The 72089-nt window shown below is 36.1% G+C and overlaps 1 long non-coding RNA gene across 1 annotated transcript; it reads left to right on the plus strand.

The window, feature by feature from the left end:
- Positions 1-19423: 19423 nt before the first annotated feature.
- Positions 19424-48543, plus strand: LOC148219949 (uncharacterized). The gene is made up of 3 exons (XR_015799477.1): positions 19424-19671; positions 41480-41623; positions 46607-48543. It is a non-coding gene; the product is annotated as an uncharacterized LOC148219949 (long non-coding RNA).
- Positions 48544-72089: the final 23546 nt, after the last annotated feature.

A 72089-nucleotide genomic window follows, 5' to 3' on the forward strand; every position in this document is an offset into this window, starting at 1 on the left:
AGTTTCAGTGGGTGAAACATTCTTCCTGAAGTGCCACTGAAACTTTGTGAAGTGTCAGAGAAAAGGAGGCTCAGAGGGGACCTTCCCCTTGATCTGTTCAGCCTGGAGGAGACTGAGGGGAGACCTCACTGGGGTCCTCAGCATCCTCGCCAGGGCAAGAGGAGTGCAGAACTGACCTCTTCACTCAGTTTTCAGTCACAGACCCAAGAAACAGCAGGGAGCTGGGTCAGGAAAGAGACTGGATTGTTATTGATGCAACAATATGAATGTAATACTATATCACAACAAATTATTATTATTATTATTATTATTATTGCTATTATACTATTATTATTACTGCTATTATTATTACTATTACAATTATTATTATTACTATTACTATTATTATTATTACTATTATTATTACTATTACTATTATTATTATTATATGCATACATAATAAATATTACGTTGCATGACTAAATTTTGTGCAGTATACAGTATTGCTTAAACTTTTGTAATTATGCCACGTAAAAATAGAAAATATTTATGGAAGGGAGAAGCAGAGCATGAAAGTTGGGGTAGAAGATATTTTGTTCACCAAGAAAACAAATATTTATGCAATAAATTAAAAAAAAAACCTGTCAGATTATAGATTCTGCAGGGTAAATTTGAAGGTATTTAGTTCGTATTATTAATCTGTATATTTATTTATTTACTATAGTAAAAACTAAAAAAAAAAAACAAACTGAAAATGGCTCCTGAGACATCCTTCCTCAAATATTTTGATTTTCAGTTCTGGATTTTTACATCCAAAAAGCCACTTAAAAACACAGTTTCCTTTTCCTGAATTTGGGGCAAATTAAAAAGTTGAAGATTAAAAAAAAATGCCAAGAAAATGTGAATTTAATATTTATGTGTTTATTTATATGTGTGTTTGATATAACTGACTTTTTCCTTCTTTTTCTTTTTTTTCCTTTTAATAGCCTTTTTTGGCATTTTAAGTCTAATCTAGTTAAGTAAGTAAGCAATTGGTTCCAAAAAAAAAAAAAAATGAAGTAAAGGGAACATGTTGTCTATGTTGCAATCATAAAATTTCAACTTTGATTCATTTATACTCATGAGCAAGCAAAGAAAATAGGTGGTTAAAAACCTTAAATAAAAATAAAGCAGAGACTGTGTTTTGCAACCATGGCTCAAGCCAGGGAAAGATTTTTATTTCCTGAAAAAGAAACCACAGTGAGACAGGCTGAGTCTCTACTGTGATTTTAAAGGAGCAAACATGATCCCAATACTTTGTTTTATAACTTTTCTTCATGAAAGTATTGTGTGTGGAAAAATAACAGATGACTACATGGAAGAAGAAAACTATTAGGAATACTGGAAAAACTGAGAAATAATGTTTTTAGAAACAGTTGTTAGAGAGGTTGGCTAGGAAAATAAAAAGGGGTTTTTAAATTGTTTGCATTTCATTCAAAAATAGCCAGTGATGCATGAAAAAGTTAACAGACAAAAATTTCTGTCAAAAAAAAAAAAAAATAGCATCCTTTCTGTCTAAGAAATTTCCTCATGAAAGACAACATCTGTAGGCCAAAATCTTCATCAGTTTCAGATACTGAGTTCCAGGGACACTCTGTAAAATAGCAGCAAATGAAACCTTACTAAGTCAAATACATCACTGTAATGCAAAAAAACCCCTATACACAACAATCAAAACAAAAGAAAGGTGCTAGTTTCTTACAGTCTCAAGCCACGTGGTTTGGTCTCAATTTATGAGAGCTACTATACAGAAATTCTTCAGTATGACAGAAAATTTTGCAGAAAGAGTGAAGAAGTGTCCAGAATCAAGGCTCAGAAGTATAACCAAGTCAGCTGCTCTATCACATCTTGTGTCGTAATCTCCCAATATCATTCCTAAGAAATATGTTGTTGAGGCCCTCTGGCTCTGGCTGCTCCAGAGCATTTCCAACCAAATTATTCCGTGTTGCTTCAACCTGTGGAAATACTGGAAAATTTTTCCTAGAATCCAACCTGAGGATATTATCAATTTCTTTGAAAGTCTTCCCTACTTTCATAAAACTACTCCAATTATTTTGATCTTTCCCCTTTGGTCGTTTCTCGGCTTCTGGTCACAGGTTACTTTCCTGTCTGCACTTTCCACTCTGCCTCTGAAGTACAGCACTCAGAATTGAATGCTGTAGCTAAGCCCTTATGAAAAACAGAGGATTAATTCAAGTATCTCACAGGATACATTTGTGTTTATATATTTCAGTATCGTGTTTGCCGTTTCATCTTTCTACTTTTGTTCCGACTTTGTGTCTAAACATCTCAGTTAAATAATGGAAAAATTAGTGTAGTCTTATCTTTATAATTTTTTTACCCTTCCTCCAGCAGTATTCTGTTAGTTGTGCTGGAGCAAATTACTTTATTTTACTATGCCTCATTTCTCTTATTTTTAAAGAGGGAATTCTGGCACTGTTCCCTTTGAATTCTAGGGATAATTGTTACAACATGTGAGGTAAAGACTAGCACTTTAGATTACATGTAAGATTTTATAGAACATTTTGCTGTTGTCAATTCACTTTGTTTCCACACTAAACTGTTTGTGTTTTAGGGAAGTGTGAAAATTTTAAATATTTTTGGCATATATACATATATATAGCATAGAACTTATGAAAATCCTGCAGATAATGTGTTCTTTACACATTACCTCAAACTACTAAAATATTGCTTGCTTATACTTCGTCCCACACTCTGAGATCATATTTATCAAAAATATAACATTGATTTTTTTATAATGTTGCTATCCATAGCATAACTTCCCCCATTTTTGCAATTGAAAATTTTTGTTGTTCTCTACCAGTAAAATTCAACGATAAAATATCTATGAAATTGGGCCAAACGTGGGTATGAAGGTCTTTTAGGTGCCAGTATAGACTCAGTGCAGTTTGGATTTATCAGTAGATGTATTAAGCAGAGGAACAATATTGCTATTTTAGTAACAATAAAAACATAGATTACATGTCTGTTACACACCAAATTCTGTTGGAAAATAGTTTACTACATTCTTATTTTATTATATTTACATGTTACCATGAGACAAAATAAAAGGCTACACACAAGTATTTTGGAGTCTCTTGTGAAGGCAATGCTTGTTCCTTAGAGCAATGCTCTGTTTCTAAAAAAAACCTCAAAAAATAAAATAAACCAAAAAACCCAAACCAAAACAAAAAACCCAAACCAAAACAAAAAAACATGGGTTTTTTTTAAAGAATTAGAAAAAAGAATATCTATTATTATGAAGGGGTATTGAGCAAACTTGAGAAAGTCAGTAATAATAAATCAGCACCAAGTCTGGGAAGCAAGCTACAGAGATCCACCTTGTGCTCGAAACCAGCACTTCTTCATTTGAGGTTATCACACTATATGTCAGTGACATATTCTAAAGGAAACTAACAAGGAAAAACAGAAAAAAAATTCCAAAAAACAACAACACATAATCATAGAATTGTGAAGGTTTGAAAAGACCTGCAGAGCTTCAGGACACAGTATGTATATCTGCTTGAACTGTTAATAACTATTTTCCTTTACATTAGCATGGAAGCAAACTCACTATTTATGCGCCAAGACCTTAAGCACCAGCTGAGCAAAATTATGCACAAGGCTCCAAGCTATCATTTTCGGTGTTCAGGGATGTTGATAATATCTCTACGGCAGGAAACTGCCCATAATCACTGATCACCAAACCTCTTACTCTGATTTGAAGAGTGGGAGAGGGAAGGCAATTTTAGTTTTAACTGTTCTGATGATTCAGAGCAGAAGGCATACTGGGTGATGGTTTAGAAATGGTGCACTGAATACTGATCTTCAGCACAACAGTTTCTGATACTGATGGACTTCAAGGTTGAGAAATTATTCTGCTGTGAATATAAGACACCACAAGTCAGAATATTGTCCAGAACAACCAATTACTTGAGACAGTGAAGCAAATCTTCCAGACCAGAGAGAGAGATAATTTTTCATCTGAAATTTTAAGCCTTATATCAAAAAGGTGAACAAACAATTTTTGCAAAAAAATTCTCATGAGATATTTTTTTATTGGAAGCAAAAATCTCCTGTCACTTATGAAACTCATTGATCTGGAAACGCACTGTCATGAAGTTTGAAAAAACTTTTATAAAACTCTCAGAGTAAGGTCCACAAGTAAGATTATTAGGCAAGTGGTGATAAAGGATCATCTGTGTTTAAGAAATAGAGGTTTAAGGCTTTATTCTTTGCAATCAAATTTCTATGTCTATATTATCTAACAATAAATTTTACCATGTTTTTATTTCAATCACACAATTTCAATATTTATTCGGTATTTATTCTCCTTCTTTCCTTCTTTCCTTCTTTCCTTCTTTCCTTCTTTCCTTCCGTCCTTACTTCCTGGAATCCTTCCTTCCTGGAATCCTTCCTTCCTTCTTTTTCCTCGTTGTCATTTTTGATGGACAATGTTGACTTACACCAATCTCATAAAATATAAAAATTGAAAGGAAAAAATATATCCCAAAGCAGAAATTGTGTTTATTTTGTTCAATCCTGGCACATATACATTTGTATGTTATGCACAAAAGTGATACAGATTTTAAAAAGGATATGCTTAAACAACACTTTTAAATGTTCCAACAAGGAAATGTATTTTTATTTAGGTAAACAGCTGAGTAGAGAGAAGTTTGAGGTCTATGTATAAAATTGAAAATAGTTTAAATGTAGGGCAGTGAAATTCTACTCCCTCTGAAAGGTATTGTATCAGATAAAAAATAAGAAATGAGATTTTACACACATTTTCTTTGTCTTTGCCCAGACCCTCCCACCAAGTGTTATGAATCCAGACAAAAATATTTTGTAACATGAAAAACTTTACCATCCACGAATTCCACCAAGATCTGGGAAGTACCTGAAAAGTCTGGGAAGCCCTTGTTTTTGTCACCATCTTATCAGAAGTTCTGCTACACAGGACTGGATTTTGCTTTTTGTAGGATTTCACCAAAACCATAAGAACTTTAGAGAAGACATCAGCCACAGTTGCATGATGTCCTGTGACAACCTGTTTACATTGTACTAAAGTTTTCTCTACAGCAATACATACTTGGACACAGGAATAAAGCAGGTTGTTTTTCAGTGTCTCCAGCATGTTTTCTCTGTGTGGTGGTTTCAGTTTACCTACCCCAAGCAGAAATTTTGTGAAGTTTATCTTCAGGAAATGAAGTGCTGCATCTCTGCTTCATGAGAAGTGGCCAGACATCATTTACTCATAGAAAGTAGAGAAAAAACCTTTTTTTTCCCTCTTTGTTGTTTTACATGCACAAATCTTCCCTTTTGCTTTTGTAGTCTGCTTTATCTCAACATAAAAGTTGCTCTCCCTTTTATTCTCTCTGCCCTATCCATCTAGGAAGTGGAAGGGATAGAGAGGTTTGGTGGGTTTAGTGGGCACCTGATGGTCAATCAAGGTCAACCCAACACAAAATTTACAAATTAATAACGATGTATTTTCTACAGAGGGCCATGAACACTCTAGGTACTCAACAGCAATAGTTTGTAGAGGCTTAGATTCCCTGATATATTACAGGGATGATGTTGTAACCTGCTTTGTCCTTCCATCAGACTGTGCCTGTGTCCAATCCTGACTGCTGTTTCTGCTTCAATTGTAAACAGTTTGATTTCTCAAACCATCACAGCTCTATCTATGCTCCCCTGGTCCCCTTACAGAAAAATAATTTGTTTTTCTTTCTCTGCCTGAAGATTTTATGAACATTGGACCCCATTCCAAAGTGTTCCCTCCACCCACTATTTATGGACCCTGCAGCAGCTGATAGGATGATGAGGTGTGTGCAGGATGTTTTAATAGGTAAAGAGTTTAAGGGCTTAGATATGAACTCCCTGAGAGACCTCAACCCACTCAGTTAGTCTTCTCTATATTCAAGTTGTATAAAAGAGTAATCTTATTATCCTTTAAAATGTTAATAAATATTTGCATACCACTGTGTTATCTAAGCCTGTGGGTGGACTGCTCTTCTCCCCATTGTCTATTTGTTTATTTATATTTTTAAATAAATACTTAAATCATGAGAAAACTTCTTAGATTTCTAGATTCTATTCCCATTACTGATCCATATATAACACAGCTGAAATATTAAGGCTTATGCATTTCCATGCCATGCCAAGGAACTGTCTTGAAATTTATGAATTATTAGATAAATTAATTTAACTATTTAATTTTTATAATGTTGATAATGTTAATGTTGTATCCATTAAATTAAAATTAGGAAGGGGGATAGTAAAGAAGATGTCTTTTACTTAAAGGAAATTCTGGCTTTAACATGAGTTTTCCTGTCAGCCTTCTGCAAGAGTTGTCCTTGACACCAAATGCCAAAACATCTTTTTTAATATAAATTATTAAGAAAGAGCATTGCATATATTTTGCACCAGATAAATTATGCACCCATTTTAATGTAGAAGAGAAATAAGGAATTCCTATTTCACTGCACATCTGAATTTTGTATGGAATTTTGCACATACTGTGATGCTGGGCCCAATATTTTATGCATCAGCATATCTCATGTTTTCTTTATAAACTGCAGAGAATCTGCACACTGAGTTATGTGTTTTATAAAAGGAAAGAAAGAATCTAAAATTAAAATAATGTAATCAAACAAGGAGTGTTGCTTGGGTTTTTTCCACCATTTCCTGCTTCTTCCTTCCTCCTGAACATTTTCCCATTTTATTTTGGATTATTTTGAATCTCTGCAGTTACATGAAATTTCACAAATTAATTTCTCAGTAAGAGGCCGAAGAAGCAAAAAATCCACTGCACCAAATCTAATAATCTAAATGCTACTCTGGTCTCAGACTTTTGCTCATTTGAAGTAAACGCGAGCAAACTTTTTTTTTTTTTTTTAATGCGTTGAATAATGTGGTTACCTTATTAATTTTCACCATGCTTTTAGTCCTGCCAAGATTGCCTCCAGCAAGGGGTATTGATAGGGAAAGATGAGAAACATAGAAGGTTAACACAGAAGGGCAGATAAACAAATAGGATTTGATCCAAAGCCTGCTTGAGTCAATGAGAGATTTTTCCATTGACTTCAGGAGACTTTGGATCTGACCCATCAGGTGTTTATGTATCAATATGGTGAAATGCTGAGCAGCTGCTATGAAATGTCAGTGGTCTTCAACTCCCATCTATGTCAGAAAGAGTCAGGGGGGTTCACTGCCCTGGAGATTTGGAGTGTTTAAAAGTTAATAAGAAAGTACACGGCTGAGAGAGGAGCAAGGGGACAGAGACCACAGACTTTACTTACAGCTCCTGAGAAAGCCTGTTAAAGTCAATCAGATCAAGCAGGCACAACTGCTTTGGTGAATTAAGCAGAGTGAAGAAAGAGAAACGAGAAGATAGCATCTGAAGTAGAAAAGTTGAAAAAAAAAGAAATAAAAAAAGGCAAAAAACTAAACTGAGTTTAACAGAAGAGTGGAGGAAAACTCAGAGGAGAGTTGAGCTCAAAATTGAAGCAGGAGGATGAATACTTGGTTATGTCTGACTTTTGCTTCCTAAACACAATCTACAATGTGAGTTCAAACATTTTTATTTTATTGTTTCATTCTCTTTTTAGCACTATTTAGTTTTCACTTCTGATTTCGAACAAGCCCTAAAATTGCATAAGGTCTCTGGGACATTTACAACCTTCTATTTCACATAACACTCCTGGGATCTTCCCTAGGGGCAATATTTGAGAGGCAAATTAATTTTGTTCACAGCTGCTGGCATGACACAAAGACTGTTTTTCCCTTTGCAAATTTAACCCCTTACTATATATATATTTTTTCCCCCTATTCTCTTCACTCCTGTGCCAGAAATACTTTCCATTTCTGAGATGTGCATTTCATTCAGACAGCTTCACAAAACTGAGGTGTTATTAACAGACCACCAGCAAAATGGGAAATGCTGGAGAAGGGCAGAAGACCTGATTTGTGTTAAGTTACATCTTCTAGGTCACTAATCCTAAAAAGACTATAGAACAGGATTCACAGATTTTCATAAATCAGTCTAGAGGGGATCATAAAGTCCCTCTGCCTGACTAAAGAAGGATAAAGTATTTCTAAACCATATTTTAGTTCTGCTCATATAGACAAAGAAACAGACCAGGCACATATAGACAAAGAAACAGGCACATTGTGTGTTTTATAAATAACTGCAGCTAATTAATTAAGCTCAAGCAGGCACCATTTTTCTAATGATCAACTAAAAAAAACCAAAAAAAGCCTTTGAATGTGGCTGCATAAGAATGGCATAAGAAAATCATCACAAATATTGAAATTCAACTGAATAAATTATTTTGCTGTGCTGCTATCTTTCCTAGCAACTCCCTGACATACACTGCATATGATATTTTAACCTTTTATGCATAAGCTTTGGTGATATGGAAAATAGTATTGCTTTTGTTTTCTTCAAAACTAAGTCATTCTTTTTCCCCGGGCCAAAACAAGGTCTGTGTGTCTGTTATACCTCATGAAAGCCATGAGAATAATATAAAATCTTTTCAATTTACCTTAAATTTTGCATTGTTTTTGTTTATAGTATACTGCAAATACCTGAAGTATAAAAAGTTGTAAAAGTCAAAAAAGTAAAAAAAAAAAAAAAAAAAACATGAGAAATAAAAAGGAAAATGCTGAACTGATTTTTTTTTTTGGGGGGGGGAGGGGTGGAAAAAATAAATAATATTAATAATTTAGTATTAATAACATTTCCAGTCTTAATGAAACAAAGAAATATTTAAATAATTTCACTATTTTTCTCTGCATTTTTCAAGTTTTCCCAAAACGAGGTTAACAAAATTATGGGGAAAAAACTCCCAAGCCTCATCATTCAAATTTCAAAATATTGCAGTGAACAAGAGCATAAAATACTAGACTTGTTTGCGAGACTTCAGAAAATATTTGAAAATAAGTTGATCTTGAGGAAGTTTTATTTTAGAAAATCCATTGAATCTATTTCAGAAAAAGTAGTGTTTCTTCAAAAATACATATTAACTATTGAGATATTTTCTGGACAGGCTAAAATTTTCACAACTAATCATGCCTGAGACCATTTGATGAAGGATGAGTTCAACAGTAAGGCACTAAAGATGGGATTTATTTTAATTGATTTCATAATCTGGTTATTAATAGGTAGTTACATATATTTCCTTCACAAGTCCTGGTGAGAGAAACATCTAATATGTACAAATCAGTGATTGATACATGAAATAAAATAGTAAAGTTCTGGAATTGTCTTCTTTATTCTTTTTGCATTTCTCTTTCCTTCTCTCTCTCTCTTCCTCTTTCTCTTCCATTCTCAAGATCTTTCTCCTTATCCTCTTCCTCTGTCTCTATTTCTCTTTATCTCTGTCTTTTAAGTATAAAGGAAATTGATAAATCTACTTAGATTACTTGCTTAGAATGTAAATTAATAAAATCCTAATAAAGGTCTGATAAAAGCCCCTTGAGTTCCTTTTAAGTAGTATAATAAAGTTTAGAAAATACCAATCTTTTGACTTGGCCATGATGTAAATGGGCACTGTTCCTATTCATCATTATTTAAAGTTCATGTCATATATATGAATATATCAAATCTACTTAGAGACTCAGCCCTTGGGACTTTAAGACATTGGTCATTTTATTAATATCTAGTGATAGTAAAAAAAAAATCTGATTTAAAAATTATCTTTAAAAAAAATCTAATTTATTCCAACTATTTGGCAAATTATTTTATTAAAGAAACAGAATTAATTCAAGGAACAAAACCTTTAGGAAGAACCTATTGCAAGAAAGCTCACGAGAGTACTTGGGCAGCTGATTTAAATGAGATTGGGGCTTATTTCTGGCAGATACAGTGTTTAGCAGCTATGGATATGTTACTCACTAGTAGCATGTTGATATATTATCAAAGAGTGAGCTTGTCCTGCTCACTCAGGAGGTTGTTGCTACCTGAAGAGGGAATTGAGTTCTGCTTTTCTTAGGGAAAAAAACAAAAATAAAAACAAACCACCTTTCTATTTGCTCTTTATTATTCAATAAGTTGTTTTTTTCCTTTTTTGGTTTGGTTTGGTTTGGTTTTTTGTTGGTTTTTTTTTTTGTTTTTTTTTTGGGGGGGGGTTGTTTGTTTGTTTGTTTTTTGTTTTGTTTGTTTTGTTGTTTTGTTTCTTTTCCTGACACGTAAGCCAAGTCCGTCCAGAGCTCTCTTTTGGAAGCATATTCCCACTCTTGTGCTGCTGTGCTCGTGGCTGCTCAGCAGCAGAAGTCGAGTGAGTGCTGCTCCGTTGCTGCTGCACCTGCTGCTTCCTGTGCATCCAATTTACATGTTATCTGTGCTGTCTAAGGGGGTCTGATAGCGAGGTCATTATGACATCTTGGCTTGAGGGGCATTAAGGAATCCATTTTAAGCCAGCAAAGAACCAGTGTTATCGTTGCTCTGCAGTATGATTAATAATTTTGAGGTTTCTTCTCCCCCACCTACGCCTTCCCATACGATATGTTAGTACAAAACCTTGACCTTGCAGTGAAAGATAATAACAGAACATATCTGTGGTATCCATGTGATTAATACAGCAGTCTGGGAGTCACAAGGAGACTTATGGAATACAACTAAGATGCTTGAATACATCAATGATCTCTTCGCGTTGTTCACCTTCTTACTAAATAATTTATCAGCTTAATGATAATCACATTCAAGTATCATAATTACAGCCAACTCTTTAAAAAACATCAATTCAAAAGCTGAAAATGTAGCCATTCTTTCTTTCTCCCTCCCTCCACACTTTCTACCATTAGCTATTAATGCCAAAATATGGTCTTTATTCATTCTACTGACACAATATAAAACCAGCGTAGATTTCCCATTTTTCATAAAATTTCCATTCGCACTATTAGTTTCGCTGATAGCAGGCTGGGAAATGTTGTTAGGCTACAAGATGGACGACACTGCAAAACCTCAGCATGTTAAGAAGCCATAAAATTTTATTCAGTTCATTTACTGCTACAGTCCAGTAACCCTATAGTAACAGTGTGCTATTTTTATTGTGTATTTATTTAAAGCTTGAATATTCCCTCTTCTGGGCCATCTAACCAAATTACTCTGGTTTCCTAACGAACTCTATTGTAGAAAGTCAGGGGTGTGCTTCTGACCCATGAGTCCTCTTTCTTTCAGATATTCTTGGGAGAATAGTCTGTTGTTTCATAAAAGATGAGTTATAAGAAAACGTAAAAAAAAAAAATATAAAGAAACAAGCCATGAGTGAAAAAAAACTGCCTTGAGGAAGAATGTAGGGATAGGATCACAGAGTCTGTAAAGGAAAAATTAAAAGTTTTACTGAGTCATGTAGGGATTGTATTCTCAGAGCAAAGCATCTTCACACATCTTTAGTGATACCCTGAACCCATTTTAAAAAGTGAAAACACATCACCCTCTCACTAGATTCAGGCTTCTGTCCTATAAATTAGTTTAAATCCTGTAATTCCAGGTAGCTTCTGAAAACTAAGTATTAATAACAACATTTGTTTATATATGGTAGTTCAGGTAAGTGGCCTAAATAAAGGTGGGAAAAAAACCCAAGAAAATCAAATCCAAATCCAACTAAATCCTATCATTCTCAAACCAGCCTGTGTGCAAATTGCTGCTTTTTGTTTATTTTTTAAAATTTATTTATTTGTCAATTATTTATTATTTATTAGCTTCTTTGTAAAATCCTTTCTCAATTAATAGTGTTGAATAATATTTTGAATAAAATTTCAACATGTAGTTCAGGATTAGAAAACACACTCACAAAAAGAAATATTAAATAGGGGTTTCTCTTTTTTAAATCTTGCAAAGTTAGCTAGGGAGTTTAAGGCCAATGACAAGGGGCAAGTGAGGTAAACCTCTGGAAGGAGCACAAGGCAAATGTGCAGTGATTGGGAACAATATAGTGAGAAGTGGTCACAAGATGAAATCTCTCTACCATTGCTGACTTTCTTGTGTCAATCACAATAGACAGAAGAACCAGAGTTTTCTCTAATACACTAAAGAATTTTAAAAGAATGCTGCATAGTTTCGCACAAAAGCACTCAACAAACCCATGTGTCTTGGGGTGACTGTATGATGCCTATATCCCCAAATCGTCTGTTCTGTTGGTGTTGAATATTAAATTCTGCAACTTTAAGACTGGTTCCAGGAGTAAAGGAGGGGAAAGAAGAAGTGCAGAGTTTGTTATTGGGGGGGAAGAAGAAGTGCAGAGTTTGTTTTCAGAGACTGCACTGGCTCCCCCACATTCCTGCACTCGGACTGTGCTGTCTGCAGTGGACAGCAAGAGAGAGCTCTCCTTTGCTCTTGGTTAATTTTCTGGCTAGCTGAGGCAGAGAAGACCTCTGGATTGTTTTTTTTTTTCCTTTTTCTGTTTTCCTGGAACTGTTTGAACCTGCTCTGGACTGAAAACCCAGAAGAGCACCGGGAGCTCACACCCATGGCCCAGCAGGCCTGGCCTGGGCCGCGGCATTGCCCAGCACAGGAGGGACTGAGAACAGACTGAGCCGAGCTGCCCACGGAAAGAACTCTTCTAAATCTGCCATCTCCTCGGAACAGCGAGACTTTTTGCTGTTTGATATTGTTCATTTTGTGCTGGAAAGTGTGTTGCCTGTTGAATAAACAGTTTTCTTTTTTTTTTCCACTTCTCTCCAATTTTTTTCGTTCTGTTTTTTCCCCCCGAGCCGACTGGGGGGGGGACTGCTTGGAATATTTTTCCTTTTTTTTTTTTTTCCCTGGAGGGACCTCATTCAGGGGTTTCCTCCTAGATTTGTCCTATACCAGGACACCATGTCAGAGAGACCAGAATTATTACATATGTGTGAGATTCCGGGAGGGAGTGTGGATGTGCTGGAGGGCAGGGAGGCTCTGCAGAGGGATCTGCTCAGGCTGGATCCATGGGCTGAGCCCAATGGTGTGAGGTTCAACAAGGCCAAGTGCTGGGGGCACTGGTGAGACCCTACCTCAAGTGCTGCGTTCACTTCTCCTTCCCTTCACAGCAGGAAAAGTATTTGGTTGATGGAGTGTGGTCCAGAGAAGGGCGATAGAATGAAGAAGAGTCTGTAGTATAAGTCATTTTAGGAGTGGATGAGGAATCTGGGGGGTAAAGCAGACTCAGGGGACACTTTACTCTCTACAAATCCCTGAGAAGAGGTAGAGCTAGCCTATTTTCCAGTCAAAAATAACAGGATGAGAGGACATAAACTCAGCTTATGCCAAGGTAGGTTCATGTTAGACATCAGGAAGAATTTAGTCACAGAAGTGTTATCAAGCTTTGGAATGGGCTGCCCAGGAAGGTGGTGGAGTCAAGATCCCTGGAGGTGTTCAGTAAATGACTGGATGTTGCAATTATTATTATTGTTTAATTGGCATGGCAATTTCAGACAAAGGCTGGACCCAATGACCTTAAAGGTCTATTCCAACTGAAATTATTCTGTGATTCTGTGACTAATCAGGCCATGGCACGAGCAAAAAATTCATTCTGGAATCATCCATTCTATTAAATAATCAGGTGAGATTAAACCTAGTGCATCCACTGCTCTGTCAGATTTCCTTCTGACAAGTCTGGGGTTAATATGATTTTGGGCTAGTAGGTAGTGTGGAGCCAGCTGATTGGTTTTGAGTGATAAATTAATGCCTGCAAGTCCAAGCTGGGCTGGACCAAGAAGTATTTCACTCCTGGTTTCATCCATGAGCATAGCTGTAGTCTCTGTTTGCTAACACCTTAGCAGGAAGGCAGGGTGTGGACGTGGGTCACCAAGGTCACATTAGTGAAGTGGGGACAGAAAAGTGTTGCACATCATAAGTTGTCCTCACTAATACAGGTGAGATCCATCTCAGAGACAGCCATATGAAAACAGGGCATCTAAGTTATTTCATCTGGACTCCTGATTTAACCCAAAGGAGCCATATCTGGAAATTCATTTCAACAACCAATCATTTATTTTGCAGCAGACTAAATTGTCCTTGGGAACAGCTTAATGTCTCTTTAAGAAAGAACCTAGATGACTGAAACTGGATGCTTAGCTTCCAGATGGCTATATTTACACCAGATGATCTTAATGCATGATTAGAAGTTGCCAACTACACCTAAGTAATGAGGAAGAATCTATTTAACATAGAATAAAGTAGAGGTTCATAAATTAATTATGAGAGCCTCATAAGGACCAAGCACAACTGTACCTACAAGACAAATTGTTAGGTGGAACAGATTGCAAGCTGCCTTTTAAAAATTCCTGTCCATATGAACAAGGAGGATCTGACCCAAGATGTTGTTAACAACAGAGTGTACAAATTCTGTGGTTCAGGAAGTCCCAAGCTCACTGATGACTGGAAAGTGAATACATAGCAAGGGACAAATAACTTCATATTTTCAGTGCATGTCAAAATGTTTCCATTGGCATCTGCAACCTAAGTCAGAAACTAGAGGAAAGATGGTTTGAAGTTCTTATGAACAACACCCCATTATATAAAAAACAAAACAAAACAACACTCCCCATAACACCTCCAAAAATCACTTTGTCGTTTTCCAGCATGAGAATTTTCTCTTCTATGGCACAAAAGCCATAAATTCCTCCTTGGAGCTGAAATGAAGTATATTTTAAATAAAGATATCAGATTTTGTTCTAACAATTTCCAGCAAGAGTGTGTCCATTAAAATTCCTTCTGAACTGTTCTACCTTTTTGAGGTTCAGAAAATATGTCTATTTTACAGAAACTTGTGGTGTCTTAATATGGATTTAGATTTCAAATCAAGACTCAAAGAAGAAAGAGAACTTGATATTTGAAATTTGTGCTGTCAACACTATCAATTCATTTTAAGACAAAAGTATCAAAATTTTGAGATTTCACATTGAGCAATGAATTGTATCTAGAAGCGTCATAGAAGTATACAACCAAAAATAGGTACAAATTTTAAGACTGAGTTTGTATAATTATTAATGGATGATGTTATAATTATTATACTAATCACCAATAATATAATAGATAAGAAATTCAAAAGGTGATTTAAAATGTGATATTTTTCCTTTTTCAGAATGAGGCAATTTAAGATTATGAAAACTATTATGAAAACTAAGATTATGAACGCACTATAATGTCTTCTCCCTGGCTGAAGGTTTTTGGAATGACATATTTCTGTAAAATATTTCAGTTTGACTGTCTCAGCAATTTCTCATGTAGAATTGTCATGTCTTTTTTTCGTCTGTGCTACTGATTTTCCTCCAACTTTGAAAAGTGTTATGAACATTTTTGATGGCATACTGTACACTGAAACCCTTTCAACACTTTCTTCTAAGTGCAAAATTCTTGTAGTGCAAATAAGTAGTTTATATTTGGGATGACAGGGACAAGACTTTACAAAGAAGCAGAAACACAAAACAGAGAAACAAAATAATAGTAATAATAAGAAACAAAATATAAAACCATCAGCAACAGTTTAATTGTCTTGAAACCTGAATTGCATCATTAACAAAATCTGGAGACTCACTTCTGGTACAGCTGGGAAGATGATGATTACAGCTGCTGTTATGAAGATATTGCTTTCTACTATTAATGGAATGAATTGGACAAATAAAAGTATACAGAGCTTGTGCCCCCCTACCCCCAGGCCACAAGAGAGAGGGAGCAAGATGTGTCCATTTGCATTAGGGTAAAAGGCTTTGAATGTATTTATTCCAAATATCTGTGTTAAAGACTAAGAGGTCACGAGGAATATGCCACAGACATTTCCCAAGGGACGGGGAACATACATTAAAATGAAAAGAGAAACATGTACAAATTAATCAAACAGTGACTATGGCGCTTTCAGCATCTTTAACACTGGTTGGAGAACATTTAAGAATCGATATGTGTAGTAAAAAACAGCCTCTATAGCAAAATGTCACACATGCTTCCCAGAATGGCTAATGTCAAGTTCCAAACAATTCTACTGACCAAAGCAAAATGAAGCAAATTCAAGTAAGTAAACTAAACTGTGTGATTAACTGGGACTGAATGCAGCATTTTTGAAAAGGATAATTTTCCCAATCAAGAGACGGGTCCTGCTTTTCACAAGAAAGGAATGTCAGACACTGTTTAGTGCACTCTCTCAGACACAAAGAACTTCATGGGATTGTGTGGAATGAACATGCTGCCTGTGAAGTCTAAAATGTTATACTACAGTGAAAAGGCAGTACCAGCATGAAATAAGAAAAGCACAGATTTCCCTTTTGACTGGTAATTTAAGAGATAAATAAGGAAAACAAGGATTAGAACACAGACCACCTTTCTCTCAGTGGAGTATCAGAGGCATTAGGCTTCCAAATTATGTTTTCTTTTACATGCTCTCTCCCTATGAATATTGATGAGCCAGTGTGTAGCCAGGAATGCTTCAACAGGAGTCACGAATTTAGGTATATTTAGGGGATAGGGCTCCCCTTGTGCAGCAGGACTCATTCAGCCTAAGGAAGGATGATTCTTAAGTAAGTGCTTTAAGCACTTGGTTATAGAGAAGGAAACATGAAAACTAGGAATAAATCAAAAACATTGCAGAAAATTTTACCTCTTGCCTCTAAACAAAATTCCCAGACCTACATGGTATTCATCTTTCTAAGTGCTGGTTTAAACAATGAAATGTGGCATGTAATGTCCCAGAAAAAATCCTTTATGTATGGAAACTGAATGCACCATGATATTCAGTGCTTGTTCTCACTAAATATCTAGGAAGACAGGTGGCAAATGTTTGCTCTGATCTTACATCAGTTTAAGAAAAGTAAAACACAGAAACATATATCCATCAAATCCATAACAGAGAACAAACAAACAAACAAACAAAAAAAAAGAAAGAAAGAATAAGGAAAAAAAACCACAAAAACCACAAGATGGGGATTTTAGGAAAAAATAAGTATAAACATTATATAAACTTATAACACAGTGAGAGAAAAATGAAAAAGTCAGAAGACTATAAAGAAAAGAGGATGAATACAAGCCTCAGAAGAGCCTTTTACAAATCAACATATCCAAGATACATTTCAGGGAAAAAATAAAATACAACAAAACTATAAGACTATTATTCAAAAAGAAGACTCTTTGCCCCAAGGCTGTAGCTGATGCTGGGGCTCATCAACCCTTGCTCCCTGCTGACTTAAAGAAAAGAATTTCAAATAAGAGAGTTGGAAGAACAAAAGATGTGAATCTCAAAGCAACTAATGAAAGGAAGAGCAAACTCCACCTCCCACCCTGAGCTAACTCAAGAAATAGGAAAAAAATGTATGAGCACAGCACAGCTTCTTTTTCCCCTTTTCTTTTGCAAACTCTTGAGAGAGAGAGGGGAAAAAAAAAAAAGTAGAAACAGGAACATTCCTGAATGAAAACTTCAAACACATAAAGTCAAAAATAAGGCTTCAATAGGCAGAGAAAGCCTCCTTGAATATATCCTTCTGTGCATGCATGTGTGCAACCTCTCCTATTTTTCATCTTTAAAGTTATTTTAGGACCTGTTTTCTGAAAGAAAAAATAAAGAAACTTCATTCATGTTTCTGTTTCTGTACCTCTTTTTTTTTGTCACCAAATTTTCCTTTTGCAGAAGTCCTCATTACTTAGCTTTTCCAGACAATCCCAGTGAACTCTGAAGTTTTTTAGATTAACTGCGATTCCTACATCTCTTCTTCAGTATCAGGCTGTTTGGATATTTTTTTTTCCAACTGCTAGGTTTTACTTTAAGAAATATTATTTTAATCAGTAGACTTTTATATGAGTTAGCCAGGAATATATGGTCCAATGTTTACTATGATGATGAATTACAGTGTAGAGTGACGAAGAAAATCAAGTGTTTTCAGACACTGTCAAAGCTTATTTTTTGATCCAAATTAATGTTAAAAATAGTGTTACATATGAAAATCTATCCTTCAGAAAGTTACCGAGGGAAGCTAACACATTTTTTACTTAATGGAACAGGAAAATATTAAGTAATAATTAACAAAAAATGTCATTTTAGTTTACTTTTTTATTACTAAGCTTTTCCTCTTTTTTGCAAAAGTTTCCTTTTTAAGTGTCCTTTTTTATTATTTTATAATTGAATTTCCAAATCTTGGTGGCATAAAAAACTTATTACTGAAATGAGAATAAAAAATTTTGGAGACCTAACATTTGAAGAAATTAATTTTCATACTGTTTTAAGAGTTTGTAGAGACACAACCCTTACATGATAGATCTGTGACAGTTCAGGCAGCAGTAATGAACAAACAACCATTCTTAGCTCTATTCTGATTTTAAATCAGCTGAGAGGTGGCAGGAAGCTATTTGACAAAAGACTTTAGCAAGCTGACATTTTTAGATATGTCTGTGCTATATAGCCATATGCCAACTTGAGGTGCCAGGCTTTTTATGCTTATGCTGCTTACAGTAACGTGCTGGTGGTGTTCTGGGAGGAAGGATACTCACCTGCCTTGCCTCACCTTTTTCCCATTAATACCCACATATCCCTTGCATGAAAGGATTTCTGCCCAAAAATAAGGTGTAAAGGATTTATTTTATTCTTAATTATCGGAGGATAAAATTTTCAGAGAACATTTCCCTAACCAGAATCAGGCAGCATGACATAACTCAGCTCAAACTTCGATGTTTCCAGGAAACAGTTACTGCTATTCCTTCACCTCCCAACAGGCTCTTCTGTTTCCCAGGAAGTCAAGTCTATCTTGCCATTCCAATATTCGAGGGGATTGAGGGGCTCAGTTGAAAGGTGGGCCTTTCTAGCTAGGAATCTTCACTGGAGATATTACAGAACATCTGGACACAGCCCTGGACAATGTGCTCTGGGATGACCCTGTCTGAGCAGGGAAGTTGGGCCAGATGATCCTCGGTGGTCCCTCCCCACCTGACCCACTCTGGGATTCTGTCATATCAGTATGGCAGCTTGGTTCAAAAAGTCTTCTTGATGAATTTTGCTGAATGTTGGGAGGACAAGGCAGGCCAAACAGCTGTGAGACAAGTGAACAGACAAAATTTTGTGACTGTGGGATTGCCACATGCAAGTGTGTGCTCCCAGGCTGTACGTCATTTCTAAACAAACCTCACAACTAACACAATGTCTGCTGAGAAGGCTGTTAAAAGATTCTTTGTGTTGCTCTTCTTTATTACCTAATTTCTGCCCCAGAGCAGGCAGCATTTGCAGAATATCATGTCTTCATTTACCTATGCATAATCAATTAATCTTAGAAAGAGCTCTAAGTGTTCAGATTCTATGGCAATGGGATGGCAAATCCGTGCATGCAATTATCAAGGCAATTACTGCCTTAGGAAATGAAAATGCAACAAACTTGATTTGCTGTGTTTCTCCAATCAAACCGCAGAGGCAACTGTGCACAGAGCTTTAAAGGGAATGAGGGTCAATTCAACCCTTGTCAGTATCATGTCTACTTTTGTCACACAAAAGAATTTGAAAACATGGTAACCCCTTCACTTTGATTTCAGGAGAACATGGGAAGTGAAAAAAGCTTTTCTTAATTCCCTGTAGCTCCTACTTGATCGAAGAACTCCAGATAAAAGAATGAAAAATTGTTTAAAATACATAATAAAAAAACTATTTCAACTACCATAAAAGTTACTGCTATGAACACAGCAATCATCTTCAATATGAGGTAAGTTTTCTGAAACTACAAAGGATTTCTTATCAAACTCTTGCCTCTTTAAGAGAAGTCTAGGTATGTTTTTGTTTGATTTGGTTTTAAATTTTATTGTCAGCAAAATATCACAGGGAAGCTGTGAATGCATGACAAAATCTGAGATGTATTCAGTGATTCAACCAATGAATTATTTAAGCCTAGGGAAGAAACTTTTTTTTTTTTCCCAGTCCCTCTCTGCTGAGGATAGTTTTAGGCAGCATACCATTATCTATCCCTTTGCTATATAATATGCAGAAACTTCGCTATGCAACTTGTTTTCACATCACTGTTGTCAATGATCAAAAAAGATCCTTTCTTTCTTATGACTCTTGGCATGGCTGCTAGGAAATGAAAGTTGAAAATTCTTGAATAAATAGAATATACAAGATTTATTCAACAATTGAATTATTTAAATCTACATAAGGAATGAGACCTGTAAGGCAACACTTCTGTTTGCAGTTCTCCAGGCTTTTTGGGGCTTATTTGATATATAATTTCCTTAACGGCTTACTGCGGTATTTGAATCTTATTATTTATTTTTCTTGAAATTACTACAGTAAGATGAGTGCTGTAGAAAAATCTACACCGAGACAGGTTTTGCTGATCAATTAAAGCCCCATTTTCTCTCAGCTTCATAAGTGTAAATCAGGAATAACTATTGACTAAAGCATTTGTAGTGAAGTTACTCTAGATTTACTGACATAAGTGAAAGCAGAATGGAGTCCCTGAGGTTCTTTTTTGCTCAGGTAGTAATATTAGATCTATTGAAGTGCCAAATGGATATTTGCCAGTGTTCCAATTCTGTTGTTTCATTTCACCCTTCACAGTAATTTTAAAATTTTTGAGTATTGCTCTCCTCAAGGGGGAAAAAATGATGATAAAAAATCTTTAAATAAAAATGCATTGTTTGGTTTTATGCCTCAGTTGTTCCTTAATTCGTTGCATGATTTTACATCTGGAGATCAAAGTTTCACGAAGAAAGGAGAAAACCTGAGTCAGATGACTTGAAGTTAAAAGGCTTATTACCACGGGAGAGCTCTGGCTGTGACTTAGCATATTTCACCTAATTTCACCTTGTTTACCTCTGCTTTGATTTCACTATATACAAAACTGCTATAATAATTTTGTTGAAAAAAACAAATCTTTTATTGAATTTATTTAATGACTGTGTTGTGAAGACACTGGCTTTGAAAGATGCTCTACATGTCCATTCTTCCATGAGATACAATATTTTAGACCTTTCTAAGGGACTATATGAGTTATAATTAGTTTGGTTGTTGTTTTTCTTCTTTTAAGAAGCAACAATGAATTATTTTTTTTTTAATGACTCAGGTAATAAGCTGATCTGGAAATAATAAGAATTCAGAAGAAAGAAATCCTGATCTTGGGTTTATTTCATAGTAATTCCATGGACCATTTTTAATTCTTTTCTCAAATTTCCTTACTTTCTAGAGCAGGATAGCCAGCTTTCTATATAGTCATCCTTATGTATATCTTTTTAAGGTAGAAATGAGAAATTTTAACATGCCTATTTTTTCCTTTATTTTTTAATTCCTCTTTTAAATTATTATTTTTTAATATTGAAACCAATGATACACTGAAAAACATATATATTTACCTATATTATTTTGAAGTAAGATATTTGGAAGACAGCTATGTGGGTTGTAGGAGAGTTACCTTGAAAAAAAGACTCTGGATAGGCTATGTGATAAATTTCAATGCCTAGGTTAATATTAGCATGTAGTTATTTCTAGTGTCGTGTGCAAACAAAATGCCACAGCATTGCATTTGACACTACCATTTAACTATACACACAGTGTGAAGTCAGCTAAAACTAATAGGGAAAGTGGTGAACAGTACAAAGACTTAAAGCAAGACACTTGATTGCAGACAAAAGTAGTTATTTTGTGCAGAATGGGCTTGTTCAGTTTGTTTTGTATACTACGTCAAAGGAATGCTAATGAAGACAACATGTCTCATTAGAGGAATATAATTTTTTTTTCTTTTTTTTTTTTCTTTTTTAAGAATAACTGATTTTTCTGTAGCTTAAATAGCCAGACTAAACCTACTCAGAAATTCTTGAGTGATTTCTGGTACGTGTGATCATTAACATCTTGGGCTTTTTTAGGAGGGAGCAAGGGGATTATAGGAACAACAAAATTAACTCCTTCTGTGATACGTTTTCCTTGATTGGAAATGAAGAATTGTTAACCTGATTTTGAGAGAAGTCTGAAGATACACATAGCTATCTTCAGAGATTCACAGTCATGGAATCATTTGGGTTGTGAGGCATCTTAAAGAGCATCCCATAGGTAGGGAGACTTTCTACAAGACTTGCTTCAAGTCCTGTCCAACCTGGCCTTGGACACTTCCAGGAATGTGACAGCCACAATTTCTCTGGATAACCTGTGCCACGGCCTCACCACCCTCATAGAGGATAATTTCTTCCCCATATCTAATGTAAACCTACGATGTTGTCCTGCTCTGTGCATGGAAAATCTAGAGTTTTCTTGCACCATTAAATAGGAACAAAGACCTTTCCAGGACTATAAATGATCAGTGATGATAATGATAAATTATGACTGTGTCATCTCTCTGACCATGGCTTCAGAGTCTGCTGTAGCTATTATAAGTTAGCTATTTGAGATTTGTTTTCATCAGAAAAACTCTTGCAGACACAGATCCTAACCTCAGTGTAGGCATAAATGCATCCTGCAAACATTCACCCAGCTAAGAGGTACAGCTCTACATATTAGAGTTCTGCAGATTGAGCTAAATAGCTGTTCAGCAATTTAGCATATATCTCTGCATATTTACCACAACTGTGTTTTTGTTCTGAAAATAATTATTTTGACAAAAGTGCTAAAGTTTTCCCAAGTCAAAGGTTAAATTCGGGTCTCAGAGGATCACAGTGACCTAGATAATAGTTAAGATATGCGGAAGGGAGATGGAAAAACAGGTCATTGATCTCGATGTTGTTTTTTTTCTGCTATACACTAAGAAATCAAATGAAATTTTTATCCTGCATCAGAACAAAAACTAATTCCAAAACAATATTTTTCTTTCGTAAAATGAAAATGCTGTTTTCTAGACAGACTTAATGAGCTGTCATAGTACCAATAAATTATATGCTCATGAGATTTTCTTCCCAATGTTGCGAAAATAAAATGTCTATATCAAATTCAAAAAGCATCTTAAATTTGGATATATAACTATACTTACTTCAGTTAAGTTTCTGAGAATATGCATAACATAAATGAAGAAAGAAAGTTTATCCTACGCTCATTTATCCAAAGGATTCTTAGAATGAATTATCTATTTCAGGTTTGCAATAGAATTAGTCAGGACAATTGTCTCTCTCTAATAAGGATGGCTTTAATGCTCTTAGCACTAGATAATGATTAAAAAATGAGTTTACCTATCTATAGGTGTTTCTTAAAAAAAAAAAAAAAAAAACAACAGATTTAGCACTGTGCTATGTGAAATGGCAAAAAAACCCCACAAAACAGATTTTGCTTTTAGAACTGTATTCTGCTCAACTGCTCTTCACACTCCACTCACCAAGACTGGCTTTGGTTTGCTTTTGATTCCAACAAGCTGGTTGGTGATGCTTGCATTCATCACACTGATGGCCTAATGTAAGAAGACTCAGACAACATTTTTAACCACATAACAATTTTCTATTACTGAAAACAAGGAATCTTCTAAAGGCCGAGAAAAGATATCTTAGAATGAAGGATCTAACTGGTAAAAGGAGAAATAAATTGCATACCGGTGGAACAACCACAATATCAACAAAAGAGAATAGGAAAAGGATACAGGCTGAATTATATAAATAGGATTAATTAGAAAAAATAAAAAATCCTCAAACATACATGAATAGAGGAAAATGGTTTGTAACACATTCAAACCTTCAAAAATCTTTGGGTTTTTAAACTTTTTTTCATCAGTTTTGAGACAGATAAAAGAGTTTCGTATTTCAGTCACTGAGGTAGCACTCAAGAAACTTCAGTTTATTTATTGGCTCTGGTAGACACTCTATGCAATTAGAGAAAATGCCTTAGATATTGGGATTTAAAGGCCCTGACGACAAAACAAGGACAGAAATATTTCTCTCTCCACCCCTTAGCTTCAATCCTTTTCCTCTAGTTTATGTTTATCAGGCAAATAAAGCAAGTATGAAAAGATGATTCAGCACTTCCATGACCTAAGATGATAAGAGAGCCTAGACAAGTTCTGGCATCTGTATTAATTAATATTATTTATACAGGAGGAACACATTTACTGGAGAAAACTACATCTATCTTATGCATATGAGAAGACTGACTTGCTTAATCTTTAAAAATGTCAAGATCTACAACTTTCCAGGCCCAGATGTGTTCTGAGCTGTGTATATAGCCCAATATACAAAATTTCTGCTGTGCCTAGCAGGTGGTAACAGGCTTTGTGCTGGCCTGGTTACCCAGGGTCTCAGGGCTATTTCAGATATTGACTAGACATGATCTCAGCATGACTTGCCTATTTTAAAAGGCTTTTGGTAAGTGGTTACTGCCTGAATCGTTTCAGCTTAGCTGTTTTCATACTTTACAAGGTGAAGTTCTGACAACCTCTGAAATCACTAAGTAACAAACATTAATCATTTATGTTAATTGGTGCTGAGGAAAGTTAATGAATAACTTCAGCTAATAGTCAATTTAAAGTGATTTAAATTTTGTAGTAACCAGTGAATAAGAAGAAAGAAGGCAACTTAGAAAACTTACAAAAGCTTCCAAAAGAAAACACAAAATTAAATCAAAGTCGTCATTACAGTTTACTGTTTTATTAAGAACTTTATTAATTGGCAACCCCATAAACTCACTTTATTCAGTAAAATGGTTGATTTTACAAAAATATTTGAGTGTAAACTAAGGAATAGGCTAGAAACTGTAAAGTTTGTGTGTGTCAGTCTTAAATGCATTATGACATGGAAGTGTATCAGTCAATCTTATTGGAATAATAATCACTATATTTTGATAAGATTACTCTTGAGCTAAAAAAACCCAATAAATTCTTATCAGTTACTCAATGTTATCCATTTTGATCACAACAATATTTTTAGTGTAGCACTAGGAAGACGATGAAGCAAATCTTTGAGCCTTGTCCAGGAATAGAAGTTATAAGAATGTGAACTGAACAGCATGGATTTACAACAACAGAGTTGTGCCTAACAGTTTAGAACACCTTTATGATGAGAGAACTGGCTTGGTAGATAGTAGAGAGCAGAAGAAATCGTTTAACTTATCTTTAGTGAGTATTTTGGGCCATTTTCCCACAGAAGTAGGAAAAATATGGGGGAAATATTAATTTATATTAAAAAACTGCCTGGGCTCTATCTTTGAAGTTGATTATCCCCAACACTTCTGAGCAAGTATCACAAGAGATGACCTCCAGAGGTCACTTTCAGCCTAAATTATTGCATAATTTTATGAGTACATCAACCTCCACTCACTCAGTAAAATCGTTGTTAAAGCACTCCTTGAGGAAATCTAAGTCTCAAATGGCTTTGAATCTAGCAAAAATTTGGAGATCATTCCAATGAACAAATTGATTTGCATGGCAAGAAATTAATTTCCAATTCAGCATCGCAGTACAGTCATAGTACACACACATCCCTAAGTAATTATACAAAGCTTATTTTCCTTCTCCCTTCAGGAAATGAATGCATGACTCCTAACAGCCAAACAATGAAAGCAGTTTCTATGTGAACACTGATTCTTACTTGCTTGGGAAACCAGAGTCACCTTCACTAGAGCCCAGCTGTCTCAAATTCAAGAACAGAGATTTGTTTTGTCTTGTTTTCCCGGCTTCAGTAAAATACAAATTTGGCAGAAATAATAAGATCCAAATGCTCATAAGTAAATGGTAGCTTAAACAAAGACAGTTGGGCAGTAATTGTTTCTGTGTTTTCAGTTGCTTCTGTTTCAAGCTTTGTCATTGACTTTATCAGTACACGTTCTCTGTTGGCTAAGATTTTGGTTAGACGTGCCAAGAAAAATAATTTACAGTTTTGCAGTCTAAGCAGTTCACAGCCCTCTGTTACCTGTACTATTTTTCAAGTATTTTCTTATGTCCCTCTTTGCTGAATGGGGAACCTCAATTCTGCACTCAAACTGAATATTTTCTTTCTGAATACTCTGAGGAAAGGCTTTTAACATTGATATTGACTAAAGGGAGAGAAAATAATACCAAGAACACCTGATAAAAAGCTGTGACTTTTAAGGCAAAATTTTATTTCTGGCACTGGTGTTTGACCAGAATATCCTTTATCCACAGCTTTCTAAAAGCTGTGAATTCTGCAATAATGCAATGAATTGAAATGTCCCAGTGAGTTCAGCAGGGCAGGTCCTTGAAACATGTAAGTTTCAGGGGAAGAATGACACAAGAGAGGACAATACAGTCACCCAGAAATCCTTGTGTGCAGATGAACATAATCACTGTGAGTGATGAGGGCTTATATTGCACGGTGACAAGAGCTGGGACTCACCCCTACTTTCAGCTGTCTGGAAGTTAAGTGTCCAATTTAAGCTATTCCCTTAGACTGTCCATAGTTAATGGAGAGATATAGCTAAGACAAATCGCTTTCTGTAGGTCTCCCTCTTAAACACCCATCATAAAATGAGCTTAATTGCCCTCCAGAGGCACCAATCCCCCACGGATGGCTATAGAAGGAGCCCAGTTGTCTAGCTCAGACTGAAGACATGATCTCTCCTGGGATGCTATTTTACCATTCTCTTGGATGAATAGCTATCAAATCAAAAGAAATCATCATTGTTTTCAGATGTGAAAAAAACAACAAAAAACCCCAAACCAAAACAACCAAAAAAACCACCAAAACCAAAAACCATATCCCCCCAAAAAAGCAAACAAACAAACCAAAACAAAATAAACCAAACCAAACAAACGAAAAAAAAAAAAACAAAAAAAACCAAAACAAACAAAAGACATCAACAAAAAACAAACAATAGGGCTATTCTGTAATTTAGGTTTAACTATAGGGTTTTTAACAGTTTTCTTCTTCTTTCCCCTTTTCCTCCAATGATAAAACTTTTATAAGGTAATTAAAATGTAGCATAAATACCTACTGAGAGTGATCCTGTGTGAGCTCTGAAATCAGGTTTTTACATTTTTCTTCTCCTGTATTGTTGCATTACTTATTTTGTGTTGTCTTCATGCTGTTCTGCACAAATCACAGAAACATCTTTAACAATTAGCCAGAAAACCTGTTTTCCTATCAATCTGTCTGGTTTCTTGCCTTGCCAAGAGGAGAATGCAAATTTCTTCGAGCATAGAAATGCAAAAGTGCGGTTTACAGTTCTACTGCAGGTTATTACTGCAGGTTCTATTTCTCATCAACATATTAGGCAGATAAAGCTCTTTTCCCTGTCCAAAATAATAATAATAAAAAAAAATTAAAATCTATCTTTAAAATCGATCTTTCAAAGTAACCACCATTGCTTTAGCTTATTCCTGATGCCAAAGTTAAGAACTCAGGCTTTCTCCTTTGAGAAAAAAACTGGAACAAGCTCAAACTGACTTATAGACACACTGCTGCCCGACCTCCTAATTTAACAGATTGCAGAGATTGGACAGTAAATTTTTTTTTGGAAAGGATTTTAAAATCCACTACTCCTTTGCCATTCTGCTGCTGTGAATTTTACAGTCAGATGAGCAAAAATATAGTGGATGTTAATTCTATCATATTTTCTGAAGTTTCAAATAGTTATATGTGTTAAACTGAAGTGATTTATGCTCGTTCTAAAGGGAGTAAAATTATCTTCATTTCTGAAATGACAAAAGATGTCCCTGCCTACACCTTTTAGGTGTATCAAGAGAGAGTAAGTGTTCAAAAAATAAATTACTGAGCTCGTGTGGACTTCCCCCAAATAAGATTTAGCAATGTAAGCAAGAGACAGAAAACACTACTGGAGTAAATAATTTTGAAGTCTAGCAGCAGTATGTCCATCCTAATGGTTTCATGCTCTTCACTTTTCTTAACTTTCCACTTTCTGGAATGCCGTCATTGCTAATTGTGTGAGATACATATAAAGTCTGACATCTTGGACAAATCATACACCATTTGTTTGTGCATACATTAACTGCTTACACTGAACTATATAGACTTAGTGTTGAAGGGAAGTTAGTGAGGAAAATATTGCATCCCACCTTTAGCTCAGGATAAGGCCACAGACACTGTAAGAGCCTGACAGTGCAGGATCTCAGGTCTCATCCAGTCTTCTACTGACTTGAGGAGGAAATGCTTTTACCCTGAGGCTTTCTGTGCTTTGTTCAAGAGGCTGATACCCAGACTGTTTTAGTTAAGGCTTGAGCATGCCCTACGCAAAAGAGGTCTAAGAAATTTCTATAGTCACTGAGCAGAAAATTATATTCTTTGTGCTAATGAGCTGGGGAAGATTAGTGTACAGCTTTCAAATTTTAGCTGGATACAAATGGAAAGAAGTAGACTCTGCGTAAGAAAATGTATAAAAATATGTTTGCACCAAGAAGATCAGAGGTCAAGGAAACACAACCCATCAGCAGCAAGTTTCTCCCAGTGGAAGATTTGGGACATGGAACAGCCATTGTCAGCTTTCTCCTCCTTTCCAGTCCTCCTTCTCAGAGAAAACTGTTGTTGTGGATTACAGAACCCAGAAGAACAAGGGAAAGTTGAGCATAAGACCAGAAAAAAACAGCTGTATAAAAGAGAGTTTAAGACAAAAGACAGTTTACCAACCAAACAACAAACCAAGTAAGCAAACAAACAAAAGAAAAGCAACAACCCCCCTTACTAAACAATCATCACAAATCTCCAAAACACTTTCAATTCCCTTTGAGGAAATCCACTTGAAAAAAGATATCATTTGGGAAATGTAGAGCATGGGCTGTAATTCAGAAGCTTTATGTCTCTATGTATCTTCATGATCTGGTCACATCAGTAATAACACTTTCATTGAGTCACAGCTTGGTTGGTTGTATTCCATTCTGCCTTCATGGTGTCACAGAATGGGGAGGGTTAAACGTATACAATAGTAAATATACATAGATAAAAACTAAAAGTGCAGATGGAGTCCCAAGATGTAAAAATTTCACTGAGGTGCTACAGCTACAATTTCTGTTTTGTTTTCTCTGCTGTTTATTTATTTTAATATTATTACCTAAAACTGAAAATTCCATTTTCTTTAGGTATTTCCTCTATCCACTATACTATATAAGTTTATTGTATCCATCAACATCCTACCACATCCAATTTTCTGAAAACAATGTGATTTCTACTGTTTCTTCTTACAGAATCTTTCACTGGTTGTACATACTTCTCCATAATTAAATATATGTAAACTGATGTTCAGTCTACAAATTTCTCTGTTTAATTTAATGCCATTAATTTTAAATCAGTCCCTTTGGAATGATCTAAATAAAACTTGCCCTATTCTATTGCTTACTTCCTTAAATGTCTCACAAACAAACCCTATCTTCTGAAACTTGTCATTTGGTCAATATATATTTGGTTTTTGAGTTACACAGAAGAAGGCTTGTGGATCCAGGATTGATCATCTGAGGGTTATCCTCTATTTGTTCTTTTTAGTGGGTAGCAGTGCAGAAATGCATTCCAGATTTGATCAAAGGCATCTAGTATCTTACTCTGTTCAAAGGCTGCTCATTCATATTTTACAGTTTCAAGAACAGCATTGACCCAGCAATCAATATGAGATGTTAAAATGATTTTTTTTCTTCTGTCCTTACCTATAGTTGCTTGAAGGGAGCATTTATTTATAAGCTTTCACCAAGGCAACTCTATTTTTTTACAATTAGACCAGCAGTTATGATATTTCAATCCTAACACAAATTTTGTTGAAAGTTTTTGTTACTGTAGACTGTGGAAAATGAGTTTAAACACAAACCAGTCATGTGAAGTATTTCAAAGAAAGACAAAAAACACTTGCAATACCCAAGCATTGATGAAATAAATGCAGAGGTAAAAAGCTTAACTACAAATTTCAGGAACATCTTCAGTAGTATTCAAGGTATTACACAACATTTAAACCTCTGAACTATTCACCTCTCATCATGCACGTTTGAGCTTTGTTATAATAGAGTAATAGTTTTTTTTTACACAGGAAATTCTCCATAGCCAGAAATCTGCCACATAAGTAAATACTAGCAAAGAGTATTTTCACTACTACTACTACTACTACTACTACTACTACTACTACTATTACTAGTAATGATGAATGTAATTTGTCCATCAAATTGAGAAATGTTTTTTATTGTTCATTTTTGTCTTTGCTTTCCTCTGAGAAATGTGAAATTTTGGGTTTAGAGATATATTATCCTATTTCTTGTGATGAGTGTAAAGGGCAGAAGTTTTACATTCACAAGATTCTGAGTGCCTCAGGATATTTTTAAGGCATACAGAAGTTATGTATTGAAGGTTCTAATTTTCAGGATTTTCATGTGGGGATCCTCCCTTTTCTTTTCACCTGCATCTAAGGTGAATGATGCAGTCCCTGTATTCAACCTCTATGTATAAGTAATGAAATATTTACTGGGCCAGATTGAATACACAACTGTATTCTCATAGCCCTGGGGCTAGAGCACTCACAGAAAGGGAAGCAGATATCTTTTGCCAGTCTGAGCCGGGTACAGGAAACCAGGTTTCTTGCACCTAAGATTTCAGTTTTTTGATTCCCTTGTGAGTGTCCTTACACTTCTCTTTTTGTCTCCCACTCCTTCAAAAACAGGGTCCCTCAGGAACCCTGAAGGGACTATTTTAATATTTTTGATACTTTTAATACTCAGCTGAAACATGCACATTTTAATTAAAATAGTGTTCAGTTGTGAAGTAGGAAATAAACTCATTTTATGAGTGACAAATAAATCTTTGAGATATTCTTTACTTCTTTCCCATTCCCAAACCTGTGGTCTACTGATATCTTCCTGAAGAGAGTCATAATGTTGGTGAAAAACTATTGGGTAGTGCCATGGGGCACCTTATGAGGAAAAATATATCTGCACGTATGGCTAGAGAGTTAATTCTAATAAATGTTTACTGGCCCATAAAAATAAGGGAATTTTTATCAGTAAGATAGTTGGGCATTTTGGGTTCACGTTCCTTGAGGTTTTGATTCATTTTTTTATTTTTAGTTTGGTTTCTTTTTTGTTTTTAGGCAAAATTGCACACCTGTGAATCACTTCACCTATGAAGCTGGGGAATACCTGGCTGGTAGAGGCTCAGGCATTATGACCATTTATGATGGTGATAGTAGAAGGAGAGAAAAGGAGAAAAAAAGCAGCTTTATTTTACAAAATGCTTTTGGAATCCAGCTTTTATCATGCATCAGTGCTGCTGCCATCTACTGAAGAAAACAGGACATTCCAGTGCAGGAACACCAGTAATCCAGCAAGCAGACTACCTCTGCCTCTGCCTTTGGTTGCTTGAATTACGGATCTTATCTCAGATGCAGCATGTGTGAGTTAACCGAGTGTGCACCAGTAGCCACTCTCGTCTTGTAAAGCCAGCCCAGCCAGCACCTCCTTGGAGATACTGTTAAGCTGTCACCAAGCAAAGCTCAACAGGTGATAGCCTCATCATCTGCCTCTGGGAGAATCTGAAATTACAGAAGTTTATTGCATTTCATTTATCATGTCGTGCTTGTTAACATGCTGTTTTATAGGCACATTGCTCGGCAGTGTAACAATTTTAGTGTGCAAACTCTATGTTTTTAGTTTAATTTGCAACAGATATGATATAAAGATAAACGAGATAGTGTTTTTTCACCCACCAAATGGAATTGTCCCCAGCAGTTTGCTAGCCATCAATCAGAACAGGGATGGAAGACTTTCTGCAACACACATTAAGAGCACCTTATTTGCAAAGGCAAAAATGAAGTGAAGGGAAATCACTATATGTAATCTCACTCAGCTCTCTGTATAACAGATTAGAACTGTACAGAGATTTCATACCCCAGAAAATTACTATGGTGACAAAACTAGATTTGATGAATAGAACACGTGTTTGCATCATATCTCTTAAAAGTGCGCATTTGCTTAATCATGATTTATTGACACGGTTTGACAAAGGCCCAGACTGATTTTAGCTACATTTTGACACTTGCATGAGGCCCTTAATCATCTTCCTTTTCTCAGGAGAATGATAGAATTTCCTCTAGCAATAATAACAGAAACACAATTTTAGACAGCTACATACAGCAACTATCATCTTCTTTCAGGTGCTTCACCCAGGTGTCTAAAATTTCAATTAATGAATATTCCTATGAGAACAACAGATGACACAGAAGAAGACAGTAAGAAAACTTGATGCAAGCCAGGAGAACTGTGTCCATAGGTGTGCCATATAATTTTTTTGCCAACAGGTCACTTTTCACTTGTGAAAAGCTTTTACCATTTTCACCTGTATGAAAGGCTGTGTTTTCTCAGACTGCCTGTTATAGAAGTACACAATCATAGAAAAGTCTGGGCTGGCAGGGATCTTCAAAGGTCATCCCATCTAGTCCTCCCTGCAGTAAACCAGGCCAGCTTCAGCTAGACCAGTCTATTCAGAGCAACCTTGAATATCTCCAGGGATGCGGTATCCATCATCTTCCTGGGTAATCTGTTCCAGCATTTTACCATCCTCACTATAAAAATCTTCTTATATCTCATCTGAATTTACCCTCTTCTTGTTTAAAATCTTTACTCCTTGTCCTAATGTAATAGACCATAGTAAAAATATGTCCCCATCTTGCTTATAAACCTCCTTTCAGTACTGAAGGGCAGTTGTAAGGTTTCCACAAAGCCTTCTCTTCTCCAGACTGAACAATGACAACTCTCTTAGCCTTTCCTGATAGGAGAGGTGCTCCAGCCCTCCAGTCATTTCAGTGGCCTCCTCTGGGCTCACTCCAGCAGGTCCCTGTCCCTCCTGTGCAGGGACCCCAGCTCTGGATGCAGTGCTCCAGGTGGGTCTCAGCAGAGCAGAGCAGAGGGGCAGAATCCCCTCCCTGCCCTGCTGCCCACGGGGCTCTGCATGCAGCCCAGGACACGTTTGGCTCTCTGGGCTGGGAGTGCCATGGCCAGGGCATGTCCAGCCTCTCACCCACAGCACCCCCAAGCCCTTCTGGGCACGACTTCTGTTCATCCCCCAGCCAGGATTCATGCCCTGACTCTGGTGCAGCACCTTGTGTTTGTTCTTGTTAAACCTCATGAGATCCCCATGGGCTACTTCCCCAGCTTGACCAGGTGTCCCTGGATCACATCCCCACCTTCAGGTGTGTCAACAGCATTGCTCAGCTTAGTGTCATCTGCAAACTTACTGAGAGTGCTCTCAGTTCCTTTGTCTAGGGCATAAATGAAGACATTAAGCACTGCTGATCCTAGCAGGCAGCCCAAAGGTCACCTCTTTTCACACACCTCCATCCAGTCTATGAAAAGCCACTGACCCTCTGGACATGACTATCCAACCAACTGCTCATCCAACAAACTCTCCATCCATCAAATCTGTATCTTTCTAGTTTAGCAAGGGAGGCTGTGGTGTCCCCAAGGCATTACAGCATTCCATACAGATTACAGCCCTTCCCTCACCCATGGGTGCAGCCACCCCACCATGGATGGCCACAAGGTCACTCATTCCTGTTGCAGACGAGTTCTTCAGAGGAAGATGTGTCCTGTTGTAACACACATGGATCACACCTAAGATCTTGTCTTCCATACTTTGATTTCCTACCTTTTGCTCACATCATGTTTCAATGAAAGAATTATTTTAGTTCTACATAGAACTTTTCAATGTATTGAAAGAAAGGTGTTTTCATGACATGAACAGAAAGAGTAAAGCTCATTCTTTTTCAGTTAATGGACCATAATATATATTCAGCTTAATTTATTGATAAACTTGGATAAGAATGAATATAACTTTTTAATAGAAAGTGGTCTGTAATTGTTTTTTAAATTAGATGTTGTATAAAGATAAATCCTCATAGCATGACTGCATTTTGTTAGATTACACATTTTATTTTATTTGCAGGTTAAATATTTAACCTTTTAATAATTTTCAATAAATAGTTGTTAAATAAATTTTTAAATTCATTTAATACTGTTATTGTTATTGGTTTCATTATTGTTATTGTAATTACCGGTATTATTAATATGACTGTCAGAAATATTTTCTTTCCTTTCTTACAAGTATTCCTCAGCTTGACTTTTCCCCCTTTAAATAGGAAACAAGGAATATAATGAGTAAATTAAAATGATAATTAACTCAGATCAATCAATGTGTTTATTTTGCTTTTATATCCTTTCTCTAAGTTAAATTATTCAATAAGGGAAAATCTTTTTAAAAAGCACTTTTTAAAACAGAAAATCTCTTCCCTTTATAATAATTTGAAAGCAGCTTTCAAAAAAGTTTGCACATTAAAGATTAAAGTGAGAACAAAGAAACAAACAAAAGAAAAAGAAACAGAAGTATTTTTAATGGAGTATGAGTGAGTGGGACAAGAGAGTTGACAAAGAGAATGCATTTTGGTTTAAAAAAAAAGTGGTGAGAAGATAATTCTGACAAGTAAGAATAAAGCTGTGAAGCTCAAAGTAGGAGAACTTGAAGTTTAAAAAAGAATAAACTGTCCTTCAGTGATTTTTATTTGTAAATATGTGGTTCAAGTTGGAAAGGCCGAAAAATATGGTAAATATATATAGCACAAGTTAATAAGAAAAAAAAAAAAAAAAAAAGATAGAGGAAATAAAGATGAAAAAAATAGCTAAGCATAGCTGTGCAGCCATCGACAACAGTGGCTCTGTTTTCTTACAGTTTTTATCCCCCTGTATTCGTATACACTTCTTACATAACCAGCAAGAAAAGAGAAAGTTTCCAAAGATTCAGGGCAGAATTAGATCTAAGTAGGATTGTGCTGCAGTCATTATGTTTTGCCTGAAATATATATACAAACACTTGGGTGACAAACTCTAAAGTGCTAGAAGGAAGCTAAATGATCTACTGTACTTTTCACTGTGTTTTACTCAGTGAAATCAATGGAGAGGGAGAATTTCTTCAAGCAGATAACACAAGAAAGCACTTTCTTACCACAACCCTTCCAGACCACCTATAATTTATATGTGCTCTCTGACGCACCAGTTTTAATTTCCAGATGCTAATTTTAAAATTCAGGCAGGAGAAAGAAAAAAGTCCTTAAAACACAGCTTCAATAAGCTACATAAAATAAAGTTAGCTCTGTCTAAGTATCCACATGCATGCCCTGAAAATGAAAGCATGCAAAGCGAAACCACGAAGGAAAAAGGAAAACAAAACCCAAAACTGAAACCACTAAAGGTTCTCCACTTAATTTGGCCATTTTAATGGAGCATGTTGTGTTTATGTTCTGGCTGTTTATGTGAGGAGCTAATGGAGCTGTTTTTCCCGTTAAGGGGCCGGAGGGATGTGGGGAGTCATTGGGAGGTTACAGCCTGGGCCAGTGGTCTGCTCAGCCAGGGAAGCTGCTGGGTGATGCTCACAAGTCGTGCTGTGCAGCAAGGCTCTGCCCAACTGCATTTCTGAAGGGACATGTGTGCTTTATCTATGCAACAGCTGTTCCATTACCTCCCTTAAAACGACTTCGTAAAGCAAAGAACCTTTTCCCAATTTATTTTACTTGCTCTCACTGAACAGCTTATCTGGGGTTTGCTCCAAAGCCCATGGAATTCAATAGAGAGACTTTTCATTAACTTTTTAGAGCAGGCATCAGATTCATTAGTGGAAAAGTCTGTGGATTATTTCTTGTTTCCTCTGACAAAAGTCCCTGTCTTCCTCAGCACAGGGCATATTATATCCTCTATTTTAGATAGAATTAAACATCAAAGAGGAAATTTCAAAGATTCAGAGAATTTGCTCTCTTCATGTATATGTTGTGGTTCTTATCCAAAGTTTAGTCCAATACTTTTGTGTGATGAATGAGGTTAAAAATCCTGAAGCAGTACGTAACCTTATGCTTTTTTTCTAATTGTGTAAATGTTTACAGATTCCACCTGAGATTAGTCAAAGGTGTGAGAGAAACAAAATTGAAGCTTGAAATTGCTCAGAAAAAAGATAATTTGGATGTAATTTGCTTTTTTTCCTATCTAAATCAGTGAATCAGTGTGTCCAGTAAAAATTTATTTGAAATTAAATCAAAGATTTTAATAAGATGAAAATAATTTATTGTATTAGTTCTGAAACACAATGTATAACTTCTTAATTTCATGAGAAATTTTCCTTAATAAAACAACTTATGACTCCAAATTGATTTTTGGAACAGAAATAAATTTAAATAACAGTAACAAAAAAAAAAAAAAAAAAAAAAAAAAAAAATCATGAAATAACAGACCTAATTGCCGCCTCAATTAGCAATAGTAATGATTTTTTTTCTTTATGACTGGAGTAGGTGACTACTCCAGGTGAGGATTTGAAGTCAAATTATAGGCTGCATTTGTTTCTCACACTATTTGTTTCATGGTATCAGACCAGCCAGATGTCAAGATGCTTAAAAATCCATTGAAATGTCAATTTCCAGTGGCTGGAAGACCAGGTTTATTGTTTGTTTTATTGGTAAGGAAGTGGAGGCTAAACAGCTGCTACTTAGGCTGTTTGTGAGAAAACAAAGAAGAGATAACATGAAAAAAAAAAAAAAAACCTCAGTCAGCTTTTCCTAGTGTGGGACATTCCTGCCTTGCCTTGTTGAGGCCCATGCTGGAAAATTTTGACTGTGCTCCATAAGCAGTGTATTCATGGAATTGTTGAATTGAACCTAGATGACCATATGTATATAAAGCTTTAAACAGTCTTCCTATCTTGCAAGAGCTGGGGCACATCTGGAGGTGGCCCTTTAGTATTTTTCTTCTTTTTTTTTTTTTTTTTTTCTGGACTTGAGAATAAGTACAAAGAAAAAGAGTAAGAGCATCATGAGGTTTCCTGAAAGCAGATCAGGAAAGGCTTCTGTCCATGTAATAACCTTGTTCAGACTGGCATGACAGCCCTGCCTAGAAGAGCTAGAAGTGAAGACCCCACTTTGCTGTGTGCTGCACATATCCATGAAGAACCATTGGTTTACAGCTCTTTAGACATCTAATTATTACTGATTTCCTCAGAAGTTAGGAATGTGAGACCTATCAAACGGGATGAGTGCAATAAAAGAGGAAAGTGGAGATTCTACTGACACCTTCATAGGGCAAATCACAGACTAGAACCATCAAATATCCTCAGCTGGAAGTGACCCACAATGATCATCAGGTCCAACCTCATAATTCTCCCTTTCTCAGTCTTCTCCTATGATTAAGCAAATCTCCTGTTGAACATATCCACAAGAAGGATAGTCTGATGTGGTCATATTTAGATATCTCAATGTTTCACATCAAAGACAAGGAATCCCTGTGTGAGTGTGGGAAGTGACCACAGCCTCTAGTCTCTACTGAATGACCCAGTAATGAAGCAAGGGCACAAAAGTGTGAGGTCCTAGGAAAGTTAGGCATAACTACATACAATTTGGGTCTTGAAAGTGCTAGTAATTTATATAGATAATGACAAAAACCCCAATAGGCTGAAATATTAGGGGTCTTAATGAGGAAGAGAGAGGCATAACTGAATTGTCATGTGAATAAGAGAGAGCATGAAATTCTTTCAGTTACTTGTCTCAAAAACTGTCTTTTGAAAAATAAGATAATATGTCATATAGATTAAATACCTTATTATCTATTTTATTTGTGAGCAGATCTTCCCTTCGAACGGGGTGAAGGAGGATGTGGAAAAGGAAGAGGAAATAGAGAGTGGTAATGAACCCGGGGGACAGATCCAAAAAGACGGTCCTGAGGCCCCAGACTTAGTTTGGATGGTTTTGAGAGAGAGACACACAAAACAAAACTGGGAAGATGTAAGGGTCATTCAGAGACAGCTGCCAAAATCAATTCACGCCCCTTCCAACAAAAACAAGGGAAGATTTTGAACATCACCTTGCCCCCTGAGATGTCCCCGATTTCCCAGGTCTGCTACAGATGTGCAAGAAACTTCTGATGTGCATTATACTGCAAGACTCAGGCTAAACCCATCACTCTGGTCCAGATCCCATCTTAAACTTATTTAAATATCAAGGATTTTATTTTTTTCATTTTAAATTTAATAGCTTTTATTTTCTTGTGTCTTCAATTGCTACTGATATGACTGAAACAGAGGTGCACTGCTTTAAACAGTCTGCAAAGCAAGAATCAGCTGCCCTGAGAGTCAATGCAGATGTTTGCATATATGGTTCATTCTATGATGTTTCCATCCTCCAAGGTGAATTCATAGACAAGATTTTCGACCACTGCACAGTCAGGGCAAGCAAAACTGCTTCTTCAAGTTTAAAATTAATTTCTAATTGGGTCGTTTCCTCGTGTGAAGGAAAACTCTTTGAATTTGCAATATAATGTTGTTAGTGATATGTGAAAAAAACAAGAAGATCTCTTAACTTCCTCCTCTTAAATTCTGATGTAGACAAATTCTTTGAATCATGTATTTAATATGTATTTTTGATATTCCAGTTATATTACTAAGAAAAAAAAATTACATTAGTAAAGGTATAGACTGATACTTTAACTCAATATAAGGCTTTGTTAATATTTGTCATTTATTCAACTCTCCTCACTCCTTTTATCTATTAAGCATGTGGGTTAAGGCAAGAAAAAGGCAATTGTTTTGTTTTGCTCACTAAGTCATGTTTATTAGAACAGGTAATCCAGTTGTGGGACTTAATACCACAAAACATAGCCAAAAATGCAAATGAATTAAGTTGCTTTCAGGTAAAGTCATTTAAAGAAGCAAGGAAAAGTTAAGCAAAATAGTATAGATTCAAAATGTGTCTCTGGAAATTGCAAGAATTTTATCTTCTCTCCTCTCAGAACCTGAGGAGGGATAGCAAAGGGAGATATTGTTATTGGTTGTCTTGTTGTTCTCATCTATCCAGACCTGCTACTGCCACTGTGAGAGACGAGACACTGAAATAACTGAACCTGTATGTGACCTGTTTACCTATTTTTATATTATGTCTTTACAATGGAAGTGTGGAAGTGTCATTATTCCTGCTTTACAGGAGAGAAAGTCCAAACGTAGAAAATGATTCACCCAAGGCCATGCAATGCATCATCTGTGTCAGATGGACAGGTCAATTTGGTCCACATTATATTCCATGGACAACTCTTTGCACGACCTGGCTTTGCTCCCAGGATTCAGTCTGGAGCAAAATTCCACTGCTTTAGAGAGGAAGTTCAGGTGTAGGAAAAACACCAAACCCCCTGTTTCAGTCACTGATATGAGCAGGACCATAGCAGGACCACTTGACTTGGAAAAAGGAATCAGATTTGAAGCAGTCTTAAAAATCCAAATTCATCAATATCCACATGGGAGTAAACTGAGACACTGGCTTTAAAGGTAAAAAACACAAAATTTGGAATTCAAACTGTGGAGGAATAAGACAAATGCTGTAAGGCTTGAAAACTCCATTTCCTGGGTCTGAGTGACTAAAACCTTATCTAAGTTAGGGTCAAGCTTACATTACAAATTTCAAAAACTTTAATTCTAATTTTATTTTTTTATTAGAGATACTGAATTTGAATAAAAAAGAAATTATTTTGTATATTTACTATATAATTATAACATAATAGTAGCTGAAAATAAGATACTCAAATATAAATAGATTATTAACGTCCAATAGGTAGTTATTTATCATTTTTCAAGTTTGTGGGGTTTTTTCGGTTTTGTTTTTTGTTTGTTTGTTTGTTTGTTTTTGTTTTGGGGGGTTTTGTTTTGTTTTGTTTTGGTATTTGTTTGGTTTTTTTTTTGTTGGTTTGTTTTGTCTTTTGTTTTTTGTTTTTTATATATATTTAATAAAGTATTTTTCAATATATTTTAGGAGGGTAGATTATTGTTTGAAAAGAGTTAAAGCCACTGGAGTGATTGTAGAAGGAAACAATTTATGTACGTGCATTAAAATGCATAGTGAAATCTATTGTTTCCTGAAACTTTTTACTTCAAATAACTTAAAGATTTTTACATTATAAGAAATGCAAGGCATTGTGAGGGACATTTCAATATAATTTTTTCATATTATTCATATGATCCAAAATTTTAATTTTTATTGAAATGAAAATGAAGTAGTCTAAGGTAAATTATTAACTTTTTCAATGAAGGAAAATAAAAATATTGTGATTTTGTTTGTTCTTGAATGCATTTCTTTAATGTGCCTGAGAAAATATTTGATGTATTTCTGAGAGATTTTGAAAGGAGGAAAGGTTATTTTACCTTATTTGTACACATCCTTTCTAATATCCCAGTCCCAACAAAGAACTGAACCATCAATGCACTTTGCAGTTCTAAATTATTCATTCAGTTTCTAAAAGCAACTACAACAAACAGAAACAATAACAATAAAAGGATAAAACAAACAAACAAAAAATCAAACACTGGAAATGAACCCTGCAATTACAGAAAACAAACCAAAAGAAAACAAAAAACTAAAAAATACCTGAAGATGGTATCCTAGACAGGAATGCAATTTTACTGTGAAAGTGTGAACTGTGGGATTGTAAAAAGCAAATCAAAACCCAAATATCACTGAAGTGAAATTGTATCTTCTCTTTTATTGGCTACGAACTAGTGTTGGAAACTGTGCTGCCCTGCATTTGCTTGTTTCAGACAATGAAACATGGTTTTAACTTAATTTCTTTTTAGGGGCTGAAAGTTGAAGTAAAAACCATGCACTGTGTAGTGTTGATAATATTGAAGAGTTTTCTGCTAATGAAGAGTATATGTGAAAGAGTTGAGAGTCATGAATTATATTTTCCTGGTTGCATGTCTACATTAATAGCTAGCTGCTGTGTCTGTGTTTATGAATGCAGCCAAAGATCATTATTGAACAGTCCTGGAGCATAAAATTTCCACCTGTCCTGCCAGAAGGAAATGTCTTTCTATTTTATGCTGTTCAATTGAACTGACTGTTCAGGAGAAGAAATTTCCCAAAACCAAGAGTAACAAAAGGTAACTGCATCCAGAAGGACTGGATGTCTCCTCAAATATCAAAACAGTAGTTTCCATAATATTAGCATTTAGGGGAAGATTTAAACCCACAGAAGTTAGGAAATTTGGCATAAAACCTGCCATTCACTCTGTAACTCATTTCTCTATGTCAAAAAGAAACATGATGCTATTTGCCATATGTGTGGCTATATCATAGCCTGGTGAGCTGAGGTTAGACTTGCACTGGGAAACTCCTTAATTCTGTGGATTTAAATCAGACCTATAATGCTGGAATAGCAGTGAGCAGTGTCCTCGATGTACAGTTTGGTTTGATGTGAGAACCTTTATCTTTGAGTTGTTGCTATGGGAAGCTGTTCCTAAATTCTACTAAGAGAGTAAAAAGGATTCTGTTTGCATATTTAAAAATATACACAGATGGAATATGTGCATACACAAGCACACACAAATACATATGCATTGACATAGACATCTATGTCTATTTTTATATTTTCATTTATATAAATTGTCCATAAGAAGAAATGGTGCCTAACTGGGTTATTGGCACATCTTATAACCCAGAAAGAAACAAAAGTGGTTTATGCTGTTTTTTTTTGTTTTAGTTTTGTTTGTTTGTTTGTTTGTTTTCCTCTCAAAGACTGGGCAATGCATTGTCTAGATGGGAGCTCATTAAGAGTGGACTGTAATTGACGCAGTAAAATACTCTCTTTACTCCTTTTTTCCCCTTTTCAGCCACAGGAAAAGCTTTACAAAGTACTCAACATATTGGCTGCTGAGGGCTTTTGACAATCAAGTTCCATCTGCTCAATATTGTGCAAGATGAAATGTACATATATGGTCTAAGCCTTGGAGAGTGTATAATATAATCTGATCCAGGTAGGTGCATCACTGACTATCCATAGGACACATGCAGTGACCAGATCTGGGCACACAAATCCAGTATTTGCATGAATTTCCTGGCATATGTTACAATAAGGATTCAGAAAAGTCTTGAGAACATCACTACCGATTTTTTTTCATTGATTTCTGGACCAGACAAGCCTCTCTTAATGCTAGAGGAGCAGTCAGTATATAACAGATAAATTCTTCTAAAGAGCACCATATAAATATATGAGCAGATAATTGCTATTAAAATTGGTAGAAACCAAGATTTTGTGCAGCTTTAGGGCTTAAGACTTGTTTTTAATCTCATATTGAAATAAATGCATATAAATATGTACTTTATAATAAAGCTTCTGCATCCATCATGCTGGAATTGAAACTGAAGCTCTTTTCTTTATATGTGTTCAGGGAAGGGTCTAATGACTTTACCTTCTATTATCTTAATTTGGGTTGAAACGTTTTGGCCACCCTTACACTGAAGGGTTGCAACCTTTACTTCTGGTAGAATGTTTTATTCTGTTGATACAGTTATCATGCTGCTTTTTTTTACCTATCTGTGGAAAAATATATGTACAGCAGTGTCTTACAAAACAGTTATGAAAATCTCACAACTTGGTTTTCACTACATTTTCTAGCAATGTTGAGAGTTGAACTGTTAGCTTTGTGAACACCATAGTACATGATGCCTGGTAACTCTGGTGTCATTAAATAGCACTCACATTAAGACTCACTGTATGATTTTACTGCCTGTCATAAATCTGAGCATTATAAAATAGAATTCTAATGTCATAAACTTTTTCCCACTGAAAATAAACTGGTTGTCTTCATCACTCTACAAATGAAAAGAGGACTTTTCCAACTGCTGATGGCACGCACTGAAAGCCAGCTTACTTTACAGTAAATAAATATGTAAAATATATAAAAGTAAAAACATCTTTCCAGAAGGGCCACTATCCTTCCAAGTTTCAGCACAAGGCAGAAATAGCAACTTGCAAGAGTTCAAAAAAGGCTTCCTGAGTTGAGTTTTCATAGATCATTGAAATTTTGAGGTTGGCAGGTGTCTCTTGAGGTCATCTGGTCCAACCCTCCTGACACCTAGAGCTGGTTACATGCCAGGGCCACGTCCCAACACAAGCTATGGACTTTTCTATGCAATGCACTAATCTCCTCCAATTAAATTAGTAACAGTAACATCAACCTTTGCTGGATATCCCTGTGTTCTTGCCTAAACATGGAAAACAAGGAAATTTCCAGTGATGTGTATAAATTTCTGACATTATGCATAATTTAGGGAGCCAAACCCCTAAGCAACCTCAGACTGCAGCCAGTGTAGTCTGTCACTCTGCTCCAATCTTAGCTAATCTATTAAAGTATTTATTAGCACTGTAAGGAATGGGGAGGCTAAGATCTAAGTGACATGTTTTCTTAACTAATTTAAGGATGTATGTGGGATTTAAATGAAAAGGAAGTTTTGTGCTGATTCTTTGCACAGTGTTGTACCTGTTCAGTTGACAATATGTGGATATGCCTCTGCCTATGTCAAGCATTATAATTTTGTTCACTGTTTCTCTACTCTTTCTCCTCCCTATTCCCCAGAAGAAAATTAATAACAATAATTTCAGCAATGTTTCTGAATAACCATGACAAACTTCCTCTTTTTTTAAGCTAAGTGAAGAGATATACTTTGACAGTAAAGGAGAATTTTCCCACCCTTTTTCTTTTTCATCACTCTCAACCTTGTACTACCAACAAGCTGATCAGAAAGTAAAGTATATTCTTACTAAGACTTGAACATAAAATACTGACTGGTTTCCTGTTTCGTCTTCCCTTCACAATCTCCTCCCATTCCCCAACCCTCCATGATGAAATTATTTGTTTATTTACAATGTTGTCTAAAAATGGGCAGGATTCATGGAGATGAAAAAGTTTGCCAAGAAATGCAACAGCTTTTAACCAAATATTTAAAGAAAATCTTTTTTCTGTGTAAGCAGAGTGTTATGCAGATAGCTACACAGCTGGACACGTAGACAGACATTTTTTCTTTTTCATTTAATAGATCAAGGAAAACATTATTTCAATTGGAAGTCTTAAACTTCAGATAACAATAATTGGAATAGATTAATTACATTTAATAAGACTATGTCAGTTTACGTTATCTGTGGATCAGCTCCATATTCTCTTTTAAAAGAATTGGACTAATTTTGTGCTTAAAAGATGAGTAGATTTTTTGAAATTTGTTCCTGAAGAATGAAAAAATATGTTGCTAATGACAACTAAAAGTGGTAAGGTGGACAAATCAGCAAAAGAAGATTTTGCACTGAGATAATTTCTTTCGAGAGTATTTTTAACCCAACTGATAACCTGTTGAATTGCTGACTTTTTTAAAAGAAAAATCTCATCATGTATATCTATTTAGATTTTCATTGTACAGCCAATCTTGTAGTTTCTGCTAGAATATCATGCAAATATTGCCATTCTGCCAGATCTTTTCACTGTTGTGGTTTCTCCTTGTAACAGTATTCCATGATCTGATGAATAAAATTCTTCCCATGATGTGGAAAGTCTTGGTCTAGAGTGACACGATCAATTTATCTCCGAAACAGACAAAATAAGGAGTACTTTAGGCGATATTTCCACCTCTCAGTATTAATGAGATATACAGCTCTGTTTCTGAATCATTCCTATTGTCAGGAAATAATGTCACAGATCCAGACTGACATTGAGGAAAGTGTGAAAGGCTATACTTAACTATAAATATCTCTGATTTAACTGGAATGTAATTGCATTTCAAGTACTCCTCAAGATCCCTTTTGGACTAGAACACCAAATTTTACTGAGGTTTCAGAAAGAAAACACAGCAAAAAAACCTTAAAATTTAACATGGTATAATGTGATATAATGTCATGGAACATAACATAACATAACATAACATAACATAACATAACATAACATAAAACATAAAACATAAAACATAAACCAACGTAACATAACATATAATAATGTAGGGCAAAACTTGTCTTTTCCATCACTGAACAGTATTTTCCTGAGTTAAAAATTTTCTCCACTCCAAATGAAAGGAGCATTTTATACCAACCATTATGAAGCAAGGACATAGGGTGAATAGCAGTGCTGCAGAATATCTAACTTTAGCTCTAACAATGGCCTTTGAGCCATCTACTCAGGTACTTTTTGTGACTTGATGTTATTAAAGTTTTTGTATCAGTCTCTTCTTAAAGTTTTGAAAGGCCCAGACACTCAGAAGCTTCCTAAGAGAGGCCATGCAGGTACTTGTTTAAAGTTCAATAATCTTAAAAAAAAAAAAAAAAAAAAAGTAAAAATCACCAACACCTTAAAAAAATCTAATTTATTTTTGGTTAGGGGTCGTAATTATAAGTAAGGGTCAAGTGTTTCTTTTATCACCATTGCTGCTGTCCATAGCTAACATTCTCAATGGCCAAGTGTCATGAGTGCAATCCCTGAAGTTAAAAGACTCATTTCTTTCCACCTCCTTGCCCTTTGGCAAGTTAGTAATTCAGGTTGGCCAGCACAGTGGTGCTTGAATTTTCCAAGTGATTTATAATTTTGGAAATGCCCATTTTGACTGTGTTCAGCAATGTCTATTTTTTCCTTAATTTCAGAAGGTCTGAGCAATAATTCATAGAGAAATGGAATGTTGTGGGTGTTCAGCCTCTAAGGCACAGATCAAAAGCTCAAATTTGGTGAAAGCCAACGTTGTGGCCATTTCCTCCACTGCATGTCATGTGGGTCAGCAATTAAATGCAAATATTGGCATTCTTTAAGACAGTAGAATGAAAGAGTAAAAACATGATAACAACATATAACAATATAACATAACAGTAAGTAGTAGATTGTGTGAGAATATATCTACATCCAACAATATATTCAACTTCTATTTATTTAGTAAAGATATAGGGTGAAAAAAAAAAAAAAGAAAAAGAAAAAAAAACCATACAAAGAAATCTAGCAAGAGAATGAACCACAAGCAAACTGAATAATGTATAATTCAATTTTGGATTCAAGGACACAATAAAAATAAAAAATATTAGTTAGAATGATAGTTTCAATAAGTGTTTTCATTCACAATTTAGCACCATCTATAACACGTAGTAGATTTATGCTCTTGGGAGGTGGAGGTTGTTACTTCATATATACTCTCACATTAGAATATGGAGAGTAGAGTAGAAGAGTATAGAAGAGTAACTGATATGCTGATTTAATAATCTATGTCTATTTTTGCCAGGTATGTATGTAATATGTTGCATTGTTTTATTATTTCATTGACTTGGATCATTGTCTCTTTTGAACAAAATAAAGGGATTTTTACTTCAAGCTTAAATTTTTCTTTACCTTATATTTGCATTTTCATATACAACATGGAAAATTCAGTAAAATACAGATCATCCAAGGGGCTAAGAAACCCCATGGTCTGCAATTACTAACAGAGTCTTTCTTTTTATGCCAATATATCTCCAAGCCCTTTAAAACTGAGTAGTACATTGAAATAATCTATTTTACACTTTAGAAAACAAAGCTGGAACTCAGGGGCTGATCCCTTTCTTCCAAGAACCAATGTGCTGTTACTGCAGCTACACTGTCTCAGTGAAATCCTGTTTGGTTTTGTCACAGGTAATCACAGAACATGAGGCAGGAGCATACTTTAAATCTTTCTCAGCTGACTGCATGAGTTTATTCATTTGCCTCATAGTGTTCATTGCAAACTCCAGAGGCCAGACTCACTGGGATGTCTCACAAGGATATTTCATCCTTGTTTGGGTCATAGGGTTCTTGATCCGGCACTTTTGATGCATTTTTAATTGAATTTGGCACGGTTGTGGTGATACCTCAGGTTCTTTGTCCTACTTGGGTTCTTTTTATTGATTTTATTCCTGAGTTTTGAAGATGTTGTTTGTTTGTTTGTTTGTTTGTTTGTTTGTTTGTTTTTCTTTTGTGCTTTAGGACCAGAACAAATAATTTTATGAGGCAGAAACAATATGGATTTATTTTTTAAAGCATCTCATGTGACTTGGACAGCAAGACCTGGACTGTAAGGAGAGCTGGACAGAGAAGAACTTAATGAAGTTCTGCAAAGACAAGCACAGGTCCTGCACCTGGGAAGGAACAACCCTGGGCACCAGCACAGGCTGGGGGTGACCTGCTGGAAATCAGCTCTGTGGAGAAGGATAATGAGTGTTCTGGTGGACAACAGGCTGTCCATGAGCCAGCAGGGTGCTTGAGGGCCAAGAAGGTCAGTGGCATCGTGAGGTGCATTTGTAAAAGTGAAAAGGCAGGCCAAGGGAGGTGACCCTGCCTCTGCACTCTGTCCTGGTGGGTCACATCTGGACAGCTGTGTCCAGGCTCGGGCTCCCTAGCTCAACAAAGACAAAGAGTTTTTAGAGTGGGTCTAGCAGAGAGCTAGAAGATGGTGAAGGATGTGCAGCCTCTCTCTCTGCAAAGAAAGGCTGAGGAACTTCAAGAAGAGATGACTGAGAGGGAACATCCTGAGTATGTGTTGGTCGAGTCGAGTGCCCATCTGAATGGGCTTGTCCAAAGGATGGGGCCAGACTCCAGGAAAAGAGGCACTGGGAACAGAATGAAACACAGAAAATCTCATTCGAGTGTGAAGAACTTAAGAACTTAAGAGTATCAAAAAAGGCTGTCCAGAGACACTGTGGAGCCTCCTCTGGAGATACTCAAAATCCAACTGGACGCAATCCTGTGGAACCAGCTCTCAGTTAGCCTGCCTTAGGACTGGAAAAAATGATCTCCAAAAGTTCTTTACAGCCTTAGCCATTCTGTGATTCTATAACCTGTAATAAATACTGAAACAAACACTGAAATCTTTTACAAAGTTAAATCCAAACTGAAGATTTCTGGATTCAGCCTAAATGACTCAGAAGCAGAAGAGCAAAAACTTCTTGCAGAAATCTGTCTGTGTCTTTCTGAAGCACATGGAGAAAAATAAGGGTCCTGCCTCAGAAAATTCCTAACAGAGAGTTTAAAGCATTGGGTAACAGGTCGATTGATTGCACAGGAGAGGAGGACTGCTTCCCTGTTTTATGCATGCCATCCAAGAGCATAGCTATTAAAATACCTTAACATTTCTACATTAGTGAGGAATAAATAGTGAGCAACTATAATTAATAACTATTAAAGCTGTTTGACTGATCATATCTTCTGGCTTGCAAAATCTTTTATGTGCAGGTGTGTGCATTAATGAAATCCATTAAATTCATATATTTCAACAGATAGTAATTTACGATCTTTTATAAGATCTGTCATGAAACACAGTCAGAGATATAGGATTGTCTCAGTGCATTACATAGCAAATTGTACTCCCCTTTCCTCTGAAATGACTTGACTTTAGAGGCTAAATATGAATGTCAATGCATTGGACAGCCACATTAGGTATACTTTTTGTACTACCATTGCCTGGAAATATGTGGAATAAACCTTTTATCACTGGCAAAGCTGACAACAAGAGTGAACAATATTCAAAGTGGCTGGAGGAAAAAATGTGTAGTTCTATCTATTTCACTTCATACATAAAAAGAGAAAGAGATTGAGTGTGTAACCCTCATTTATGAATTGTAATGGCTCTCCTATGGGTTGCTAACTTTTTTTTTACTTTTATTTGTTATTTTGGTTTTTCCCTCTTGGTACTTTCATAGAACCTAAGAAAATGAAGACAAAAGCCATTGTTTTAGCACTCTGCATCAAAATCAGACTCTTCAACCCTGGACAGGTATGAAAATCACTCATTAATGTCAATAATAAAGTTTGTTGTTTGTTTGTTTTTTTTTTTGTCCTGGAGAAACACAAGTTGTCAGTATGTGAAGTAAAAAAGGGAAACAAAGAGTGATTAGAACTGAAAATAGAAAGGAAAAAAAGTCTTATGCCCGGACTTTAATGAGTTAGTGGAGGATTATAGGTAAATTATATCAGCTCTTAAAACACTACTGATAATTCTCTAAGGGAGGCTTTTGTCCTGCTTGTCTATTTAACAGCACATTGAGATTATCATAATTAAGTATAGACAGTCAACATATTAAATGGATTAGTATCTGCTGTATATACAATCTTCCTATAGTTATCTAATTATACATTTATTAAGGAGGAGCTATAATGCTATCACATAAAACTTGAACTTTCACCTTTTTTTTAATGAATTAATTCACAGTCTAGGAAACTCTGCCATACTTCGGTTGCTAACTATGACAGGTCATTAGGCTTTGAAAATCTCAACTCACTAGAGTCTGTATCCATCATCATAAATGTAGACCATCAAGCTAAAGCCCAGAAGAAAAAAAATCTTCTGGGTCATTGCTGTCTCCTGCTGATTTCTAGACACCTGGGACCCATTTTGTCTGTAGGATGTTTGTCTACAGTTTAATGCCACAGAATCATTGGTAGTAGGTGACCCTATTATTTTGCTTTTGAAGGAGAATGAAGGGATAGATATGATTGAACAGAAGGGGAAATGGCATTGGAGAGGATTGGAGTCATTTGATGGAAGGGAAAGAAGATAAAACAACTCAAAAATATAGACACAGAAGTAGTGTATGAGAAGGTAAAAGTGTTCTCCTTCCAGTTTATAGATAGTTATGGAGAAAAGAAAGAAAAGAAAAGAAGAAAAGAAAAGAAAAGAAAAGAAAAGAAAAGAAAAGAAAAGAAAAGAAAAGAAAAGAAAAGAAAAGAAAAGAAAAGAAAAGAAAAGAAAAGAAAAGAAAAGAAAAGAAAAGAAAAGAAAAGAAAAGAAAAGAAAAGAAAAGAAAAGAAAAGAAAAGAAAAGAAAAGAAAAGAAAAGAAAAGAAAAGAAAAGAAAAGAAAGAAAGAAAGAAAGAAAGAAAGAAAGAAAGAAAGAAAGAAAGAAAGAAAGAAAGAAAGAAAGAAAGAAAGAAAGAAAGAAAGAAAGAAAGAAAGAAAGAAAGAAAGAAAGAAAGAAAGAAAGAAAGAAAGAAAGAAAGAAAGAAAGAAAGAAAGAAAGAAAGAAAGAAAGAAAGAAAGAAAAAGAAAGACGCACAAAATTTGATACATATGAGAGCAAAGTAAACAAAATTATCAAGGACTTGTAGGCAATGAGTCATAGGAGAGATGAAAAGGAATAAATCTGCATTGCCTGGCTAAAGCTGACTAACAGGGAAACTTCCTTCCAGAATACAGAAATCGGTTCTTTAATTTATATATGTATATTTCTAAAGACATGCAATGAAAGGGAACTTCTGAGATGCTTCCAGGATAAGTTACAAAACCAAACATTTTTTTGAAATTATCACCCTGACTTAGAAAAGCACAGTGTTATGCAACAAGGAGTTAAGGGACAGGAAGAAGGTCTCCTGAAAACAGCGGGACTGTGAAAAAAAACTAAGGGCATGATGAAAGCTCCTGAGTTGGCTAGAAAATGTGTACAAAAGTGGAGATGTCCATGCTGCCAGTTATGATTCAGAAGACTCACATCACTATCCTGAGGTAGAGGATGTTAATCAAATAAGTCTTGTGCAATTAAAGCACATGATGATTTCACTTAAGATTCTTTTTTTAACACGGATAATGTGAAAAAAAGGACAAGCCAACATAGCGTGACCTTTTGGACACAATCCATTTCATCAATACTGCTACAGCTTTTATATGCGTGTGTGTTTATGCCTGTAGATGCACATATATAAATAACATTATCAAAGAACTGTGGTGAAGTCTTGGGATTCAGGAAATTGCCTTTCATCCACAATTTCTGTTGCAAGAACAGCTGTTGCTACAGTTAGAACAGAGAAAAGAAATTTCTTTCAAACAAAAAAAGCACAAGATGAGTGATTGTGCAGGCCACTGATTGCTCTCCCTCTGAGGTTCACAAGTCCCTATTTGGGGGGGAAACACTTATTGGTGTGTCTGATTGAGGTTAAGTGACAGAAGGAAGCCAAGAGTAAAGTGTGTGAGAGAGAAGTCCTGATTTCCCCCCGTTTCCATCCTTTCACTTCCTTCTATACCACGTGTCTAGGATTTTGAGAGATGCTTTAAGTAAGAGACAGTCTTCAGGGTTAACAGTGAGGAGTTGGGAGAAGCTGTAATTGTGAAAATAAGAATGAAGGGCAGTTGTAACTTTGGACTGACATTGAGAGCTGCCTTAAAAGAAGCTTGATAAGGTCAAACTAATAAACTTGGGAGTTGCTCAAGGGGAAACCAAATTCTGGAGCGGTGAGACACTTTGACAGATAATTAGCATGAAACAGGGTGAGCACCCCACCACAGAGAAAGGAAAACCATAATCACAAATGGAGCTAGATAAGTCAAAGTGATGAGCCAAATATTTTCCTTGACCTATTAGGGGAACCCAAAAGAATTAACAAGGAAAAAAATAGGTACATATTTCTTAAATGATGGGAGATTCACTCAACACTATATGAGTCAATGATAACAAAATATATAAATCTGGTCACAGCTGCTGCATTTTGACTTCCTTGTAAGGACTGTGGGGCATTGATAAGTGACACGTTATATATGTGAAACCTGTGAGTTTCTGTAGTACAGGATGGTTTTGCTTATCAGACAGGTTTTTGGTAGTTTCACTGACTTTATGTGGACCTGTCCACTGCATGATTGACCAATAGCAGTTAATTTCATACAAGCTGACATTCAACAGATCCTAAAATCATAGAATGGTTTGGGTTGAAAGGGACATTGAAGATCATTTGGTTCCAACCCTGTCCTATGGATAGGGACACCTTCTTCTCTCCCAAGTTACTCCAAGCCCCATCCAACCTGGCCTTGGACACTTTCAGGGATGGGGCAGCCACAGCTTCTCTGGGCACCCTGTGCCAGAGCCTCACCACCCTCACAGTAAAAAAATTTCTTCCCACTACCTAATCTAAACCTCCCTTTTTTACAGTATCAGATGATGATAATCTAAATCTGCCCTCTTTCTTTATCAACAACTGTTAATGACTTACTGCTTTTATTCAAATGGTTTTTGCAGTGTCCTGCTGACAGCTCTTTCTTTGTCTCTATTTTTTGCCTTCCTGGATGTATTTCTTAGTTGTCAGTCCTTATATCTTTACCTCCTCTGGACTCTCCAAGGTCTCTTATTCTTGGATTTTTATTTTTCTCTATTCAATCTGCTAAATATGCAGAAATGGCTGTTTAGCAGATATAAGATAAAATGCAGATATCTTCGTTTTCACCACCTCTTTCCAGTCTACTTCACTTTGCTGATGGCTTGTAACATAAAACATTTTAGTTTTCCAAACCCTTTAATTAATGCACTGGTATTCAGTGATGCTCATGACATAAAAGTTTGCATAGAGTCACCTGTAGCACATATGTGGTCTAAATTTAACTCTATCAGAATTTCTTTTGTATATTAAAGGCTATTCAAACCCTAAATGAGACACAGAGGAACTCCTTCTTCACCAAACCTGTCAAAAGTTTCATGTATCTTTGTCTTAAGACATTCATAATAATGAGTGTCCTTGTCTGAATCAGGACACTAACATTGTTTTTTCTGACATAAGTACTACTTTCACAAAGAAATCTTACCTCTCTCTGAAAAGCTGACGATAGATAACAGTGATCCTTTCCCTTCCTACCCACCTCTCTAAAATGATATTTTAATTATGCTACTGCTAGATTAAGAATAATTAAGGCTTGAACCATACAAGGAAGCTTGCTAAATGAGTCCTTCTGTGAGTTTTTTGGGGAAGGATTGTTTTATTTTGTGTGTTTTTGTCTGGTTAGGTTTTTTTTTTTTTTCAGCAGGAACTAGAAACTTAATTTTCTCCTGTATTCTTTTCCAGGCTTTTGATTTTCACCTCTTTTATAATCATCCCTAAATATATTGGTACATTTCAAAAGAACACTCAGCTTTTGGAAACTTATGAAACCATACAAAACAAGGTGATAGTAGAGAGGTTTTGAAGAGGCTATGTCTTATTCACCAGCATCCTTGAGGACCCACACACTGGTTCAAAGTTTTTTCATAGAGACATTACCATGACCATGGCATACTAGACTAAAACTTCATCTACCTTAGTACACAGTCCAATTGTATTAGCTCTGATGGGAGTGCATTATATAACTTCCCTGGGATATGCTGCACCTTTCAACAACCTGCAAATCAAGATTTTCCTGAAATGGAGGTGGTCTTTACTTTTTTTTCCTTGGAGCTATGCAACTTGAGACCTCCTTGCCCACCATCCTGTGCAAAGTGGAACTAAAATGATGTCATTTTGATCAGACTGTATTTTTGCATTAATGCAAATGACAACCTCAGAGGTAAGGAAATTACTAAAGAGCCACTTAGTCTGAATATACTCACTGTTGTGATTACACCTTTGCTAAGCATATAGAAGCATGGAATCATTAAGGTACGAAAAGAGCTCTAAGATCAAGTCTAACCATTAACCCAGCATCACAAATTTGTCATTTAGCAATATCCTCAAGTGCTGCATTTACTTGTTTTTTGAATACTTCTGGGGATGACAATTCTAATACATCCATGGGTAGCCTGTTACAGAGGCCTGTCCATCCTTTCACTGAAAAAAAATTGTTCTTATAATCCAACCTGAACCTGCTCTGGCACAGCTTGATGTTCTGTCCTCTCCTCCTGTCCCTGTTCCCTGGGATAAGATCCCAAATCCCCCCAGGCTGTCCCCTCCTGTCAGGGAGTTGTACAGAGCCACAAGGTCCCCCCTGAGCCTCCTTTTCTCCAGGCTGAGCCCCTTTCCAGCTCCATCAGCCACTCATCAACAGATTGGTGTTCCAGAGCCTCCCTCTGCTCCATTACTCTTCTCTGATATGCTCCAGCACCTCTGTGTCTTTTTGTTGTGATGGACCCAAAATTGAAAACCATATTCAAGGTGCAGCCTTATCAGTGCCAAATATGTCCTACAAAGAGTTTTGAGTTAGAGAAAATTTTGGAAGGGAAAAGAGTATAAAGCAGAATATGTATTTTTTATTATTATTATTTTTACCTTAAAATGCAAAGTGCAGTTTAAGATCTTTGCAAAACTCTAGCAAGAATTTCCTGCATGCAAGCCAGAGACAATATTTGTAATACTTCTGTTTATCTGTGCATCTCCCAGCAGACCTGTTTGTAAGTCTGCTTCTGTGCACATATCTTTGTGTATATCAGTCCGTTTCTCTTCCTGCTGCCTCTCTCTTTCTTTTGTTATGTATGTGCTGTCTCCTTCCCAAATCCCTTATGCTTATTTTCCAGACGCATTTATTTATGTTCCCTCGCTAATTGAAAATCTCATATTTGAAGTTATTATTCTGATTGATGTCTGTCATTTTGATCAAGCAGTTGCTCACAGATGCTTTGTTAGAACAATTTTGCTTGTTAGTTTATCACCATCCATCTCCCTGCTGACCTTCTGTGATGTTAGGTAGCAAAAACATTAAATATCTCCTGCAAACAGTGAGGCAATTGGCCATCATCTCACATGTGCATGGCTGTAGCTACAACAGCAAAGCCCTGGACATTCAGCTGTGTAGGCAGGTTCCATCTCTGACTGTAATGGGCACTTCCTAGACAGTGGAACAGGGGAAATTGCTTGTCATAATACACTAATGTAATTGTTCTTCCTTACAGTTACATGCTTTGGACACCAAGGGAAGTTGGTTGTGTATTCTACCATGGTTTTGCTCAATAGGTAGAAGTTCAACTCTTCAATCCAACACAAATTTATATGTCTTATGAGAAAATATATTTACTAAAAACAGCAGAAAAATGAAAACATCTATAATTAAGTCCATAAAAATCTTCAGATTCTCATTTTAAAGTTCAGGTTTTCAAAGCTGCTGCACTGCAAACTTGTGAGTATTTCTGACAGAGAAGTTCCCTTGGTATCTCAAGCTCTGCTCTGAGCACATCGAGAACTCTGGTCTTGACAGAATGAGATATCTATTTTATGTTTAAATCCTCCTGAGATTCACAAAACATGCATGTCTCTGCCTGTCTTGTGTGAAGGACTTGCTCCCAGAGTTATACATTGATACGTATTAAGTATTTATTGGAGCAGGGACCAGAACCCATGTGTTCATCTCCCACATGACTACCCAACCCAAAAGACAAAAGGATCTTGCTTATTCATTCTTTCTGTCTGGCTTGATGAATATTTCATTTTATCTTGCAAAGTGGAATAACTTCAAGAAAGAAACTCTAAGAATATGTACCCAAGAATACCCAATAACGCAATAGTTAGAATTATCTCCCAGGAAAGAAGGCACATGAATTCAAGGCCTTGAGCCCAAGAGGTGTCCTTCTCCTCCCACTGCTGTGTTGTAAAAGAAAATATTGCTTCCCACCACATAGAGCTTGCAGATCTGTCTTATGGACATGTTTCAAGAATGCTCTAGACTCTATCAGGAATTTGTGGGCTGAGTATTTTATGGGAATATTCTTTTAAAGTCATGAAGGTCATTTAGACAGCAACCATCAGTATTTCATGCAAAATGGCCCCTAGGAAAAAATGGTTAAGATCCTGAAAGGTGACTGAAGCCAGATCTTTCTCTTCCTGTATTTAAAGCCCAGTCTTCTGAGTGAGTTCTTTTCCCCTCAAAGAAATCCACAGAATTGGTGTTTGGCTTACTTGTACTTAATAAGATTGGCTTGAATCCTTGCAGCAGGAAGGAAGTAAATTTGAGTCTCTCAGTCTTTTGATCTTCTTAGAGCTTCCCTGCAGGCCAAGTATCTACTTCACTCACCTTTCATTTATGAAGAACATATTTTTAGGAGTGGGTTGTGCCTCTAAATCCTGAGTGAAGGGTAGAAGTCCCCTGTAGCCCTAAGGAATGTCCCTTAGGATTTCAGAAATACAAGTTCCATCTTCCTTTCTCTTTCAAGTGGTCACTTTTGGTCAGAAATGCGTGCATTAAATTTAGGGTGGTTCTCTTCATCTTACTGCTGCCATGGGTCTGCTTATGCAAGGTTATTTAGTTCACAGTCTCAAAGGAAATCCTGAGAGATGAAAAAAAAAATTGAGAAAGGCTGAAGAAAATAGCAAAGGGGCAGATAATGGAAAAAGTGAAGACATTAGGAATGAAAGATTTTACTGGGAATACTGTTCAAAATACTTGTTCCCTGGTTTATAACATTTAGTTGAATATTAATAAAAACAGCAGATGTAATATACCTGTAGTAAAAATTTTAAGGTATTTAGTTAACTGTGCACTACAGGATAGAAACATATCTCTTAGTTTGTGGGTTTTTTTATGTTTTCTTCAAAACCAAAGCTTCCTGGAAATGATGGGAGAGAAGCATTCCTTGTGTGGGGTTTTGTACTTCTTATCTGAATTCCACTTAGTAACATATAAAGAGAGGTTCAGCTATATATGGGATGCAGAATCCATGCATCCACTGTTGATGCAGGAAACAACAAGATTTTGCACATATCACCAGCAGTATAGGTATGGAGAAAGCAGCAATGTCTCCTTTCTCAAATCATGACTCCAGAGTTTTCTGTTGCAGAAATAGTGTAGTACAGTAGTGTGTTTGCACTCATCCTGTGTTTCATCCAAAAAAATATTAATCTCTGTTATTGTAACAGTAAAATCAGCTTGACTTTTAAGTTCATGCTGACTGGTCTTTAATCATCTTGCCTCATGTTTTTGAATCTAGAATTTTTCTTTTTTTAAAGAAATAAGAATAAATTTTAGAAAAAAAAAAAAGATGGGACAGATCTCAAATAGGTAAGACAAGTATATGTAATTTAGGATATGACTGTTGGTTTGTTTGTATGTATTCTGTTTGAGGGATGATTTGGTTTTATATTGGTCATGATTCAATCTAAGGCCTATTTCAAGATGTTGTAGAGCCCCATGCCTACTTTTTTGTGAGATATACTTTTCGTTCAGAATGGTCTCGTTGATTGCATATGAAGTATTTTATAATTATGTACTGCTAAAGACATCAGAGCTATACTAAGGTATTATAATGTGGTTACAGTGGAGATGACTTTTGGTGATAGCAATCTCAATATCCAATAACCCTGTAGACTTCACAATCAGGAGTGAAGAATTTTGTATCCTTAAAAACCTTGAAAGATTAAATTCCAGGTTGGATTTGCTCCTTGTACACAATGAACTTGACTTGTCTTTAGAAAGTATATCTTTGACATTGAAAACATAAAACTTGTAAAATGGCAGTCAGATTATCCTACCAGCAAAATAAATCTGTAGTATTTTTCTTCCACAACTTGTATTTGCAAATGTGACATGATTTATCCCGTCCAAACCTATGACTAATGAGACACAAATAATATGCTATACATAAATTAGCGTGGAATGAAATAAGTATTGATAATATTTACAGCTGTTTTTAACTGGAACCCAACACTTTGAGTGATTAACTCCAAATATCCTTGTTTCTTTTTATTATTTTTCATGGTAGTTACAGACAGAGCTTTTAAGCTAGTCAGGGGAAAGTATATTATTTCCATCCCCCTTTTAAATACTCTATAAAGAACTCTATCGTTCATAATAGCTTTGTTTACTGCGTAGTACAGCATGTTCTAATTATCACCTCTGCCTCACTAACCATACGGTTTATATTCTCATACTCATCAGTTATTTTTATGCCCCCTGCAGAAATGAAGAGAACATTAATAAGAATAATTTTTTCAGGATATAATTTTGGGTAAAATTATGAGAAATAATTGTACTAAAGCACAGAGAGACTCAGCCTTGCTTTAATGTCTCACAGGAATCATTGAATAATTTGTTTTCTTTCTTTCTTTCTTTCTTCTTCTTTCTTTCTTTCTTCTTCTTTCTTTCTTTCTTTCTTCTTTCTTTCTTCTTCTTTCTTTCTTTCTTTCTTTCTTTCTTTTCTTTCTTTCTTTCTTTCTTTCTTTCTTTCTTTCTTTCTTTCTTTCTTTCTTTCTTTCTTTCTTCTTTCTCTTTCTTTCTTTCTTTCTTTCCTTTCTTTCCTTTCTTTCTTTCCTTTCTTTCTTTCTTTCTTTCCCTTCCTTCCTCCCTCCCTCCCTCCCTCTCTTTCTTCCTGGAATCCTTCCTTCCTTTGTCTTTCCCGTCCTGTATTCCCTCCATTTTGTTTAGCTAATGGGAGTACAAAATGGATTAATTTTTACATTTGGATATATTTCTATTAATAACCTGCTTGCAAATATACAACAAATTCCATTTTCTTCTGTGTGTTACCCTCATTGTAAGGCGTAATTGAGCTTCATCAGAAATCAGTGGCATCACATGCTTCAATGTTCAGATATATAAACACTGCCCAGGGTAAAGTTATTAATAACCTGGCTCTAAAGGTGGCAGAAGATTGGAGGTAAGTTTTAATACGTTACTGGGGGGGGGGAGGGGGGATGTCTAGTATGACTTTTTTTTTTTTAGTACTTCTATTCACCTTGCATTTTACTTAAGAAATCAAATAGACAATGTTTGTCAGCTTATCTTCATTACTCTTGTTTTCCTAAACACAAAATTAACTCAGGTACTTCCCCGAGAGGTCTGAATTTCTTGGTAAGAGCTGCAAATATTCTTTCCATGTCGAATATCAAAGAAGAATATTGTTACATCCATACACAAACATCCATCCATGGTATCTGCATGCACTGTGCCCATTCTGAGGAGTGGCCTTTTTTATACTTACTGGTAAGAAAAGCTTATCTCCAACATGAGTAACTTAAATGCCCCTTTGTCAGTCAGGCTTCTTGATGTGCCTCTCTGAAATATCTGGAAAAAAGAATTTACCAGATTCAGAAGAGATACATTAGGAAAAAAAATCCAACCAAACAAAAACAAAAACAAACAAAACAATGTAACAACAACAACAAAAAAAACACACACATACAAACCCCCAAAAAAACAACAATAAAAAACACCAATAAACTAAAAAAAACCCAACAAAAACAACTGGAAGCAAGCTGAACAAAAGTTATTCCAATTCGGTACAATATTTTTCATTTGTAGCTAAAACAGATACTTGAAAGACTACAAAATTAACACCATAAACCTACCCAAAAGAAAATGCAACTCAGGCTTGCTGATGAAATGCTCTTAATAGAAAATAGAATTGTTTTGCAGCTAGAAGACTTCAGGTAATTTTAAGTAATTGTTTTTTGTCTTCATGGAAGAAGCCATTGAATTCTCACCAACTACTTCCTATTTTAAGTCCATTTTGAAAAATAGATTTAGCTCAAATTGATCTAATAAAGAATTATTCCCAAGTTTAAAATTAATAACTATGTATTTTCTGTATTTAAACTTTTTCCCCCTTTTTTATGCAACTTAGAGTTTTAAGAATATTGATGTAGTTTACCATCTTAATAAAGGGATGTCTCATGTTATAATCTTTTCCATATGTCAGTTTATGAGAATATGATCACAAAAACGTCATATGCTTCTTCTTTGAAAGTTAATAATGTAATTTTAAAATCATTACTAGGAACTCATTTTAAGCTCTTTTTCTTTTTCTATCTTGTTTTTTTTTTTTTTTTTTTTCTTTAATCAACTCTATAGGGCTAAGCACAGAAATCACTATTACTGCTTCACTGTGTCTTCTAAACATCCCCCAGAAAAAAAATTGTTTCCTTTTGGACTTCCCCTGTGTACCTGCACAAGCCTTGTCATTTCGTTTCAAAACCCACTTGTATTACTGAATTTTGGTGTAAATGGGACTCCTCTATTATTTCTTGTACCAGAATAATAATTATTTGTTCTTGCCTGACCACCTATGTAGAGAACTCCCAGCCCCTCTCCAGACTGACCTAGCTGTGTGTGTGCCAGCTCTGCTCCACAGACCCCCTCAAATATGTGATGGCAGCATGGTACTCAACCTCGCCAGCAATGTATTTAAGGAAAAAAAACATGGAAAAAAGAGGAATAGTCTCTTATTTGTGTGACTTTTCTTCAAATGTTAAACCACACATTTAGTTCATTATTCAGCCCCATATTCTGCAGGAAAGACAAAATCACTCACTACTAGAAATAAACTGAGAGATGCACCATATATCCTTTGCTTTTTGCTTTTGTGGTGAAAAATACTGCAGATTTTTTCTTTTCCCCACATTGTAAATGCTAAGGCCAGGTAGTTAGTAATTAGCCTCATCACATAAACAATGAATGTAAAGAAAGCTTGGACATGAGAAATTTAATTCTTCAGCTGAGAGATGCAATCTCACAATACAAAGCCAACTCTCTTAGTTGTTACTCACACAAAATAGAATCTACTCTAGTCCCACTGATTTTCGTGTGCCAGTAATAGAAGTAAATTGATGCACAAAGAAACTAATGATTAAAAATAGCCTTTGATATTAACAGCTTCCTTTCATCAACTCTGAAAACTGCCCATCAAAAATATAGTTAATTGGATCTGAAAATAAAAATTATCCCTACAAATTCCACATTTTCCACAAATACAAAAGTAAAATAGCATTTATTAAATTTTGCAAATAAATTTCAATTGTTTTGCCTGAGCAAAAATGATGACATAACTAACCAAAAAATCTCCAAAGACAGTACTGAAATCATAATGAAAAGTCTATTTAGAGGGAGAAAGCAGGCAAAGCATTTATTTAGTATATAAAAATCTGCATATCATCCTTCCAATCACTCTGTATGCAAAACCAGTCATATATAGAGTTTTTATTTTCTTCTGTAGAAAAGGATTTAGTTGCTGAGGACTTTTTTCCTTCCTAACTAGCTGTCAGCTGTTACTGTCAGCAGTGATTAAACATAAGCAGGAGTTGTGATTCATCAACAGCAGATAGAATCATCACGGATGTAAAGTATTCTTTGTTCCAAGGTCAGATCTTGTATGAAGCTAGGACTACTTTATGCACCAATCCCTGTGTCTGGTTTATTTATGGTAATTCATTTACTGTCATATCATTATAGAACAAGGGAAAATTTATATGCAATTGTAGAAATATGTTCAGAAAACACGGGAGTATGAAGTATGTGTGTATATATGCGTGTCTGTTTTATGAACAATGTGATATGCTGGATCTATCATTATGCACATACATTGTAGTGTGAAAATTAATGCTTTGTATCTATAAAGAACCTGATGTATTTAAAAATCTTGGAACAGCAAAAACACATTACAGCATTCCTCTCCTGGGCATTTCTTTGGCATGTTTCTTAAAACTACAGGTCCACAGGAAGTCACTCACCAAATCTTTGTACACTACCTAAAACAACTGGATTCTTACCAGGATCAGCATCTCTGGATATTTTTAATACCTATTTAATAATAATAATTAAAGATGGCTAAAATGGAGGTATAAAGAGATTAAGTGATTTTTTGGACGATGCCACAGCAAGAAAATAACTAAGTGGAGAGTATGCCTTGGGATTCTGTGCTCTTAATCCTGTGTCTCAGCTAGTAAATTTATAATTCCAGAGAAGTTGAGAATAATGCTTGACAAACCCCTTCTCTGGACAAAATAACCTGCTCAGTGTATACAGAGTGAGCAGTAGACATTGTGTACTGGGATTTCTCCAAGGCTCCCCATGTGGTTTCCTTAAAATTCATCCTGGAGAAACTGGTGTGTTGGTGAAGACAAGGAGTCTGAGTGTTGGGTGGGGAAGTGGCAGAGAGGTTACACCCAGAGGCTGGTGGCAAACAGCTCCTTTTCAAAATGGCCCAAACCTGCCCCAGCTGGGAGATCAATACTAGGCCCAGAACTGTTCAACAGCTTCACAAGTGATGTGGAAGAAGAGGATCGAGTGTACCCTGTCAAAGTTTACCAATGACAGCACACTCATTATTGAAGAGAAGTTTGAGAGGGTGAGACACCCTGCAGGATGACCTGGGTAGGCTGGAAGAGGTGGGTAACAGGAGCCTTATGAAATTTCACAAGGTCTTGCACAAGTGAAAACATAATCCTGAGTGTAGCACCAACTGGGATCTCCCAGGCTGGGAAGCAGGTCTGTGCCAAGGGGCTGCAGGTGAACAAGATAAGTGGGAGTGGACAGTGTGCTGCAGCAGTAAGGAAAGCTGTCAGGATGCTGAGCTGTGCTACCTGCAGAGATAAAGAAGTCATTATCCCACACTATTCAGTGCTCGGCAGGCCACCCCTGGAATACTGTGCTCAATTTCAGCCTTCACTACACAAAAAGTATGTGGGCAGACTGGAGAGGGTCCAGAAGAAAATGAATACAGAGCTGGGTAACCTTCCACCTCAGGAAAAGCTGGGAGAGGAAGGTTTGTTCAGACCTGGGTAAAGAAGGTTTAGGGGAGCCTTTATCACCATGCTCCAGTCTTTAAAGGGTAGCTACAGAGAAGATGGAGACTCCATTTTACAAAGAGTCACATGGAAAACAGGGACAACTGATTCCAGAGAAAATTCTAACTGGACACAAGAGGGAGGCTTTCCACAATGAGAACAAACAGCCTTTGAAATAATTTCCTCAGGGAAGTGGTGATTTCCCAACATTAGGCACTTCTAGGATTCACTGGACAAGGAGGTGGACCATCTTCTCTAGGTCATGCTTTTGCAAGAAAAGCTGGCCAAAATAATCTTTCAAGTCCACTCCAATCTGGCATTCCACGATCCTATTTATCATACAGGCAGTGTATGAGAAGAGGAGGCTTTGTCAGCCATTGTTTTCTCTTCCAAAGAACCAAGGTTTGCTCATTTGATGCTTTCAGAGAGTTAGATACAAAAGTTTTACAACAGTGAGGGTCATTTTATGTATAATTCATGTGAAAAAAAAAAAAAATTTAAAATAAAAGAGCCATATCTCCAGAGAATATTTACCAAGTATTTTAAGTCTCTAATCAAGAGTGACTAGAGGAAATATAAGTAAGCCTCATATGTCCATTTAAACAACCAACCAAGCAACAACCAAACAAAAAAGAGCACTCACCAAACATCGTCCCCCAAAAAATGAAAAACCAAACCTAAACAATGTACAGAAGTCATAAAAAATGCTGACAGAGGAGTATAAAGGGAGATGTAATTGAATGATGATATGTTGGATTGAGACAGCATATTACATTTCCAGACCTCAAAGACCTTTCCAGGCTTCAATTCACAAGACTCCTTGAAGAATCTAAGTATCATTATAAGTATTTTGGGATGGATAATCAAACTGATAAACAGAGTGTCGTGACCATTTTAAATTATGTTGCAAGTCACAGAAGAGACAACTACTGAATTCAGAACCTGAGGTCTTCAACACCTTTTGCAGTTATTACAGCAGGAGTAAAGGGTCAAAAAAATGATTCATTCTTCAGCAAACTTGTGAATAATACATATACTCAATTTAATTGTTTTGTTTCACATCTTTCAAAGAATCTGGAGGAAACTGTTCTTGTCAGGCACCTGTGAGTGTCTGTGGTGTAACCCCAATCTGCTCAGATAGACGCCGATGGATGTTTCCTGTCATTTGCTTCACCACAGTAAAAGATGTAGGTTGTCCACTAGATGCTACTGAAAATGATACCAAACTTCCTCTTCGACCCACGTGAAGGATATTACATGCACTATGCCATGATTCTCTGTGTATGTGTATGAAGTACAGGCTTTCTCAGAGCTCCAGTTATGCAGTCAATATATCTTTCTTTTGGTAGACCTCCCTTTCACATCCATAAGCACCCCTTTCCTCTACGTTCTTACTCTCAAACTTACTGACTTTCTAACTCCTACCATTCAAATTTGAATTTTCTGTCCTGTTGTTAGTGAGTTTTCTACTCTCCAGATTTCAGTCACTTTAGACAGATTTGTCTGGATTATTTTCCCTACATGTCATCTATCTCAGGGAATTTCACTCAAACAGGACAAAATGAGTAACCCTTTATAGTCATTCTGGTCCCTCTGCCCCCAGTGCAACGCACAAGGATGCAGTTCACCCCCCACCTCTGAAGACAATCTGCAAAGCAAAACAGGATTAATGTGCAGAAGGAGTCAGCTATAGCATTCCATTAACACAGCTCTGAAAATCAGCAGCTCTCCACACGACACCGCTCAGCCATCCCGAGCCCGGTGCAGGCTCAGGATCCCAGCTGCCTGCAGAAACACTTCCCATTCTTCAAAGTTATCATTGCTCTTCTTCTGCATGTCATTTTGACTCCGATGGATACCAAAAGACATATATCAGATCTTCAGCAGTATCCCATGAGAGTTCCCTGGCACTTCAGTCACTTAGGCATGATCTATGCTCTCAACAGTTAAAGATAATGACTTCAGGAATAATCTTTCATAGGTTTATATTAAATGAGACTAAAGTGCAAGCAGGGTATTAAAGTACCTTGTTATTTGCAGACTGCTTAGAGTAACCTTAAATATGGAGATGATCAAATTTCATGACCTTTATTTTTAATTTTTTTCTTTTTCTCCCTTCCTTTTCTGAGTGAAAGTCTGTCATGCATTCATGCTTCATCCAGACAGGTACACAGGCATCCATAACTAGGGTGTAATGTGATTATATACACAAGCCATATGTTGGGTAGTGTGAGTAGCTCTGTCCTTTAAATACTGCATAGAGAACATTGCAGTCTGTGTATTCAGACTGCAAAAATGGTCACATTTTCTTACTTTGATTTTGATATCTGATCTGTATTATACTGATCTGTGCTTTTAAACATTTTCTTGGCAAGTAAAAAGAAACAGAGGCCTAGATCGTGGCCTTCATGGGCCTCTGTGATCACAGAATTGGGCCTTTCATCTTCCAGTTAGATACAGAATTATTCCCTGCTCTTTCTCCAAGCACCAGCGATCTGCACAGTGAAACAGCCACTGTACTGCACACCACCACTGACTGCACTTCTGCAGAGTGAGGGTCACTTATTTACAGAGAGAAAAGCTCTGTGTATAAACACATACATAGACATGCACATAGACACATAAAGACATATCACACAGATGAGAATGATAACACTGTGAAGAACTGTGTGGTCAGGTAGAATTTAAGTTGAAATTCTCATATTCAGAATAATCTTCAAGAGACCTGAAGTCCCATTCATAGTTCATTTTATAGAATGATACACTAATTTGTTCTTACTTCTACCACTCACTGTTAAATAACCAACTGATAAAATTCCATGAGTAATAAGAAAGATGCAGTTTTGTGCTACATTGCAAAATATTTGTGTTTGATTCATTTTAAATGGAATTTTCTGGGAAGCTGCTTGACTATTTCATATATGAGGAAGACTCCAGGCAAGAACAAAGAACTCAGAGGAAAAAGGCAATTTATCCAGTGATTTTTCACATGGAAGTCAATTAAAAAAATAAAAATTAAAAAAAAAAAAAAATCCATGTATAATGGAATATTTAGTTCAATGCCAGCACTTTCAACCTTTGCTGCTCCACTGCTCGAATTTTCCCACACCGTATTTACAATTTCCCCCCTCTGTGCTCAGGGAACTTCTTCATGAATACCTACAAAGCCATGTCACCAGTGCTGCTTTCAAATTCTTCTTTGGCCCTACACAGCACTGGCTTGTTAGAAATACATCTGAGGCGCTCATGCAGCCAGTCACATGTGCCTGTAGGAAAGGGTAGTCTCTTCTTTGTGTAACTAACTCATGTCACGTAGAATTATCCTCACCTGCATCCTTCTCCACCTCCCCCCTTTGCCAGCCTCACTCCTGGTCTCTCATTTTGCACTTGAATGATGAGCCCCTTTGGGGAACACCATCTGGCAAGATTTAGGTCTGCCGGATGTACAGTGCTGAAGGACCCAGACCTCAAAGCTTTGTGTGTAACTACATAATAATATCACTAACAGCAAACTCTTATGTACTCTGGCTCCTTAAGGCTGATACTCGCTCCAGTTTAGGCTTCCAAAACCTGCTAATGTGGGCTGACACAACAAATTAACAACAAGGGAAGTTCACAGAAGGGCAATCCAGCCAAAGCCTGCCAAGGATATTAGCATTCATTTTGTAACCTTGTCTCCACTTTGTGCAGAGTTGATGGTTGGAGGTTGCACTTTCATTAATATTGACAACATTTTTAAATGCTAATCAAAACCACTTGTCCCTTTCTACCTCTATTTATCTTGGGGTGGGGGACCGAGAATGAAAAAAAAAAAAAAAAAAAAAAGGGTAGGGGGAGAGAAAAATAACACATAAAAAACCCACGACTTTGAACTGCAACAAATAGTGTCTCACATCTCTCCCTCCCTCCTTCTGTGCCAGGACAGATAAGAGCTATGCAGATTGAGTGTCAGGACCTCGGCAGCAAGGGGAAAGCTCAGTTTCTGGAGTTCAGGATGCTCTTTGCAAGAAGAGAAGGCAAGAGGCTGTGAGTCTGGGAGGCAGTGAGAACAGAGAGGAGGAGGAGGAGGAGGAGAGGCAGTGGAGCGGTCTTTCCCCCGGCAATATTTTCTGTGAGATGCGTGTCATTTCACAGAGAAAAAGTAGGTGAGGATGGGGGGGGAAAATAACAGGCCAGAACACTGGCAAAATAAATCTAAAAATAGTGTGTATTTATAGAATGTGAAATATCGATCGGAACTAATCCTCAGGCACAGGTAATTTCTAAGTGGAGTCTTAAGGTGGTATCTAACTGGGAAATATTAACACATTCAGTTACAGTTAAAAATATAGGAGAAGAGAAAAAGATTGCATTTAAGAAAAAAAATAGGCTTTTATAATATAATTTTTATAATTTTATGTGCTATTTTTAACATATTAATTTTTAAGAATACTTATAAACTTTCATTTTCAGAAATTTAATACAAATTCATAAAAGATGCTTTTTTTGGTTTAGTCAACCTTTCAAAACTTTATCACACAAAAATATTAGCTTTAAAAAAAAAAGTCTCCAAATAGCAACATTTAATAAACTATTAAATAAAAAGTGATACTTCTTTATTTGAGCAGTTATACTCGGATGCTCTGGAGCAGTCGTGTAACAGTGAAATCCAGGGAGCTGGCAGATGTGCCTGTTCCATTTAATACAGCAACCATGTGTATAATCAAAGTGTAATCTCACATGTACCCTCTCAGAGATATAAGAGCAAATCGTTACTAGATAACAAAAATAAAACTATAGTGGAATGCATGCAAGTGTCTACCTATTTCTACATATTCTGATTCTTTTTATTTCTAACTAAATATACATCCAATTTCCTTATCTGGCTATCTGTAACTAGACTTTACCTTTTAATTTGGTCCCCAAATTCCTGTTTTTAACATCTAAAATGAACTGTTTTATCTGCCTACTTGAAGCAACAAACGGAAACAAAACAATTTCAACTGCTGATTTTCTGCAAAACAGTATTGTTCATTCAACTTTAAGAAAGTATGCCACTTCGTATCAAATCAAAGCCCAGTCCTGCAGTTTGACTGTACTCCTTACTCAAACTCAATATCGGATTTAAATTTAGTAATTATCACCTAAGAAAATAGAAGCAATCTGAAATATTAGATATTTTATACTCCTTTCCTTTCCTTTCCTTTCCTTTCCTTTCCTTTCCTTTCCTTTCCTTTCCTTCCTTTCCTTTCCTTTCCTCCTTTCCTTTCCTTTCCTCTCCTTTCCTTTCCTTTCCTTTCTTTCCTTTCCTTTCCTTTTCCTTTCCTTTCCTTTCCTTTCCTTTCCTTCCTTTCCTTTCCTTTCTTCCTTTCCTTTCCTTTCCTTCCTTTCCTTCCTTTCCTTTCCTTTCCTTTCCTTTCCTTTCCTTTCCTTTTCTTTCCTTTCCTTTCCTTTCCTTTCTCCTTTCCTTTCCTTCCTTTCCTTTCTTTCCTTTCCTTTCCTTTCCTTTCTTTTCCTTTCTTCTTTCCTTTCTTCCCAGAACTTCCCTTCCCTTTCCTAACTAAACCAACCAACCAACCACAAAAAAAAAAAAAAAAAAAACCACACACAAAAAAAACCCAACAACAACAACAAAAAAAAAAAAACAAAACAAAACAAAAAAAAAAAACAAACAAACCAAAAAACAAACCAAACCAAACCAAAAAAAACAACCAACCAACCAACCAACCAAAAAAAAAACCCAAAAAAACAACAACCCTCCCAATCAACCAACAAATGAAATAAAATAACTGTGTAAGCCCTGGAAACTTAGCAACTTAACCAAATTTTGTGCAGTCAGCCTATTTTAAATGGCAACCTCTACTTTTCCCTTGGATCAAGTATTCCTTATATCTGGTGCCGAAATGCTGTAAGATGTTCCTGAATGCTTCTAAATGCTATATTTCATACCCCAGAAGTGGCAGTTTTTCAACAGAATATTTACAAAGTGTTTCAAGATTTCTGTAGGGTACTATATGAAATAAAAGGTGTTATTATTCTGAAATCCTAGTCACCCATGGATTTAGGATCCCAAAGCAGAGACTGAAATAAATACGTCCTTTAGAGGGGGGAAAGAGGAGAGAGAGAGAGAGAAAAAAAAAAGGATTAAATTAATAATATTTTCAAGGATTTTTTATTTTAAATTAAAATGCATGATTTAGGACCATATTTCAATTATCAGCTCAACATTACTCTTTAAGCAAATGACTAGAGTTAACGAGTGAGCTACTACATATTGAATACATTGATTTTCTGCTTGGTGGTAAACTCTAAATAGCCGATTAGAAAGCTGTGAATCAGAAGGACTCAGTGTACCTAATATACCCAGCAATAAATTACAACCTGAAAGCCGTACAAATCTTTGAAGGAGAAATGTATTCCAAGCACATGACTATGAAACTTAAATGCATAAATGTTAATGGCAAACCTGCCCTATCTACCAATTTAAGGAATAGTGCACATTTTGATATGCATATCAAGCTAATGCAGGAAACTATTGAGCTTAAAGGTATAAAGATGCCTCAGATTATTTAAAGCAAAAATATTACTGTGAAATGAATGCTTAATTGAACATGGTTTCACCATGTGCTGTCTTTTTTGTCCTTCCTCATCATCATCACTTGTGCTCACCTGGTGTCATGCCTGTGCAAAACACTTCATTCTGATTTTGAGCACTGCATAACTGGTCCAAAGTCATCCTTGCAGTAATTTTGTCAGAATTGAGCTTGAAGGTTTGATTCAAGGTTTGTATAAACAGGTACTGAACAAAAGGGTGGGAAGAGCTGTCCTTTCCTTAAAGGTGGGATACTGCCTGACAAAGATAAACTGGTGATATGAAGTGTTATGCCCAAGTCCTTCGAGCTGCCTGTCTGTTGTCACATCCTTATTCTTCTTTTAACTATCTGGCTGTCCATCTACTTTAATTAGTTGTCCCTCTGTACCTCTTGGTCCTTCCTAATAGCTGTATCTGTCTATTTGCTACATCTGGTTGTTTTACATCCATCTGATCCTTGCAAAGATGCTATCCATCTATCATACACATACTGCACTTCTGCTGTGTCAATCAAAGTCAACTTCAGCTTTCTTTTAATGTCTAAATGGATGTCTGTTGATAATTTTTTAATTCCCTAGGACAGGATCAATTTTTTACTTCATGTTTCTGCATTACTTATCACTTATTCTAGTCCATAATCCTGAATGGAGATCTTCTTTTACTACGATAAATGTAGTGCATTAGTAGGAGTTTTCATATTAGGGACACACTTCATCTGTCAAAACATGTGGGTTGTTCTGTGTTCTCCCCGCTTTCCTTCTGCTGTACAAATATTATGAAAAAAGAGCTAGAGCAATATTTTATTTTAGTATTCCACTGATTTCCAAACTTATTAATTTGATATTTAATAAATAATAATTGTGGTGAAAAAAGCCCTATGATTTTAAGTTTTTAAAATACTCTTGAAAAGGATAGGATTTCTCTTCCTCAGCTTTAGACCTGCCATAGGTTTTTCTCTAAGATTCTCTAAGTTGTCTATGTTGAAAGAGAAGCGACTTCCAGAAGGTGATTTATAGATTATCTTAGTCACTCAAATTCTGATGAAAAGAACCCCCTTCTGAAAATATTTTTCTTTTATCACTGCCTATAGAGAGAAGCCAGGGAACTGGCTTAGGACATATAACTGCTTTCTAGACAAGTAACATAAGGCAGAGTAAGCCCATATCTATTTTCACAAGGCTGTATAAAAATGAAAGTACCTAATGTTTCATATATGTGCCTGGTTTTAGCTGCAAAAGTTCAAAAGCTCAAACTTTCAATGTAGGTCCTAATAGAAAAAAATTGCAACTTCTTTGTTACTCCTTTTCTCCCCACTGTGAATGGATCTGAACATCCTGGAAAATACAGTAGGTGTCTATGCTTAGCTGTTTTGGGAAGCTCATAGACTATGGTTTCTTTTCAGTTGTCCAAATTAATGTAAAATTACAGTTGTTTGTCAGGAATAGAAAAACAACGAATATATATTGCATTTCCTTTCTTTAAAATACTCAGCTCTCTACTGACTAAGCTAGCATTTCCTTTCAGGAGGACTTAAAAAAAGTGTAAAAAGAAAACCTAAGAAACCAACCCTGAGAAACAACCCCGAAGACCCAACCAGTGTGGAGGCTATTGTTTGTACTCTCAGTTCAACTTTGTTAGAAAAAAAAAAAAAAAAAAACTGACAAGTTGTGAAACAGTGTTTTCAGTAGTTCTCAGTATTCTTTGACTGCAAGTTTTACTGCAAGTATGTTCTTTGCCATACAGCATGGCAAAGTTAGCTGGAATTAATTCATATGCTTAATGCTTTGTACATCTTGACTGGGGCTAAAAGAGAATATCACAAAAGTATGGCAGAATTATTTTGCTAAAATGCCAAAGACTATCCACTAGTCACTGCCTTGCAGGAGCCATTAAACTCAAGCATTCATAATAAAGGACATAGAGTAAAGCTGGAAATTGAGAGCCCACGCAACTTCTTGTGGCTTAGGTAAATATTCCTGCTGGCAATATTTACTTTATTTTCCCAGCCTTTGTCTGCATTTTATCTTACTTTATGCTTGAACTCCTCTGAAGGGTCGAGTCTGAATTTACCTTATATGTAATCCATTTGAAAGTTTGGATTCTCTCGGACAGAAATTATCTAATAAGACTTTTCACCTCTTTTGTTTTTCCTTTGTCCAGCTTTTAGAACACCAATAAGGGTCAGGGAACAACCAGGTTAATTTGTACTCAGATTGTAAGGAAATTGTACAGCTCATGACACAAGGAGATGCTGGCCTGCTGCTGGGACAATAAAATGCTGAAAATATCATAAACTTTATTAGCTGAAACTCCCTATGAATCACAGCTTCAGAAAAGTAGAAGAAAAGAAGCAAGAGGCTGGAGCTGACCCTGTAAAGTCTGTCCTGACTCTGAAATTTTGCAGCTCCAGATACAGACACTGGATATAAATTCTTTATGTGGGAAAGGTGCAGTCCAGGTGCAACGAGGAGACCCTCACAGGTGGGTTTGATGAAGAAAAAAGGGTAAAAAATTAAAAGAAAAAAAAAGGAAAAAAATAGAAAAAGAAAAGAAAGACATAAGTACAGAGAAGAAGGAGAAAGAAAATCAAAAGGAAGAGAAGGAGAAGATCAGGGTAAGTCAGGGAAAGGAAGTTCTGGAAGTTCGGAAGTTCTGGGAAGTTCTGGGAAGTTCTGGGAAGGGAAGGGAAGTTCAGGAAAGTTCAGGAGAAGTCAGTAGGGAAAGTTCAGGGAAGGGAAGGGAGAAGTTCAGGAAGGGAAGTTCAGGGAAGGGAAGTTCAGGAAGGAATTAGGGAAGGAGTTCAGGGAAGTTCAGAGGAGTTCAGGGAAGTTCAGGGAAGTTAGGGATTCAGGGAAGGGAAGGGAAGGAAGGGAAGGAAGGGAAGGGAAGGGAAGGGAAGGGAAGGGAAGAGGAAGGGAAGGGAAGGAGGAAGGGAAAAACTTATAGTTTAAAAACTCAATCTCTGCTTAAATTCACAGCAGCGATGATTTAGCATTGTTTAATAATGTGTGACCAAGCTATAACCACAGATAACCACTGATCATAGATTTCATATTGGATAATTTCTATAATTTTATTCAATATCAGTGACAGGTAGTTCATTCATATTTTTGACAGACTAATGCTGGAAAAGATAATCATAGTTAAAAATAGGAAAAAAGAAGACATAATTGTAAACCACTGATTGGTTATCACAAAATATAATGATTCATTAGGATTCTACAGTAGAAAAAATACTGTAGCCTAGCAATATTTATTTTGTATTGCTTTAAAAGCTGTGCAGCATGTCTAATAAAAATTCTCCACAAAAATATATAACATTAATTCCAATTTTCTGTAATTAAAATATGCGTATTCTAAAAGGAGTACAATTACTTTGAGCTCTGACTAGTAGGTTACATCATTAATAATGAGGGGTTTTTTTGTTTTTTTCTTTCTTTTATACTTATTTGGAGATTTAAATACAAATATCTTGCCGATCACCTTCTGCCAAGGCCAAGGAAATAAATGCAATTTATGTAGTCACATTCTACTTCCTCTGAGGTCCTTGATCACTGCACTAATTTTGAGAACAGGCCTATTATCCTGCCTGAGGATCTATTGCATGTCAGCTCTATCCTCCTTGCATCAAATGTCCATTTGGCTATACAGAAACTTTCCAGAAGCTCTTTTTGCTTTAAAAGTAGTGCAA

Source organism: Sturnus vulgaris, chromosome Z, assembly GCF_052056855.1.
Source record: "Sturnus vulgaris isolate bStuVul1 chromosome Z, bStuVul1.hap1, whole genome shotgun sequence".
Lineage (NCBI taxonomy): Eukaryota > Metazoa > Chordata > Aves > Passeriformes > Sturnidae > Sturnus > Sturnus vulgaris.